Below are 64,981 nucleotides of genomic sequence, written 5' to 3'. Positions count from 1 at the left end.
GTATCACTGATGACGAAGGTTGGAGTTACTTGTGATGATTAGGAAGTTTGATCAGATTTCGAAGGTTTGGTTTAATATCGATGCTTGGGCAAGTTAACATCGATGGCTTGGAAGTTTTTGATATCGTTTGTTGAATTGGGATGTTAACTGATATCAAAGATTTTGAAGTCGATAGTCCACTGGTTTTGATTTACTATCGAAGGTTTTAGGATGACTTCTCGACACTAGACATTACTACAACGAGATCGGAAGTGTGAATTGAATGGTTGTTAATGTCGATAACTTTGGCTCTGATTTCGAAGGTTTTGAATTCATTTGGGAAGTGATGTTGATTTTGGGAGTCAACAACGAAGGCTTGATGGTTATTTGTCGCGGAGGTTTCCAATGTTGCGAATATTTTTGTTTGATCGCGAAGGTCGAAGATTTTGAATCGATTGTCACTGGGTAACGAATTGAAGAAGATATAAATGTTTCAAAATTGGTCCTTAAAGTTTCGATGGTTTGACAGTTTGTAACCACCTTCGAAATGAGGACTAATTTTCGACATTTTGGAGAAAAGGCAGAATTTTCACAATGAGTCCCTGCACTGTAGTCAAAATTTGCAGTTTATACCCATATTCGACATTGTGGTATAATTTCGACATTTTGAAGAACTGTGCAGAAGTTTCATGTTCATCCCTTGCAGTTAATGCGAATTGACGCTTTCTACCGAGTTTCGTAAATGGGGGAGAGTTTCGCATTTTTGGCTGTTTTGGGTGCACCGGGTCACTGTAGAATTTTGAAATTGACAATTTCTACCCAAATTTGTGAAATTTTGTCAAAGGCGGTCCGTGAACGAAGCTAAAAATTGAAGATTTTTAGATTTTCCGGATTGAATCAAAATGTTCATATCATGTGTTAAGAGGGAGTTTTTGATAGAAAAATTTTGAACGTGCGTTTTCTCATTCCCTTTTTGGTTTTATAATCATTTTTCGAATATAAAAAGGGGAAGAGATTTAGATATGGAAATTCGAAAGTTGAATTTTTCATATTATGCGAACTTGAAGACCGAAGTGACCTCGAGTATTTGAAGTTTATGAAATGATTCGATTGGAGATTCAGAATTGATTTCGGTTCATGATGGGTTTGGACTTATTAAAGATTTTTGGGGTGTGCTTTTATGCTCAACTTTAGGGTGATTATTTGGAGATTGAGAAAATCCTAAGTATCCGTTGATGCTCGGTTTGTATGGTCTCACATTATAGAACCTGGATTGAAAAATCATTGAAGAATTGAAGATTTGAAGTTCACATCTACATGTGTCATGCTTGAGGCTCGGCTCGTGAAGTTTCTCGATTTTGGAAGATTTGAAGCGGGTCATCCATTCCTAACTTTGATGGGGAGAATGTTGGGGTACAAAGTTATCCATGTATGACTTTGTAAATGGTTTGACTTTTGTAGACCCACTTGCATGTGGTAAAGTTGCCTTGTGACATGAGAGATAGATAGACAGATCTAGAGAGAGAGACATGTAAACACCTCTATATAAGGTGGGTTCATACCACTTATAGAGATGTGCTTGATAGATGTAACATTGAGAGCGTTAGTGTGTGTTAATTGTGTAGATTTATATCTATATCCTTTTTGTAAACACCTTTCATAATCTAATGTATCTCTTAAACACCCAAATCACCATGTTCTTTGTGTGTTCTTTAATTCTGCATGCCAAGTCAAATGTTCATAATTCACATCACAATTCGATCAGGAACTCCATTTGCCTCTCGGGAGACAAAATAGGAAACTCCTCTGGAAAAACATCTGGAAACTCTCTCATAATCAAACCATTGAAAACCGACTGTTTTCCTTTATTATGCAAATCCACCACATACGTTAAATACCCTACATACCCATGATGAAGAGACTGCCTTGCCCTAGCGGCGGAACAAAAAGCAGAACCAACACTAGTGCCCTCGCCATAAATAGTCAATATTCCCCCACTTGGGTTACGAACCTCACTAATTGCTTTTCACAGTCAATCAGTGCTCCGAATCGGCTCAACCAATCCATACCCGTGATCATACAAACATCTCTTGTCACAATACGATTTAGATAAATCAGGAATCCAACACCGAAAACCTCCAATACACAATCTCGATATATATCAGAATCCGAAACCGTGCAATCATCAGCTATAGTGACCCTCAAGGGTCAATACAGGGCCTCACGAGCACTACTGAAATCTCTAAAAAAAGGATGTCGGCACAGAACACCGACTCGCACCCGAGTCAACTAGCACCAAATCAAGTACATAATTCACAAGGAAAGCGCCTAACAGATCACAACATAAGCATACACAAACATAATTCATTAGGAATATAAATAAACACACACCAGCAACGAAATCAGGTGTTGCCCTGGACTCCTCTGCAATCAACTAAAAAACTCAACCCTGAGCCTCCGGGGCCTTAACCTTCCCCTGACGCCCATTATTGATATGCAAGGTCGCAAGAGCAGGCACTATCTCAGTTTCATATCATATAGAAATTTATATAGAATTTTTGAAAAAGACTTTAAAAAATTCAAAGAATCTCCGTTACAAAACCGTACATGAGATTTTCATCGCATACGGCTCTTCCCTTATGGGCATAATGATAAAATGATAAATAAGATGAAAATCTTATCATTATGAACTGAGTAGGGCTAGTGTTTTTACAAGAAATATCTAGTCAACCTTCCTGCAAGAGATCCTTTCTTAACATCAAACGTATTGGTACTAGAGAGAAATGATAACTCCAACTATTTCTTTATTCTCAACGCTTCCTAATTTCCAGGAATTTGTCATTTCAACAGCCTTCGATGGTTATACGGGTATCCAAAATACAAACGAGATGGATGTTTGTTGTCCCAACCATTCTTTTAATCCCAAGCCTGCTAAAGAAAAAGATAATTTATAACAAAGTTTTTGTGCTGTTGATTCCTAGATGTAGTGCTTCTTCCCCTCTGCTGCCTATTGGTACTAGTGGACTAGGATTGACCTGTAATACCATAGGTATAACCTTTCGCTCAATACTAGAATCGAGAATTGAAAAATAGCATCTGAGGTTGCATTAATCGAGGATACACAACAGAAGGAATTGTTCTATTTCCAAACTTTACCTTCAATAAGCATAGATTTTTGTCTTTTTTCCCCATCACGAATGATGTGTATTTCTCGTAAGACTGACATTAATAAAAAAAGTCAAATCACACCATCTCTGTAATAGGTAAATGCCTCTTTTTCTCCTGAAGTTGTCGGAATTATTCGTAATAAGATATTGGCTACAATTGAAAAGGTTTTATCAATAAAATTTCCATTTATCCGCGATCTAGGCATAGGTAGCAATCCATTATATCATTGTTCTCATTACGTCTCGCGGGAAAATAATCCCACAAGGAAAAGAATTCTACAGTACGAAATAACATAAAAACAGATTGATTCTCATTAAAAAAAACAAAAAAAGATATAGTTCTTCTATAAAAAAAAATTCAATATTTAAATTGTTATTTTTTACATTACAGGAATTGATAAAAACTAAGAAAGAAATATGGTAATCGGATTCGATTCCATCTTACTGAATAGTCTACCAACGAAAGAAACTATTCTTATTTGATTGAAGTTACAACTTAGAATAACCTCAGTTGATTTAATTATGATACAAAGAAGAAAAAAGATCGAATAACCATTGTATGATGAAAATAGAATAACCGCCTATTTTTTGTGTTGTGTACTTAGGGGTATACACTATACAATCAACTATAAAAAATTGTTTATCAATTTCTATTTGTAATAGATAGATGGGATAAGGATTTGTGTTGATAACTCTAAAACTGGTCTAGAAAGGAATTTGAGAATTCTTATGATATGGAATCATAGTCTAAATAGAATCATGATCTAAAGATATCCATTAACCATAGTCTACAAAATATAAATGTCTCGCTCAATTGATTCATTAGAATTTCTAATTTATTGATTTAATCTGGTCGGTATAGTATAAATATATAAATAGAGAATTTAGAAAAAGAAGAGAACATTTTTTGTAAGAAATTTTTTTTATCTTTATCCCCCAACCTAGAAGGAAAGATACTTCTTTTACTATGATGAAAAATTTTCGATTTTGATCGCTTTATAGTTAGAGTTGATTGGTTGTACCTACCCAATAATCTAGAATGATTCACTATTCACTCGATTTTAGTTTTTTTTGGGTCATAATCATTATGTAGGAGAGATGGCCGAGTGGTTGAAGGCGTAGCAGTGGAACTGCTATGTAGGCTTTTGCTTACCGAGGGTTCGAATCCCTCTCTTTCCTTTCCGTACCTTCACCTAATTCATCGAGCTTACTAACCACAATAGATCAAATAGCAATGGATACGACTATTCCAAAAGTTATACCTTTCTTTGATATGGATTATCTATTCCTAATGGCTGTGGTATAGAAAATACTGTGTAAAGAAAAGAGTAGAGTAGACAAGGAATGAAAATCTCCCTCTCGGTCTATGATACCTAGATGGAAGAAAAAACCGGATCAAACCCTTATTTATCTTAACCTTAGGTTAATTTACTTCGCCGAAAGGGAGCTAAATGGTTCGAACCCTTATTCTTCCTTATTCTTATTAGTGTTGATTTTATTTTTGTTAGGTTTAAGTCTGACGAGAATAATATTCTACAACTAGCAATTCATTTATTTTCAAACCGACCCATTTACTATCTATTATTTGATTGACTAATCATTTATATTGGAATGGTTGAAGAGTCAAATGGTTTGACAATTCCTCATGGGGGGATGAATTGAGAGAATTTTGAATTAGAACTTTAGATTTTTGTTCATCCCTCGCCGCAATAGTATCTTGGGGTTTGCAACGATAACTTGGTATATCTACTATACGACCATTGACTAAAATATGTCTATGGTTAACTAATTGGTGAGCTCCCGGAATAGTCAGAGCCATACCCAAGCGAAAAAGAATGTTATCAAGGCGCATTTCAAGTAATTGTAGTAAAACCTGACCTGTTGACCCTTTTGCCTTTCCGGCGATACGAACGTATTTAAGTAATTGTCGTTCTGTAAGACCATAATGAAAACGCAATTTTTGTTTTTCTTCTAAACGAATTCGATATTGGGAGTTTTTTTTTTCCTGGAACGCGATTGGTTTCTAAGATCACTTCCAACTCTGGGCCTTTTATTAGTTAGCCCTGGTAAAGCCCCCAGGCGGCGTATTTTTTTGAAACGAGGACCTCGGTAACACGACATAAAGACTCCTTATTTATATTTAATTATTAAGTCTTATTGATGAAATTTCATTCTACAGAATAAACCTAAACTAAAAATGAACTAAATTCTAAATAAAGCAAAATTTACTTAGTTATTCTATTAAAGAATAATGAGATGAGTTGGATAAATAACCAGATCTTTATATTCTATATATAGAAAAAGAAAATGATTCTTTTCGTTAGATAGTTGGAAATTCCTATCACATAATAAATCTAGGGCTTTCACCAAAAGAGGAAAACATTTTTTTCAATATTCTTTGATTTCAAAGATGCATTATCAATCATGTAAAACATAGAATAAAATAAATAGAGAAAAGCCGACTATTGGAATCGAACCGATGACCATCACATTACAAATGTGATGCTCTAACCTCTGAGCTAAGCAGGCTCACATAACATAAATTCGACATGTATAAGAATTCAATAAAGTCTTAGAATCTTTGCTATTCACTATTAATACAATTTTAGTTCTTAGCTATTCATATTCGCTATTCATAATGAATATTAATATTCGCTATTCATAATGAATATTAATATTCGCTATTCTTAGATATTTATTCTGCAAATCCACCTCATACGTTAAATACCCTGCATACCTGTGATGAAGAGACTGCCTTGTCCTAGTGGCGGAACAAAAAACAGAACCAACACTGGTGCCCTCGTCATAAATAGTCAATATTCCCCCACTTGGGTTACGAACCTCACTAATTGCTTTTCACAATGAATCAGTGCTCCGAATCGGCTCAACCAATCCATACCAGTGATCATACAAACATCTCCCGTCGCAATAGGATTGAGATAAATCGGGAATCCAACACCGAAAACCTCCAATACACAATCTTGATATATCTCAGAATCCGAAACCGTGCAATCATCAGCTATAACGACCCTTAAGGGTCAATACAGGGCCTCACGAGCACTGCTGAAATCTCTAAAAAAATGATGCCTGCACAAAACACCGACTCGCACCCGAGTCAACCAGCACCAAATCAAGTACATAATTCACAAGGAAAGTGCCTAACAGATCACAACATAAGCATACACAAAAATAATTCATCAGGAATATAAATAAACACACACCAGCAACGAAATCAGGTGTTGCTCTGGACTCCTCTGCAGTCAACTAAAAAGCTCACCCCGAGCCTCCGAGGCCTTAACCTTCCCCTGACGCCCATCATTGATATGCAAGGTCGCAAGAGTAGGAATTTGAACCGTCTTCGACGCAAGAAGTGGAAATCCGACCTTCACATGGTCCACCTGGTTGCATTTGAAATAGACTCACAAACTCTTTAGACACTCCTTCGCAAAGTGCCCATCCTTGTTGCACAAGTAGCATACCATCCCCGACAGATAGGGACCCTCATGACCCTTACCGCATTTGACGCAAGTGTGTCTCCTCTGACCTTGTGACCTCGAATCAATGGGTTTTACCCACTTAGCTGCCAACCGTGACTGGAATGGCCTCCTATCTCTCCTTTACATATCCACCTCAGTCTCTCTCGTCTGTATCTCCAGCTCAATCTCCCTCCTCCTAGCATTGGACTGCAGCTCATCCAATGATTGGTATTGGGAGTTCGTCACAAACTATCTGATATCCTTCTTGAGCATACTCAAGTATCGGGTCATCCTTGCCTGCTTAGTGGATGCATATTCAAGGAAAAACAGAGCTCTCCAGTGAAACATCTTGGTGATCTCAGTCCCCGTCTCTGTTGTCTGTTGGAGCAATAGTTCCTCCTGAGCAAGAAGCTGCCTCTCCAACAAAGGAACATACTCTTATTGAAACATCTCAAAAAATCATTCACATACCACTGTGGCCCACTTCACAGGTGTGTAGCAAGTAGTCACAAACTTCCACCAGTCCTTCGCTCCCAAGCGAAGTAGGTCCAACGTAAAGCGAACCCTTAGATCATCCTGAAAAGAGCAAGTATAAAAGCATCCTTTAACATTAGTGATCCATTTCATGGCCGCAATTGGGTCCTAAACCCCATCGAACTCCAGAGGATTAGTTTTGTTAAACTCTTGGTACTGTATTGAATCACGCCTATGTGGTCTTGCGGCGGAAACAACTACGATGGCTGCGACAGCAGCCACCTCAATGACAACGACATAACGCTCATCAAACATCTCAATCATCGTGGTCTTGATATACCCAAAAACCTCCAGGATAGCTTCCTAAACCGCCACGACCACCTCTACGGCAATGATCCTATGGATCTCATCATCACTAGTACCTTGCCTCTCTGGACCACTAGAATATTTACCTCGAGTGAACACCGTATTGAAATACACAAGGAAAAAGGTCAAAACCTGCTACAACACATACAAACATTATGGATATTATAGAAAATCCCATAGCACACTTGAGATTGTTTCTAAATCATATATGGATTATGTGCTTTTAGTAGTATGGGCCCATACTAACTTCCACACCTATCCGTAGTTGACTTAGACTTCATCCCGAGGTCCTAATTACCAAAATCACTCCACTATTTTTTCAGCTATGCGCTCACACTAAAGTTCTCTAAAATGCTACATCTCAGCTCCTAGGTACTCATCCTAGGCTCCTCCCAACCTTAACTCCGTTTCACAAAAGTCTCCACTAAGCTCACCAATGGTCCCACATATACCAATTATACATAACCCAGACTTGATAGACATTCGAATAAGAGATTCCATCCTAAATCAACAAACAGACAAGGAACAAGAATTAAGGTTAAACCAAGCATTCTAAGGCTATAAAATCCTAATTATATACAACCATGCAGTATATACGAAACAATCAACAATCCTAGTTTCAACCCTAGCAAGGCATCCACAAGAAATCTCCTAGGCTATAAGGCATCACATAACTCAGGCAACTCTATCCTGAAATTCCTGAGGGATCCTTAGCCTACCAGCTAGCATGCATTTCTATCAGCTCAGTAGCAACTATAATACAACATATAACATAGTTATGGATATTTTGGGAGATCACTGCTTTGAGCTCCGGCTGATTGTACACCATGCTTCCTTCGTTCCTTTCCTTGAAATTCATTATTTTTGTAAAAAGAGTTTTATAAAACTTTCAGATCCCTAGTTTGAGTCTGGAATCCCACAAGTGTTCATCCAATTCTCTCAACCCAGGGCTCTAATACCAACTTGTAACAACCCAAAATTTCAACAAAAAATTTCATTTCTAATATAGAAAAACCTAAGGTGTTACAGAACCAAGTCAAATAAAATCATAGGTATGTCAAGTACAATCATCCTAAATCAGAGTATCAAAAATGTGAAAATCATCAAAATCTACAAGCTGAAGTGTACAATCAAGCCTTCGCCTTCCCGCGATCATCAAAAGTACCTGAAACACATTTAATCCACAACTGTAAGCACAAATCTTAGCGAGTCCTTCCCAAAATATCCATACAACACAACATAATAAATAATTATGGGTTATCAGAAACTATAGGGATTATCATCAATCCCAGCGGGCTAACAACATGCCCTGTGGATTTACAACACATTTTAAGGGTTATCAGCAATCCTAAAGTTATCAACAATTTAATTCAAGTATAACAACAATCAACAATTAAGACTCATCTGGTCACAAACATAAATACCACCCAAGTAAATGTAGTGAGAAGACTCACCTCGTGAAAAACAGCTAACATATAACAACTCTAACACGGTGAAGACTGGTACTACATAACACTTAACAACAATAGAGAAGTACCTACTCGGTCAACACCCTCAAATATCTAGTTTGAGCAAAAGTCAACTATAGTAAAAAAAGTCAATGGTCAAAGTCAACTTTAATAGGTCTCTACATCGAGGTCACCTATAAGCCACATAGTGGGCACTTCAATGCAACACATTCGAGCAATCGGCCGATTCCCATGTCGTGGCCACCGATTGGCCATGTCGTGGCAATGTCCATGCGAAAAACACCAGTTGTCACACTGTGGCAACAAGTAGCCACGCCATGGACACTGGGCACAAACAAGTTAATGGATTAGGCTGTTATTCCTCAATCCCAAAAGCTCTAAATCTCAGATCTGGTTTCCCTCATGGTCTTGATGGATAAAGTTTCCAACATTATCCATTAAGACAAGATCTAAATTTCTAAGTTCTTAATGACAACACCAAGGTATGTACTCACTCTATAAGCCATGCAAGCCATCTTTCCAGCCAACCCCAAGGTCAAGAAGCTAACAATGGACTCAAAGGTTCTGGAGTTCACTCAAACTCCAATAACAAGAAGATTTGGGACCAAAAGCTCATAAAATGACCTAGAACTAGATCTAGAGAAATAAGGAGCAAGGTAGAGACTTTTTACCTCCAATAAGTCATAAATGAGATGAAGATGATGGATCTAAGATAGAACCACACTCACAAGCAACACCAATGACTCCTTCTTCCATCAACCTTCATAAATGGTCGCGAAAACACTAGTCGTCACACTATGGCAACAAGTAGCCACGCCATGGACACTGGGCACAAACAACTTAATGGATTAGGTTGTTATTCCTCAATCCCAAAAGCTCTAAATCTCATATTTGGTTTCCCTCATGGTCTTGATGGATAAAGTTTCCAACATTATCCATTAAGACAAGATCTAAATTTCTAAGTTCTTAATGACAACACCAAGGTATGTACTCACTCTATAAGCCATGCAAGCCATCTTTCCAGCCAACCCCAAGGTCAAGAAGCTAACAATGGACTCAAAGGTTCTAGAGTTCACTCAAACTCCAATAACAAGAAGATTTGGGACCAAAAGCTCATAAAATGACCTAGAACTAGATCTTGAGAAATAATGAGCAAGGTAGAGACTTTTTACCTCTAATAAGTCAGAAATGAGATGAAGATGATGGATCTAAGCTAGAACCACACTCACAAGTAACAACAATGACTCCTTCTTCCTTCAACCTTCACAAGAATGGAACTGAGGCACTCAAAATACACAAATAGAGGCTATGGTTTAGATGGGGTTCAATCTTAGATGGTGGAGGCTACCAAATGAGGCAACCCTAGGAGTTAGCACCCTTAAATAGGGTACCAATCCCAAAATTAGGGGTTTTAGTGTTGGATTAGGTGTCTAAGCCCATAACTATTTTGGTATGTACTTGACCCGATTGTGAGCATGGTCCTTTTGGGTTGCCTTCACCATAGCAACTAATAGGATGAATTAAGGAGAAAGAGGATTAATTATGATTTATTAATATATTATATGAATAATATATAAAAGGAGAAATCATATTGTTTAATTGATATTTGCCAAAGATTAATAAGAATTAATTTTGTGGCAAAAAGAGATTAATTAAATAAAAGGGACTGATATTTTAATTATAAGTTAGTTACATAAATGGGCTATTGGACTCCATAGAGGTTGGAGTGGACGAAATCTATGGGGAAACCCATAAGAATTCGTCCAAGGCCTTTAAGGAGGGAGTCCATGGGATGCTTAGGGCCTAAGCAGACAGATTAGGGTTTTCTGGTTGAAAACCCAAATAGCCTAACTATATAAGGAAGCCATAAGGCCCCAAAAACGTGTGGAAGTAATCCTTAAGGGTTCTAGGATGTTTTTTTGGTGCCTCCTCCCTCTCTCTTTGTTCATCCTGTTGCATATGGTGTTTGTGACTCCATTAGAGGTGCAACATTTGAGGCACCAGGCTTTTAGAAGTCAATTACAAGAAGGATTTAGATTGTTATTGCAACATAACAATCAAGGTAAGATCTAAACTCTATTCTTTTGTGAATTTCGATTATTGTATGCTAAAATTAGGGTTTATGAGCTTTGGATGATTATTGCATGTATATTAGACAAACTAGATCCAAAGATTTAGGGTTTGCATGTACACCATATGATTGATGTAGTGCTCATAACCCATCATTTAGGCCCAAAACGGCTGCCACACTGTGGCCTTTCGTGGATGCGCGTTTCTCAATTAATGAGTGTCATGTCGTGGCACCCCTAATGCCACGCCATGGCTCATCCTCCCTAATAAATAAAGATCTTTTTACCACATGTCACATTGCATTTATTTTGCCACATATAATTTTGTGGTTAGTTTAAATTAAATTTTATTCCACATGCCATTTTATGGTTTTTTCATTTTATTAAATTGTAGATAGTATTTACATTCAATAATGAATGCATATCAATTTCATTAATAAACTTTCTTTCTAATTTCAAAACTACCAATTTAAAGATTCATTAATTTTCTATATTTAATTATCTAAATTATTTGTTTAAATTTAAAAGAGAAAAAAAACACTTTAACTTTTATAATTCAATATTTTTTCACTTCTCTTATAAATTCGTACTTTTCAAATGTTTAGAATTTTATATTTAGTTTTTTTAATAAACTCATGTAATACATGGGTCTCACACCTAGTGTTAAAATAAATAAAAATAATTTAGCTAAATCTCAGAAATGAATACCTGGAAATAGGATGTTACATTTCAAGCACATGTATATGCATAAGCACAAACATAATATGTTAATTCTTTTCCTTTCCAATGTAACCTTATATTTTCTTGAATATGTCTAATGCATATCTATGTTCAGCAGCTGGAAACACTTTAACAGTAGCAGGTATAAGCCCCTAGTTTACAGTTAAACTTATTTAGTTGATTAGCAATGGTTATTTAAACATATTTAACTGATTAGTAAATAAAAGTAAAATACTAGATAAAGTTATACCTTAATTCTTCCTGTATGTAATAGAGGTGAAATTACAAGTTGGTGTAAGATCCAAATCATCTACAAGACATTTTGAGAACCACGTCCAAGAGTTAGTGTTTTCATTCGCCACTACAGAGTATCCCATAGGGTATATGTCATTATTTAAATCAAGTCATAGGACTATTAGTATTTGGCTAGGGTATGGACCCTTTTATGAAGACCCCTTCTAGATCCAGGAACTCTCTCATCCCAGCCTTCAAACCCATTTTAAGTGCTCTCAAACAAACATAAATCCTTTTAATTATCCTAGTTTTAACAGACAATTTAGTTTCGGGGGTCAGTGCAGGGTGTACAACCGCACATGGTCCGTGTCATTTAGGGGGTCTGAATTTTTTTTACATACATTATTATTAATGACGGGTTACATATCAGTGATGGATTACTGACATATTAATGACAAATCAATGATGATTTTTGCTTTGATTTGTTTTATAACAATTATAGATTTATCAATTATTTTTTCTTATTTTAAAAGTTATATTTAAAGGCTAATGTTAACTTTTCGCACAAGACTTTCAAAATCGATGGATTGTCCATATATATTCTAATATAATTGATTACAAAAAATGACCATCAAATTAAGTTCGTCGAAATTCTTTAATATATATTACAAACATAACTTAATAATAAAGTAATTAAATATAACAGTTACTTAGGTTTTGTTTTACTAAAACCTTATAAAGTTAGAAACTACAACTTGAAACTTGAACCATGAATACATATGTTGCAGCAAGCTGTAGCCCTATAGAGCATGTCATCACTCAATAGACCATAGGGAAGGAGGTTTGTTCATGCCTCTAAGGCCAATCGGTGTGGGTATCACGAATACGTCCGTGGTCTAGTTGGCCACGAACCACGGACGTGCACACCGTCCCGGTGGTTCGTGGTCGACCGTGGTCGTTGCAAAATGTGCTCGGGACAACGAAATGAAACGAGGATTGCTATTGGTCGAATATTTTGAGCCGTTGAACGGCTATTTTGTGGCCGTTCCTTTTTTTTTTTTTCAAACTCAATTATAAAAACTCAATTACAAAACTCAATACCAAAACACATACACATACATATACATTCTACACTCAATTACACCTATGGATCCCTCGATAAATATGGAATTTTTAAAAAGTTTTGACTCGGATGACGACGTAGAATTCGTCGAGACATTCTTCAATGTTGTGCAACACGTTCACGCCGAAGAAAGTTCGAATGCAGCGCGTACAAGGACGGTCGTCAATCGTGATCGTCAAGCCGCACACGACTTATTGGTACGTGATTACTTTGCCGATAATTGTCTTTATAATGACGACTTGTTCGAACGTCGTTTTCGTCTGAATAAGGCTATATTTTTACGTATTAGTAATGCTTTAGAATCTCGTTATGATTTTTTCAAACAAAAACCCGACGCTAGAGGAAGAATGGGTTTTAGTAGTATACAAAAATGTGCGGCTGCTCTTAGGTATTTGGGATACGGTATAGCATTTGATGCATCTAACGAATACTTGAAAATATCCGAGAGGACCGCGGTTGAATGTGTAGATTGGTTTTCTGCATGTGTTTATGAGGTTTTTCACGAAGAATATTTGCGTAAACCTACTCAACGTGATATTGAGAGATTATATTCGGCTCATGAAGAGAGGCATGGATTTCCCGGTATGCTTGGCAGTCTAGATTGTACGCATGTGGCTTGGGAAAAATGTCCAACTGCATGGCGTGGTCAGTTCACTCGAGGAGATATAGGTGAACCAACTATCATCCTAGAAGCTGTTGCATCTCAAGATTTGTGGATATGGCATGCCTTTTTTGGAGTAGCGGGGTCCAACAATGACCTTAATGTTCTTGGTCAGTCTCCACTTTTCAACGATATTTGGACCGGCAAAGCACCTGATATGACGTTCACGGTAAACGGGCACGCGTACAAATATGGTTACTACCTTGGTGATGGGATATACCCGGATTATTCTACATTGATGAAGGCATACTCAGTTCCTCGAAGTGAAAAAGCAAAATTGTTTACAAAAAAACAGGAATCAGCGAGAAAGGATATCGAGAGGGCATTTGGAGTCCTTAAGCAAACATGACATGTAGTGAAATATGCTACACGACTTTGGGATAAAGAAAGAATTAAGCGAATGCTCCTAGCATGTATTATAATGCATAATATGATTATTGAAAATGAAGGTCGAGCGATTTGCACGTATGATCCGAACGACGTTGTCGTTCCAATTGAGGAGTTCGTACCCGGAACGAATGCTTTTTTGGAGCGAGTTGTCGAAATCCATAACAGTAAAACGTGTTTCAATCTTCGAGAAGATGTCGCGGAACATTTGTACCAACATAGCATGAACGACGATTAGGATTTTTATATGTATGTTTGTTCGTTTTCTTATTAATGTAATGTTTGTTTTCTAGATTAACTAAGTAATGTAGTTTAAAATTGTTATTTTATTTTTATAATTAATGAAAAAATAGTTTTAAAAAAATAAATGCTTTTTACTTTTAAAAATTGTAATTTTATTTTAATTTTTGGATTAAAAAAAAAAGTAATGTTATTGTATTTTTGAATTAAAAAAAAGTTATTTTATTGTATTTTTGAATTAAAAAAAATAAAAATAATGATGTGGAGTGGTGTGTTAGTGGTAAGTATCCCATGTTAGTGGTAATGAAATGTGGTGCTGATGTGGCACCCACCACATATGTGGTATGTGGTGGGTATAACGGATGGTCTAAGAAGAAATAAAGTAGGAAGAAGGGAACTTAATGTCTCACTAGTTTTCCTTCCCTTTTTTTTTCTAATGCTTACTCTTCTTTGAACCTTATTTACCCTTTTTCTCTCTTGTTTTTCACCGTCTCTCATAACATCTCTATTTTTCTGGTGTTTTTATGTGCAAGGATGTTGAAGACAAAAGAACAACTACGTTTAGGGGAACCTTTTGAGGGCCTGCAACTCTCACCATAATTTTGTTGAGGGTACACCTTTAAACTAAAATAAATTTTAATGAACATAAGTCCATTAATGCCCAATTTTTCCAAACATTGGGGGGGGGGGGGGGGGGGGGGGATTTCCCACACCCCAACCTTATACTTACCCATGCACTTTAATAATATTGTTATCTACAACATACCTACTTAATTGACCATAAAATGACCAATAAGCAATAAGGAATAAGAAATAAGCATTCTCCCATTGCTTATTAAAATCAGCTTATTTGGCTTATTCCTATCGCAATAAGCTGATTTTTAAGACTCCTATCAAAACACTTAAATTTGCTTATTGCGGTGGGATTAAGCAATAAGCAATAAGCAACCTATTTTTTCTCTATCCAAACACCCCCTAAGTCAACATCTAGGATGAGAAAATAGTAGTACACTATTTCTCCATTGACATACCTTTTGTAGCATTATGTTGAGCTCGTGGACTGAAAGTACCTCACTGTCAACGAAATCCACGTGATCGACTCTCCAATCTATATACGATCTTTTAGGGGAACGTGAGAAAAAAACGCCATGATGGACCCTAATCGTGAAGTAGTTTGGAATGCCTTCTACAATAATCAAACTAAAAAGAGTTAAAAAAAAAAAGGATGAATTTTCCAAAAAAAAGAAAATTTTTAAAAAAAAATCTCACAATGTGAGTATTCTGAGAGGGTATGAACCATAAATCTTCTTCACATCAGTTTTGGTGTAATGAGAACAAATGTTCCACTATGTTATAACCATTTTTTGCAAAACCCTCATTACCTCATACAAAGCATATTGTGAGAAGACTCTAAACAAAGGTTAAAGATGATAAGAATGCCAATGGGTTAGTTTGATGGATGATATTTACAGCTGAGAAATGATGAGTATAGGCTTCATTATGAAAGCTTCTTTGATAGTAACAAATGAAATGATGAAAATGCTCTCTTAGGAGGGCCATGTGTGTGTCTCAAACGGAGATAAGTTGACGACATTAAACCCAAGGACCATCTGTGTTGGATTTGGAAACGTTAGGAGACTACCGGTGTAACTCTAACGAAAGATATCATCAAGTTACTATTTTTTGCAAACATAAGGTCCATTTATGAAATTTTGTCTAAATTTTATAAAGGAAACCTTGTGCCAGGGCACATTTTATGGACTACGGTCAAAACAATTCACGTTACGTCTTTTGTATCACATCTTATACTAATATAGAATGATATGTGTAACGTATGCATATGACTTTACTTGATATATCGCATGAATAAATATTTAGTTACAAATACCGATTGACACGTGTGAGAAACAGGAATCACGATAAACACAACAATGTACTGATCCTAAAGATAGTAATTTGTTGTTATTTGTAGGGATAATATCATATAATAACAATTAATATTATTTAAATTGTTTGATAAACTGATAGAAAATCGTATATGATGATTTGTTAATTAATTAGCTAATTTGAGTACACGTGGTATACAATTTGAGTCCAACAGATTCCCTCACAATTAGAATGTAGACTCACACAAGCTAAATTTGTTATGATATTATTATATTCAAAATCAAATTTCTTGTATTAACTTTTTATATCTTTATCCAAATTTCAATTATTTTCCATTTAAATTTTTTGAATTAGTTTTATTCTAAAAAACCATAAAATAATTTTTTAGCACTAGCCAAATACCCTACTAAAATGGAATCAAAATTATCTACAACTCATTGATTACTGTAGAGATAGGAGGGTGTGGGTAGGAAACTCCCATATTTTTTGTGTGCCATAAGATCATTCCCTTCACTTTCATTTCCTTCACCTAAACCCAAAGAATGGATTGGAAGCTTCCCTCACTATTTTTTTTATTTTTTTAAAAAATATATATTTCTTATAAATATTATACTCATTTTGTAGGAAATTAAAAACCATAAGTTTTGCTATATTTTTTTTATAATTTTTAGTAAGTATATAATTTAATAAGTATTAAAAAAGATAAAAAAAATTAACCAATAGAAATAGAAGAGAGAGTGAGGGAATAAGCTCCCTCACCACCTTTCCCTAAGTCAAGGAATGATTTCCTTCGCCCATAACGTTTAGCCTTAGCAGAAAATTAAAATTATATATATAAATACAAAAACCTGTTTTTATCCTATGGGAGGATTTCCAAACTGAATAAGGTGAGGTGACCCATCGATGGTTGCATGAAGTCTTGAGATGATAACCATCTCCACACACGCCGTCCAAAATGCGGTTGGTAACTGGTCCACCCTAGAAACAACGGAGGGCTCCTGATCTCTGTTACATGTGAGCCATTATTTATCATGGAACATACAATTTAACTACAACTTCCCTCCTCACTTTATATTAATTTTCAAATGAGGGCCTTCGGTTTTTGAGTGTTGTAATGTTGAACAATGTTTGTAAGTCTAAGGTGTATAAGTCCAAGGGTTGTTTGACTAAGCTTATTATAACAATTTATTAACTTATTAATGGTTTTATACAACTGTAAGTCAAAAAAATATTTTAGTAAAACTAATTTATTTCGGTGTAAAATCTCTACTAAACTATTTTTTTTTATAAATTACCACACACTTACTTATTAGCTAATAAGCTAATAAACAATAAGTTTTTTTTACCAAACACCCTTTAAATTTTAAACTTTATAGATATACAATGAGATATAACTCTTGTTACAATGAAATGGTTATATAGGGTTTGTGATTGAATTTGAAAAGAAAAAAAAATTATAAAGTGTTTATTAAATTATTCAAGGATATAATGTTAGTCTAATAAACATTTTTTTGAAGCAGTTGACAAAAATTTCTTATATTTGCAAAATAGCTAAAAGAAATATACATTTTGGCATATTTTTCCTTTACATATAATAAGTTTTTTTTGACAAAAATATAAAGAACATTGTTATAAAAATTACATCAAATTATTGAGTTAGATAATGCATGTAGATGAACAATTTTCACCCCTTGAATAATTTCTTTTACCTATTGAATTACTATTTTGATGATGTATGAATAAGATGTTATGTAGTATAACTACCCATTAAATGTAAAGAAAAAAACACACCTTCTTAAATACAGTCTTTTAAGTGTTCAAAAATCCTCTCAAATCTCCTTCTTTTATTTTATAATGTTTTAGTTTAGTTTTATTAGTTTGAATTTTAATTACGTTGATTTTATGACACATTATCAACACGAAATCTTTAATCAAGTTGAAATCACATATATTCTACTTAAGGTATGTATTACTTAATAATAAAAAAAATATTTATTTTAAAACAAACAATTTAAAACAAATAATGAATTATGAAAAGTCATTATTAACTACTAATGATATTTATTAATTTATTGTCAAACCATTATTTATGTATTGTAATTTTTATTTATGCATTTATATTATGAAACTAATTTTTATTTATGTATACTAACATTTAAATTAAGCAACTAATTTTTATGTATACTAACGTTTGTTTATACATATCCATATTTATATTTTAGATATCCTTTATAATTTTATTTAAACATTTACTAATATTTATTTTAGTTTCTAATTAGTAAAATTATACCAAGTAAAAATTATGTACTAATTAGAAGTCTTATTAAATGACTTATAAAATACATATACATATATATAATGTATATACACAACGCCTCTCTCTCTCTCTCTCTCTCTCTCTCTCTCTCTATATATATATATATATATATATATATATATATATATATATATATATATAGAGAGAGAGAGAGAGAGAGAGTGAGAGAGGTTCAAATGTTTTTCACATCTATTGTGTGCTAAAATGCACCAATAAAAATTTAGTAAAAGTTATATGTATATTAAATGATATCCATACTTATAATTCCTTTTTATAGAAACTAATTAAATTCTTCATTAATGTCAACAATAATATTCTTTCAAAATGAATTCGTATCTAGAAGAATGAGTGTATTCTAGCAGAATGACAGTGTATTCTAGTAGAATACACTCTCGTTCTTCATATTCAATGCAACTTTATTGTATTTTAAGTGAGTGATTCATTAAACAAAAAACAAGCCCATACATAAAAACCTAGATGCGAATTCATTCTGAAAGAATGTTAAAACTGGCATTAATGACGAATTTAATTAGTTTCCATAGAAAAAGAATTATAAATATGGATATCATTTAATATACATACAATTATGGAAATTATTTATTATTTATCTTTAATTAATTAAATAGTTATTTAACTTTACTAAATTTCTATTGGTGCATTGTAGCACACAATAAACATAAGAAACACATTAACCTAGCCCTATATATATATATATATATATATATATATATATATATATATATATATATATATATATATATATATGCAAAGGTTGGAAACAGAAAAAATAACAACTATTTTTTCTACTATAAATAACATCACTATCATATTTATTTCTACCACAAAAAAGAGTAAATTATTTCACTTTTCAAGGTTATCAAGATCAAAATGATTCATTTAGTTGTGATTCTCGCAACTATAATATCCATAACACTTAGCTTCATATTTTTCAATCTCATGCCGGATAAATTTTATCCTTTCTAAGTCTTGTATGAGATGATTCTTCTCCCACTTCTGTTTTGTGCAATACATATTAAAATAAATGGATTTTAATTTTTATCTTGTTATTTTATTTAAATCTATAGTTACAATATGTCCAACATTGTAAAGCTTGAGTTTGCAGCACTTGAAGTTAGTGGGAAAAACCATGCGCCATGGATGATAGATGTAAAAATGTATCTTGAGACCATGGGAATCTCAAATGTTATATGTGAATTTAATAATTGTTTGGCACACGACAAGGCGAAAGCACAAGTTTTCCTTCGTACACATATTGATGAAATGTTGAGATTTGAATATCTTGATAGTACTGATCCAAGTATTCTTTGGAATCTCTTGAAAGAAAGATTTGATCATCAAAAGGAATTTATACTTCCAATTGCTAGAGATGAATGGAGAACAATGAGGTTTCAAGACTTCAAGAAAGTAAATGAATACAGCTCAGCTGTGTTCAAAATATGTTCAAAACTCAAGTATTGTGGACAAGAAGTTACCGATGAAGATATGTTGGAGAAAAATTACTCCACGTTTCATGCAACAAACATTACCCTGATGCAACAATATCGATTGCAAATGTTCACAAAATATTTTGAACTGAATATATGCTTGCTTATTGTAAAGAAAAACTATGAGCACTTGATGAAAAACCATGAATCTCGTCCAACTGGATCAGTAGCACTTCTTGAAGCAAATGCTACAAATACTGATGGTGATCGAAACAATACGCGTGGATGAGGGAGTGACCATGGTCAAGGACAAGGTTGTGGCTATTTTAATCGAAACCAAAGCCATAATCATAACCATAATTGTGTTCATGGACAAGTGTAACACCCCGACTCTTAGGTATAAAAATTAAAGTTTATATTCACATTCTTAGACCTACTCAATGAGTTGGATGACCTAACTCGTCGTGTAGAAGCGGATCAGGTCGCGTGATTTAGGAGGTCTACTCGACGAGTTGGAGGACCCCAAACTCGACGAGTAGGAGCTGGAAAATGAAACCCTAATTTCCAGGATTTTACACCCTATTTAAAGGGCCATTAACCTCCCTCTGCCTCCCTTACCGTCCCCTTGAGCTCAAAAAACCCTAATCGCGTCTACTCGCCATTTTTTGTGTGTTAAGAAGCTTGGAAGGTGGATTTTGTGAAGAGAGCTTGAAGTCTAAGGAGCTTGGAGCAAGGAAAACCCTGTGATCTGATTTCTACTTCATCTTAGCATCATCTTGAAGGTAACAAGTTGTTACATTGACTTCTCTCTAGATAGATCTCTTCATGCAAAGGTTTAGGGCTATCTCTAGTTTTTTGTGGAGTTATTTCTGGTTTTGGGCATGATCTGAAGTTGTAACTTCAGATCTGGACTCCTCTAGCCCCTTATAGTCATAAAGTTCTAGTATTTAGCAGGTTATGGCCTTCTCCTTACCTAAAACTTCTTCTTTAGCTTGGTTTTGGCCTTTAAGACCTTGCATGCACGTAAAGTTTGCAACTTTACGTGGTAACTATGCCCTAGGAGACTAGATCTACCATTTGAAGCTTTGGAGTAGCTTGAAATCGTCTGGATAAGAATTGGACTGCATGAAATCGACGAGTTGGATAAGCTAACTCGACGAGTCGAGACGGGTTTCCCCGTTTTCTGGATTCGGCATGAACTCGACGAGTTAGTAAGAAAACTCGATGAGTAGATAGGGTTTTTCCCGACCTTCTGGATGTTGCATGGACTCGACGAGTTGGATAGACAACTTGGCGAGTCGACTCTGATTTTCGCGACTCTCTGAGTTCTGAAGGAACTCGACGAGTCTATAGGTTGTACTCGACGAGTTGGGTCAACATTGACTGTTGAACTAGACCGTTGACTTTGACTTTGACTAAGGGCCGACCCGTTTTGGATTGTTATCCTGATATGTTATATGCTCGAGTATTGTATGATCTGTTAGATCAGTATCCTGGTAGATAGGATGTTATTATGATGTTATGGTCTGTTAGATTAGTATCCTGGTAGATAGGATGATATTATGCTATTAAGATATGTTAGATCAGTATCCTGGTAGATAGGATGTGATTATGTTGTTATGGTCTGTTAGATCATTTTGTCTGTATATAGACTGTCATTTGATTATCTGATATATATGCACATGTTTGATTGGTGGTTAAGGGTTATCTGCTTTGTGCGAGAGCCAACAGACCGGGGCATTCCAACCCGATGACTGTGGGCCATGAGTACCATCCTGATGATGATTTGACTCGTAGTATGCGGGCATTCCAACCCAATGGTTATGGGCCGAGGGTATACCATCCCGAGGATGACTGAACCCATAGTATGTTGGCATTCCAGCCTAATGGTTGAGGGCCTAGGGCATTCCAACTCGATGGTTGATTGGACCCATAGTAAGTTGTTATTATATGTGTGTTACTTGTTGTGCGGGTATTTTGGGGGAACTCACTAAGCTTCAGGCTTACAGTTTTGGATTTTTCTTCAGGTACTTCAGATGACCGCGGGAAGGAGAAGGCGTGATCGTGCACCTCCTCACATTTTTATGATCTTGATTTCTGGGATACTCTGATGTCTAAACTATTTTGAAAACACTTTCTAATAACTTAATGGTTTTGAATGGTTGAAAAAGTTTTAAATTGACTTGACCTTTAATGGGTGTTATAGTTGCTATCAGAGCCTTAGTTTGAGTGAATTGGAGGAACAATCGTGTGAACCCGGTCTCAAACTAAGGAAAAGATTTTCAAATGGTTTTCAAAATATTAAAGGAGGATGCAGAGTGTACGATCAGTTGGGGCCAGTAAGTAGACCCCAAAATACCATGCAGTTATTTGATATTGTGATATGTTAGAACAACATGCTAGTGATAGGCTGGGGATCTTCAGGAATTTCATGATAGAATTGCCCGATTATAGCCTGATAGCCTAGGATTTCTTTATATGAAATTGACATCCTTACTATAGTCGCTTAGTGTATGCATCATAGTTATACATAATTAAGATCTTATAGCCTGAGAATGTTTGGTTTGGCCTTATTTCCTGTTTTTGTTTGATGAAGGGCTTAGGGTAGGACCATGTATTCAAAAGTCTATAGGGTCCAGCGTTATGTATGACTGGCATACACAAGTGTTGTAGGGATGGTGGAAGTTTCATGGGTGAATTGTGCGGGGTCAGTTGGCCAATCATGAGATACTTAGCCTTCCTCTAAGAGTGAGGATTAAGCACTAGCCATACATATGTATATTGTTAGGGCGTTGTGATGATACTTGAGACAAATATGGGTATATAGGGAAGGTAGTATGGACCCGTGCTAATGAAAGCACAGGACCCATACGCATAGCAAGGAAGTCACAACTGTTGGAACCTGAAAGTGAATCTCTACCGATCTCTATCTTTTGGATGTTCTGAAGTCAGTCAGTTCCAAAGTGAAGGGTGTTCTAGAGTCAGCCTGTGATTTGAAGTCAAATTGGTGTCCAGAATAAAGGATATGTTCAAGAGTTGATGATCAGAATTGGTGTATGCTTTCGATATCAGTTTATCCATGTGTATTAATTACTTTTGTCATTTAGTTTGATGTAACGTATCATAGGACTTAGTCTCTTTTGTCAACTTAGATAATCAGAGTGTTAGGAGTAACTCTATTATACAGTCCTATGTATGTGTTTGTTTAGTACGATGTAACTTGTTCTCCTATTTATGGAGCATTCAATGACAAACTAAAAGACAGGTTGTTTTCTCCAAAGATAGATATTTTCACATTTATTTCACTTGCACCTTTCTCTAAAATCATTCTTTCAAACATTCATTGTGTTCATTTATTGTCTTTACTTTGATCATATTCATAGTATCATATTTAATACTTAAAGTACTTTGTTGACTCTCATATTTAGTTTTGACTGTTCTTGCTAGACTTGACTGGAACTATCAATCAGAAGCAGACATTGATATGCTTTAACTCAAGGTTTGAGTTTTCGAACCTTGTCCCTGCGCAATCAGATCCTTATTCTCATAACAACCCCTATGGTTTAGTTTGGACTTGGTTCCCCATTATTTATGCGGATTATTTGATATGTTTATGGTGTATTTTCAGTATGGTGGTTATGAGGCGATTTGTAACTGGATCCGGATCAGGATCAGGACAGGGCAGTCAGGGTGCCTCGACAGTGCCCGAGACTATCGGCTAGGATATGCCAACATTGATAGAGGATCATGTCAGGGAGATCATCCGTGTGGAGGTGGTCGAGATTGTCCGGGGCCAGATTCCAGAGAAGTTTGGGTCTATCAAGACCGCCATGATGGAGTATTTTGATGACATATACACAACCATTACTGAGATTGCAGCTGTTGCAGCCTCTTTAGCCATGGCGACTATATGTATAGGGATAGGGCGAGCTTTTCAGTACCGGGACTTCAATAACACAAATCCCCGGACCTTCGATGGGACTTAGGATCCGATCATAGCCATGAGGTGGTTGTCTGACGTGGAGGGATGTTTCTTCACGTGCTCATGTCTTGCTGACCAAAAGGTCAGATGTACCTTGAACTTGCTGAGTTCTGGGGTAAAGGACTGGTGGAGGTCGATGATTGGGTCGTATACTGATGATCAAAGAGTTGCAGTTACTTGGGAGCTGTTCAGGGAGATGTTTCGCGCTCGCTACATTCCACAGGTCGAGCGTGGGCAGCTGTCACAAGAGGTTTTGGATCTAAGACAGGGTACTGAGACGGTGATGGAGATCACCCACATGTTCACTGAGAAGGAGATGTTTTGCCTAAAGTTTGCTTATGAGCAGGCTTAGATGACACGTTATTTGAGCATGATCACGACCGATATCCGTCAATTTATTCATACCCAATGCTGTGATACACTGTTGGAGTTACAGGAAGCGGCTAGGCGGAGTAAGCTTGAGATCAAGTTACAGTTACGAGAGCAGAGGCTGGCTCTGACGCAGTCACGGCTGACGCCAGAGCGGTCCAAGACCTCTGATTCTAGGTCTGTAGGTTAGCTAGGCTGCACTTGTGGGAAGTGCGGGAAGGTTCATTCGGTGGTTTTCCGATCGGGCAACGGGTGCCACGAGTGTGGCAAGTGGGTTCATCTTGCTAGGGATTATAGGCCGCAGACCCCGGCCTCGGGGGTCAGACTTTGTTACTATTGTGAGTAGGTGGGCCATATGAAGGCCCAATGTCCCCTACGAGCCACCAATCCAGTGCAGGCTCCTGTAGAGGCTACACTGAGGATTACTGACAGAGTTTAAGGTAGAGCAGAGCCTTCGAAGGCTCAGGGACGTGCCTTCCAGCTTATAGTCGAGGAGGCCAGGACAACACCAGATGTGGTTTCTGGTATGTTTCTATCCCTTATCTTACTGATTTTATTTGTTTTATGCTTATATCTGCTATATCATGTTAGGTACATTCTTAGTTAACCCCTTACCTGATTTTGTATTATTTGACTCACTGGCGAGTCGGTTGTTTGTCTCTTTGTCATTCAGTAGGGAGTTCGGTTTGCCAGTACGAGAGCTAGAGTGTCCGTTGCGAGTCTCTATTGCCAACGAACACGGGATTTCCCCTTCTTTAGTATATCGGGGTTGCGTGTTAGAGATATTCGAGGTATCTTTTCCGATAGACTTGATTTTGATCCCCATGGTGGATGTATGCGGGATTGTGGGTATGGATTGGCTTAGTCGCTTCGGTGTCATGATCGATTGCGAGGGTCAGCGGGTGGAAGTTCGAACCCCAAGTGGGGGAGAACTGATTATCTACGGTGAGGGCACCAGATTAGGATCATGGTTTTGTTCAACTACCTGGGATCGACAATACATTAAGCGCGGGTGTGCGGGTTATCTTGAGTATGTGGTGGATACGCGGGTCACGGATCAGGTCTCGGTTTCAGAGGTTCCAATGGTCAGGGAGTTCCCTGACGTGTTTCTAGAGGAGTTACCCAAAGTGCCTCCGGATAGGCAGGTCGAGTTTAGGATCGACCTAGTGCCAGGTGTGGCCCCTATCACTAAGGTGTCGTAATGATTGGCACCACCATAGATGCAAGAGCTGTTATCACAGTTGTAGGAACTGCTGGGCAAGCAGTTCATTTGTCTGAGTAGTTCTCTGTGGGGAGAACCAAATCTCTTTGTCAGAAAGAAGGATGGTTCACACCGGATGTGCATTGACTACCAGGAGTTGAAAAAGTTGACGGTGAAGAACCGTTATCCACTCCCAAGGTTAGATGATCTTTTTGATCAGTTGTAGGGAGCATCTTGGTTCTCCAAGATAGACCTCAGGTTAGGTGGGAGTGGATGGTTATTGATAATTTCTTCACCCGGCGAGCTGAGTATTCTTTCCTACTCAGGGCATCGGCTACCGTGTTAGCCTTGCTTGGGTGGTACTTGATCTCGCATTCATAATCGTTTAGCAGCTCAATCCACCTTCACTGCCTCATGTTCAACTGCTTTTGATTTAGAATGTGCTGGAGGCTTTTGTGATCCGTGAAGATGGTGCACTTTGTATCATATAGGTAGTGCCTCCAAATTTTTAGGGTGAAGACCACGGCTCCCAGCTCGAGATCATGGGTGGTGTAATTCACTTCATGTGTCTTCAATTGCTTGGACGCATAAGCTATCACATTTCCACGCTACATAAGGACACAACCTAACCCTTGGTTCGAAGCATCGCAATATACTACGAAGTCTTCGGTTCCCTCTAGTAAGGATATCCTTTTGTGTTAGGGTGGTGAGGGGCTTGGCTATCTTGGAGAAATTCTAAATAAACCTTCGGTAGTAGCCTGCGAGATCCAAGAATTATCGGATTTCTGTTGGAGTCTTCGGGATCGCCCAACCTTCAATGGCCTTGATCTTGGAAGGATCCAAACGAATTCCTTCCTCACTGACTACATGACCCAAGAAGTTTACACTGCGAATCAGAACTTGCATTTGGAGAGTTTCGCATATAGCTTTTCGGCTCTTAGAGTTTCCAAGATTTGACGGAGATGTTGACCACGCTCCTCCTTACTTCGGGAGTATATGAGAATATCATCGATGAATATAGTCACGAAATTATCGAGGAATGGATGGCACACTCGATTCATGAGGTCAATAAATGTTATGGGGGCATTTGTTAGACTGAAGGGCATCACAACGAATTCGTAATGGCTGTATCGAGTTCGGAAAGCAGTTTTTGGAATATCTTCTTCCCGAACTTGGAGCTGATGATAACCAGATCTTAGATCTATTTTGGAGAAGTAACTAGCTCCTTGAAGCTAGGCAAATAGATCGTCAATCCGAGGGAGTGGAGCACGGTGAGTTTGTTCAACTCCCGATAGTCGATGCACATTCTGAAGGATCTGTTTTTCTTATTGACAAACAAGACCGGAGCTCCCCAGGGTGAGAAGCTTGGCCAGATGAATCCTTTGTTCAGAAATTCTCTTAATTGACTAGACAACTCCTGCATTTCGGCGGGAGCTAACCTGTAGGGTGATTTGGCAATTGATGTCACTCCCGGTATTAGGTCGATTCGAAATTCAACTTGTCTTTCTGGGGGTATTCCAGGAAGGTCTTCAGGAAATACATCCGGGAAGTCACATGCCATTGGGATGTCTTTAATGTTTACTTCTTCTTTGGCTATATCCACAACATGAGCGAGGAAGGCATATTTTTTCTTGGGCAGACACTTCTGTGACTTGATGCACGAGATAAGACGAAGATCGGCGCCAGGTTTATCACCATAGATTATTAGGGTTTCGTGATTGGGTAGGTGAAGGCAAACGGCCTTCTCGTGGCACATAATATCAGCATGGTGGGGACTTAACCAATCCATGCCGATTATCACATCAAAACTCATTATATTTGCTAGCATCAAATCTATTTGAAATGAATGGTTGTTTAGTAATGTGCACCCTATGTAAACATCTTTGGTTGTTTCGGTTTTCCCATTAGACATCTCCACCGTGAAGGCTTTGTTTAGCTTCTAGGGTTGTTGGTTTAGTAAGTGTTTGAATTTTTTACTAACAAAACTCCGCTCGGCTCCACTATCGAATAAAATGCATGCGTAAGTGTTGTTAAGTGGGAACGTACCAGTAACAACCGTCGGGTCTTGAACTGCCTCACCTTGACCCAAAGTCAGGACCCTCCCTGATCCTCCTGCTCCTTGGTTGTTGGCTTTGGGACAATTGCATCTGAAATGGCCAGTTCCTCCACACCCATAACAAGTGTGACTAGCCCCAGCGTTATTGTTGTTGTTGTTGTTTGGCTGTTGGTTTGGTTGGGGTTGGGATATGCAGTATCGAGCGGTATGACCCTTATGCTTGCAATTTGTGCACTGTATTTCTCTGCACTCTCTGTGGTGGTGAAAGCCGCATTTGTTACACTTGGCTAAGGTTCCCGAGTATTTCCTGGTGGTGGTTTGCGTAGTTGAGGCTGGAGCATGTGGTGCTGAGGCAACCTGAGCAGTAGCAGCATGGACTGCTACAGTTTGTTGCTTTTTCGATGACTCTTGGTTTTGTCACCCTTTTCGTTTGTTATCCTTGTTGTTCTTGTTATCTTTACCCTCCTTCTTGACTTCAGTTTCCCCTGCTTTGGCACCCTTCTTGTTGCCATGGTCGTATAACTTCTTGGCTAATCTTTTAGCATTGTCATACGTTTCAGGGTTTGCGGCTATTACATTTCCTTGAATTGGAGAGGTTAATCCCCAAATGAATCTTTCAATCTTCTTTCCTTAAGAAGTGATCATTCCTGGACATCGGAGTGACAATTCACTAAACCTTAAGATGTCGGCATCGATGTCTGAGTTCTGAACTGTGAGGTTCCACAGTTCATGCTCCATTTTTTGGATCTCCCCTCTTGGACAGTACTCCGCCATTAACATTTCCTTAAGCTCCTCCCATGGCATAGCATTCGCCACTGGGAGTGTCATGGCCTCCACATGACCATTCCACCAGGAAAGCGTTTGATCGAAAAATGTGCAAGCTGCAAACTTCACCTTGCACTCTTCAGGGCATCCGCAAATCTCGAATACTGATTCAACTTTTTCTATCCACCGCTTTAGGGTTATCACGCATCCTGTTCCGTCGAAGGTTCAAGGCTTGGAATTCATGAAATCTTTGTAGGTACAGAACTTTGTAGGTCCTTGGTTCATCCCCTAGTTTGAACTTCCAGGTCCTTGCCCGTTACCTCAACCGTTGATCCCGTTGTGAATGTGAGCCAGTGCTACCGTAACGGCAGCTGAAACTGCTGGTTGAAATGAAGCCGAGTCCACTTCTGGTGGAGGCGGTGGTAGTGGTGTTTCATTGCGGTTTTTGCATATCGGTCTTCGAGGCATCTTTTGTCACAACACGGAAAGATGGTGAGTATTTAGTGCATTCTGGTTTTCGAGATTCCTTGAGTATAGAGCAGTTTCGGTGATTTGGTTGTGCATGTAAATGAATGCATACAATCAACATGGAATAAAAGTAATAGAACACATAGCAGATAACAACATGATGATAAAATATATAACTGCTTTCATTAGTAATAATCTTTTTGATACATAAAAATTTGCCTTTATAAGGCATACATCACATGAAAGAAATAAAACTCGACAGAATAACGACTCCATGAGTAGTGTAATCACTTAATCATGTAGTCGGTAGTACGTAGAGTAGTACATAAAAAGGAAATCATAACAGTAGTGGTAGTGGATGAAACTGATCCTAGTCACGGCGAGAAGGGTCTGTTGGTGCTGATGACAAGGTAGATGCACCCTGGAGTCTGGCCAAGTGATGCTCGGCGGCTCGAAGCCGAGCCTCCAATACTTCCTGATAAGCCTGGTAGTCCCTGACCACCTCATGAGTCATCCTTTCTGCTTGTTCAACCGCAGCTCTCATTGCAACCATTTGACCGACAGTTTCCTGTGCCTGCTTTCCGATGTCACGTGTCCTCTTAACTATTACTGGTAGGGCTCGGTCTACAGGTCCACAGTGACTCAGGTCGTAATAGTTTTGGTTCATACTGAATAGGGGACGCGCCCCCTGTTGGTAATTCCACCTCCAGATCTCGTGTGCCCAAGGGGGCGTAGGACCGTTGGGACCCATCCTATACAAAGGCACCCTGCCCATGTATGGCGGATTAATGACTTCGGACTCTGCGTCCGAGTCATCTACATCGCTACCATCAGCCTCCTCCTCATCTGATTCTGCTACCGGTTCTGCCGGTCCTTCTTTAGGTTCTTCTTTGAGTTCTTCTTCTGGCTCTTCCTTATGTTCCGACTCTAACCATCCTCTATTCCCCTAGTTGGGGAAATAAGGATCTCCTGGATGATGGAATACACCTATAGGGTCTACATGAGGGGTGAGAAGTATGTAAGGAGAATGTATATAGATAGCATTCCAAATACTCCTATAGTATTTTTAATTGTTTATGTTTGAGTTCCTTAAAGCTTTTTGGATACAAGGTAGGTTTCTAAATTCATTGCCCACCATGATCACTCCCAAACACATGTTGGTCGTATTTTGGATAAATATAGTCGATCGGGCTCTATTTATCCCCAATACGACTACATAACTGTCCGGGTTTAACCACTGCGTTCAATTTCGTCTAGAGACTTTTAGTGTTATAGTATTAATGCACACCTAGGTATGTATTTTAAATTATTTTGTTCAGATTTGTTTAGTCCCATTGTATTTATAGTTGCATATCTTGTATGATTAGATATGCCTGTTCACTATAAACAATGCTATGATACCAATCTATCACACCCCGAACCAGACGACGGAAACGTCCGGGGGCTTGAGTGACTTCATTATTATAGTATCATCACAGTGTATATAATTGAAACAAAACATCATCATCATCACACATGCAATATTACAACCGTCATTGTTTACATCAAGTATTGTATTTCAATATTACATGCCAAAATATGGTGATAACAAAACACAACAAAATATCCAGGAATTATTGCTGACCAACCTGCTCAACGATTTCCTGAGAATACAAGTTAATTTGGAAAGGTCAACATTTATAATGTTGGTGAGTTCATAAGCATGTTTGAGTAAAAACTTTTGTATCACTTTGTAAACACCAGAAAATCTGATATTTTCTGAAAAGCGGTTTGAAATGTTTGTGTCAGATTGTGTATTAATGCATGTGTGTTAATGTTTGTGAGTGTATGAAGTGAATGATCCCAGACAACCCGTTGTTGTCTGTTTATAAAACGTTGTGATCTCAACACCCTAAGACTGAGTACTAATGCGTGTTTGTTACCATGTTATCAACTGAACTTGTATTCCGTAAATTTTATAATGGTGTTAATTCCTCTAAGTGAGTCGATATAACCATACTTGATAATGACAATTCTGCCTGTCATGATGTTTTTCGGACGTCGACGTGTTTAAGGTTAGGTTTGTCACCCTAGACTGGCCTAGTCTAACTATAGTGACAACTCAAGTGTGGGGTGTCACCCTCGTATAGATCTATACATAAACTCTCGCTCTCCCTCCAGGAGACTCTGGTTATAACTATAGGCTACTGTTGTACACTCGATAGGTGCCAAACGAAGTGTCTCATAAGATCCTTAACTTAAATTTACGCGAATATGAAATTGCACAGTGTATTTTGTTTCTGTGTAAGTATTTAGTTTTCAAAGCCCAACGAGTACGTATGTGAATGTGTGAAGTCAACAAGCATGTAGATGGACCACGAAGGCCCAATAAACATGTAAGGTATATTCCAGGCCCAATAAACATGTAAAAGGACAACTAAGGCCCACTAAACATGTAAATTATATTTTAGGCCCAATAAGCATGTAAGGTATATTCTTGGCCTAATAAACATGTAAAATGACAACTAAGGCCCACTAAACATGTAAATTATATTCAGGCCCAATAAACATGTAAAAAGACAACTAAGACCCACTAAACATGTAAATTATATTCTAGGCCCAATAAGCATGTAAACGACGTTATTGATCCGTTTGTTGTTACGTTGGTTGTTAAGTTTAGTTGTTTACCAAAATGACATAAAATGCCCACTTTTTGTAAAAAGACATTTTTGATCCTTAGAACCGAAAATTTACAATTAAGGCACATTTTTAGTAAAAATGGCACTTTAGGTCCTTTAAAACCAAAAGTTTACATTTAAGGGTTTGATTCACGTGAAATAACATTTTAACCCCACTTTTGTCAAAGATAACACTTTTGGCCTCAATTTTATGAAAATTTACATTCTCGGCCCAATTATGAATAAATTTATCTTTTTGGCCCAAGATTTAATAAATTACATTTTCAGCCCATTTTAACCGAAAACTTACATTTTTGGCTCAACTTTTTTAGAATTACACTTAAGTCCACAAAGTCCAAAAATTTACTAATTTAGCCCAAAACCGCGCAAGCCCAAAATGAGGACCATTTGTGAAAGTTTACACTTTTATCCCTTACAAAATTATAAATGCTATAAGGATCCATATTTATTCAAATAAATCCTTTCAAAATCGTGAGTTATGCATACTAACTTCAGTTTTTGATTAGTTTGTCATTTTTGGCCCTCTTATGTAATTTTCTTAGTTTTAAACATCCTTGTAGTGTTTTGAGCATTTTTTTGCATAATATGTTGTATCAAGTGTTATGTCCACAAATATCATCATATTTTTGTATATTTTCAAGTTCATGAAGTTTATAACACATAATCACACTTATATAATGAAAAACACACATAATCATGCATATACACATAGATCTACACAAAATAACTTGTATTCTCCCTCAGAACATAGTAAAAACCGAAAATAGGGGGTATGAACTCACATTGGTTTGATGATTTCGGTTGTGGTGAATAAAATAGAGAGATCTTGTCCCTAATAAGCTTTCTTGAGTAGATCTCGAACTTAGGAGGTTTCTAAGGAACATGAATCACAATTTTGGGAGGTTAATGAGTGAAAGATTTGTCACATGATGAAGTATCTTACCAAATGATGAACCTTGATGATGTATTCTTAAGCAAAAACACAAGCATTCACAGAAATTTTGGGAGAATGGATGGATTTTGTTTGGAGTTCTAGAGAGAAATTTTGTGACTTGGAAATGAAAATGGAGGTAGTGTTGGGATGCACTTTGGACGAGATTTAGAAGGAGAAGAAGAGTGATTTGAAATGAGGTTATTACATGAATGATTAAGACTTTGAACATGGATGTTTGTGATGTAATTAACATGGATATCCTCCATGTAATAAGTAGGTGTTAAGCCTTAATCCATTCCTTTTCTTATTTTCTCTATCTCTTATATATATATATATATATATATATATATATATATATATATATATATAACCGAGAATAAGGGGAAGGAAAAAGAGATAGAAATGTTTGAGCCATTTTTGAATATATTCGAAATTATATGGCCCAATATGAAAGTTTTTGGCCTATTGGGCCCATTTGAGGGTTTACCACCAAATTGGATGAGAGTAATGGGTTTTCGGCCCATTAAAATCAAAGGGATAGTTTTCGGCCCAATAAGGTCTATGAAAACAATATAAGTCATTTTAGGCCTATGTAGACAAAGTGAGACATTTTAATATGGCCCAAAATGCTATATCTTAAAGAATGTGGGTCCAATTAGGGCCCATATAAGGATTCTTAGTCCAAATTAACCAAGTTGTATTTTTATTGGCCTATTGGGCCCAATAAATGATTTCTAGCTCAATAGGGGTTTGAGCTGGGAAATTAGGGTTTCAAACCCACAGTTGAGTATATGAGATGTATTGAATTAGGTTTTTGAACTTCACGAGTGGGTTTTGATTCAAATGATTGTGTTTGACTGATCATAATGCATAACATCAACTTAGATTACAAGTTATACAGGAGTTGATTACATGAAGACAAAATTTCCTAGCTAAAAATGCTAGTTGTAACACTCTTGTTCAACTATTGAACAATTACAATTCAGTCCATGCACTATTAATTAATTCTTTTAATCCTGAAATTAATTCCAATTACTTTCTGAATAAATATTAAATATTATTATTTCTAATTAATATATTATTGTCATAATATATTAACAAATTATTTATTTCAGTTTATTAATCAAATAATAAATCAACCTCATTCTCTAAAATCATTTGTCAAGTTGCTAGTTTTGAGGGCAACCCAAAATGACTGTGCTATTATCAATTCAAGTATATACCAATTATATTTATGGGCTTAGACACCTAATCCAACACAATTTCCACCCCTTGAATAATTTACTTTACCTATTGAATAACTATTTTGATGAGGTATGAATAGGATGTTATGTAGTATAAATACCCGTCAAAGGTAAAGAGAAAAACACAACATCTTGAATACAATCTTCTAAGTGTTCAAGAATCCATTCAAATCTCATTCTTTTATTTTATAATGTCTAAGTTCAGTTTTATTAGTTTTAATTTTAATTACGTCGAATTTATAACAAACATCTATTTGTATATTCTCTAATTTCAATTATTAATATACAATATTTGCTTCTTTACTAATTTTATATAACAGTTATTTTAACAAATTTATATAACATATCTAACATTGCTCACCACTTTTGTATACGGATCTTGAAACTACTTATTTCAAAAACATGGCAATGTATTTTTCAGAGATGCAAATAAATGATGTCGGCCCCAAACAATTTCTTCTATGATCAAAGTTGTTTCACCTTATGTTCAAGAGACAAATCGAACCTTATGATGAATGAGATGGTTTCTTTATAGGGTCGGTCCTAAAAAAACATTAGGCTCTGTGCAGCTACCCACTTTGCCTCGTCAACTCCCCTATGTTCCTTTAGGTGCATCACTTTTTTTCTTAGGAACATGATCTTTGTAAACCTAGAGGATTCATCTATAAATACAAGAGAATATTTATTTCTAACTAAGCTTAGAATTAAGATCAATCTAAAAAGATCCATATGAAGTATTGTGGCTCACGGGTTAATAGAAAAACATTGTTTGGATTTGAAGAAGGTCTTGTGTTGTTTCTATACTTCACATGTAAAAATAGTTATTCTTTAACATATTTCATCTTGGGAGTTCCTATGACGAGGCCATCATTGGATAGTCTCTAAATAGTTTTGAAGTTGAGATGAGACAATCTTTTATGATACATCGAATTCATATTTGAGTGGGTTCACTACTAGAAAACAACCCTTTAATGACACGAAAAATGTGTGTCCTAAAAATAATGTCACATCACTCAAAATTAAAAGGATTTAGGACACACATTTAAGCATGTCCTAAAATTGTCGTCATTTTATAATTATGTTTAAGAACGCACTTCCATTCCTTACCGTGATAAAATTGCAACCTAAGGCGTTTTTCACATATCATTCCACACGATTGAAAACAAACGTTTCCATCTTGATTACAGAGTCGATGACCTCAGTCTCACATGACTTTATCGACAACTGCGACTCCATAGCCTCCTCAACGCACCATCGATTACGTCTCAACTCCACTTCCCATCTACCTTACTCCACCTACTAGACTACTAAAGTTTAAAGGAATTCAGTTCATTTAAGGTATGTTTTTGTCGTTCTATCACAATGTGAAATCATATTTTGTAAAAATTTATTACCATAGTTTTCACGGTCTTGTATCACCATGCGCTCCACACCACTACTTGATTCATACTATTGGGAATCACTTTTTTCTTTAATCTCTCTAGACATTAATCAAAACAAGGCTTCACTCTCTCTAATTTCCCTAGTGGGAGACTGTTGGATTAGGTGTCTAAGACCATAACTATATTTGCTCTCTACTTGAATTGATAGTAGCATAGTCCTTTTGGGTTGCCTTCACACTAGCAACTAGACAGGATGATTAATTGAGAAAGAGGAAGAATTTATTAATTAAATTAATAAATTGAAATAAATGATTTATTAATGTTTTATGGAAACAATATATTAATTTGAAATCATATTATAAATTAATAGTTAATCCTAATGTAACGACCAAAATTTCAAAACAATTAAAACTTTTCAAAAACCACGCATTTTAATAACGTTGTTACAAAAGGTTTTCAATACATTATTTAACAAAGTATTTTTCCCAGGTTCAATTCATAAAACACCAACGCGGGGAACGGTACGATCACGCCTTTGCCTTGCCACAGACTCCTAAGAACCTGAAACATAAAACCACAACTGTAAGCCCGAAAGCTTAGTGAGATACCCCCAAAAATACCCACCACAATTACGCCCTTCCAGGCCACGACCTTCCGGTCCAAAACATATCGCCTTCCGTCCCATGACATATTGCCTTCCGGCCCATAACACATCGCCTTCCGGCCCACAACATAACAGCATACATAACATAACAAAACATAGAACAGCCTTACATAGCGGGACAAACCCCAGACCAAGCAACTGTGCACATAACATATAATCATTCAACAGATCACAGTCAGTGAATCGATCAACAGATCACATAACATATCATTACCCTAACCAAGATACCGGACTAACTGGTCACTAGCATAACATCACCCTACGAATCAGTCAACATACTAATTACACACATACGCCTTTCCAGGCCATGACCTTCCGGTCCACATCGCAATGCCTTCCGGCCCACAACACATAATGCCTTCCGGCCCATAATGTAATGCCTTTCGGCCCATATTCCGCAATATCATAACAACAGACACTACCCGGATTTCCATCCGATAAAGGGTCGGCCTTGGTGCCTTAAACCCTATTGATATAGTGAGGATAACTCACCTCGCGATTGCCGACACTCTGAACCAAAGAAGCAGACTCTCGAATCACCACCTCATCGCAAATCCCGAACTAACCATCATCACAAAATAAACATAGGGTCAATCATACTTTCACTTATCGGGCCAAAACCAAAGTCCCAATCTCATACAAAATTCCACATTGGCCCAATTTACCAAATTAGGCTCACCTCACCAAATGGGCCTAGATCCAATATCCATAATATTAATTGGGCCCAAAATACTCTATTCATACTTTCCAGACTTGGCCCAAACACCAACAACCCACAAATGGCCCAACACAAAAGCCCAAAAGGAAGTCCACAGGAGGAGTACGCTGGGCGTACTCTCCTTGGTACGTTGGGCGTACTGCAAAGATCGTCAAAAGAAAAACGGGGCACTGGTCCGCTACGCGGGGCGTACTCGAAGGTTACACGGGGCGTAACTGCGAGGTCCATTAAGCCTTTCTAACCTCTTAATGGCTTAAGCTCAAACTTCAGATCCAAAGGTCAAATATGATTAGAATTCATAAAGTCCCAGACTTTATCACTTGGGACGTCCTTAAGCCCTTAATCTAAGGTCTTAACCCATTAAGACCTATATAACTCATACATGGAATAACTACAGCCCTTGGGACCTCATTTTTATCACTCATGACCTCTCCAAAGGTCTGAAAGGACAGATAATCTTGACCAAATCGAGCTATACAACAAGGAGAGGACTTTTGGGACAAGGATGGAGACAAAGCTTCAAAATACATAGATCTATGCCATAAGAAGGTCAAGCAAGAAACTTTATACCTTAAACCAGCTCCAAAGGGTGGTATTTCTTCAGATCTACGAGCTCCACACGTTTTTCTTCTTCTTTGACAACTTCCCTATTCTCCTTCAAGCCTTTCTTTTGCAAACAAGAGCTTCCCAAGGTCAAACACACTCAAATATGGAGGGAATACGAGATCAAGGGTTTCTCTGAGGTTGAAGATGAGTGTAAGGAGGCTGAGGGGTGAACCATCTTATTCCTTATATAGTGGCTGACCCTAAAAATAGGGTTTCGGATTCCTGTGAGTACGTGGGGCGTACCTCCCTGGTACGCGGGGCGTACTCACCCGACCAACGCGCATATCATCCTCCCATTACGCTGGGTGTACGTCCAGCTTATGCTGGGCGTACCCAGCCACCTTTCAAAGCACAAAAGCATGCATGCATGCCATGCATGCATGAGACCATTTCCTTCTTAATCCACAAAGAACTATAAACAATGATCAACTTCGAGGCACCGCAACTCCTCTAATCTACTCCTACTCTCAAATAACTTTACATTCATACGAGGGTGACGAGAAGCCCAATACTTCTAACACATACACCCGTCCGAAACCTTCTCGGATGAAGCTCGTTTCTCGAAAGGGACCAGAATTACCCTTCCTCTTAAATCTCAGGGACTTATAATTGCACACTCGAAGAACGGGATGTTACAATTCTCCCCCACTTAAATTAGGCTTCGGCCTCGAAGCCTGCAGCAACTCTAATTCAGAACTTCCCCTGCAATGCACTAGCTGGCACTAACCAAACCAGGTCCCTCAAGGTACTACCATCGACACCCGAAACTCACTTCTTCCTTTCTTGCGGTGTTCTGACCACCGTCTCAAGCCGGGCAACGACTGTACCCTCGGATAATCACACTCAACAACCGAGAATTACCCATGAAGCATCACTGCCCCAAATCCCAACAAGCACTCGACCCATAAGGGCTAGAAAGCCATGAACCATCGGATCCCCGATCCGAATCCCACTCTATCCATTCCGTGCCGATGGAGAGACCCATTCTTAATCTCAGAGCAACTCCCCCGAGTTCTCCTCTTGCAATCACATACACATGCTGAACTTTTTCCAGTGCCCTCAGGTTGGGAAAACCTGATACACTGATGAGATCCTCCAACACCCCCCCCCCCCAGGATGAACCACTACTACATATCCAATACCCTGATCAGAATCATACTGAGAGCCAAAGACTCTCTCCCTGCATCCCTTCCGAGTCTTTTGGCTCTACATCTGCGGAATTCCTCCCGCGTTCTCAGCAGACATCCCATCATGATGTTATTCCATACCATCATCGCAATCGCGCTGCTCAAAAACCTTACTCGAATTACTCTGATCATAACCCTGCCCTGCCGCTTTCACTTCTGTGAACTTGCACTCCCTCTCGGGTTACACACCTCTCTCACTTCCTTTTCCAAGGAATCAACTTAGCCATCATGCCACCCAAACAAGTGCCAAGGTGTTCGCCCAATGCTACACCACCTTTTTAGCGTATCCTCTATCCATGCAACACACATACTCTAGCTCTCATAGCAGGGGCTCTCAAGTCCATGCACTATCTCAACTCATCAGATCACTACCCGGGGCCAGACCTTCCAATGCAATCACACTACGACATACACAATCTGCAATCCCAAACTGATCCAACAATAACAACAGAGTCTCCAGCATGACTGGACCGACTCACATAACACATATTAGCCACTCGAGGCTATATCTCTGTGGGTCCGTACACCCAAACTCTGTGAACCCTCAGGTTCTAACTCTGGGAACCTTCCGGTTCCAACTCTATGAACATGCACAGCATAAATCCCATAGGATTAATGCAGTACAACACATCATGTACATAAAGCATACAAAATACTCTGATCACATAACCCCCGGTTACCTACTCAAACTTGATCCCGGCCTGCTTCCAGGCCTCCATAATCGAATGCCCTAGGTCTGTATCCCGCCCCGCATGCCCGACACTCACTCCTATCAGCCTATACTCTGGGGTGACAGATCACTGCTGAATCCCAACAGCTAAGCACCCTCAAATACTCATCGATCTCCCGGAGAATTCTCCAATTCTCCCCCACTTAAAGCATTGACTAACAACCACCGGTCGCCATTAACGACCTTCCAGAACAACCCCGCACAAAGAGAACACTTACACACTGACTGCTTCCCACAAGCATAAGCAACCCTCAGCAAAACACATCTCCTCACTGATCAATCCGCTAAAAAAGAATCCGATCTCCAATTATCCACTCCACGACTGCAGATGCTACCCGACATTCAACCCAATGCCGCATCTCCACTAATAGCCCCACGAAAGATAACCAACGACAGCACAATCACCAAATTATAACCATACCAAACCCACATGGAACAACGGATATCAAAACGAAAACCCGAAACGCAAATCCGTAACCAAAAACTCCAACCTGCAAAACGACGAATACCGCATCGTAAACCACACAAAGATACCAGCACAAACAAAACACCGCAATAATCGCAAGATAACAAGACATCATGAAAGAAACATACCCGCAGCTGCATCCGGCACTGCTCTGACCTCCTCTGCCGCAAGCTGATAAGCACGAGCCTGAGCCCCTGGGGGCTCCACTCCACCCTGACCTCCACCTGAATTCCTCAAAGTGGCCGGTGCTGGAGCCTGCACCGATCCTGCAGAAAGCTGTGGACAGTTGACCCTCAAATGTCCAACCTGACGACAATGGTAACAAATCCTCAAATCCCGAACCGACACTGACTGCCGACAATCCCGCGCATAGTGCCCCTCCTTTCCGCACTTGCGGCATGCACCACCGGACCAACAAACTCCGGTGTGACCCCTCCCATACTTCCCACAAGTGTGGCCGCTCCGATCCCCCACTCTAACATCAACGGTCCTGGACCGTTTCGGCGCCGGCTGCGACTGCATCGGAGCCTGCCTCAACTCACGCGACTGCAACTCAACCTCTAACTCATGCCGCCTAGCGGCCTCCTGCAACTCCAACAAGGTCTCGCACCTCTGCGCAGACACGAACTGTCTGATATCCCCCTTGAGCATACTCAGATATCGGGACATCTGAGCCTGCTCCGAAGCGAATTCAGGGCAAAACATCGCCCTCTCAGTGAACATCCTGGTGATCTCAGTCACCGACTCCGAATCCTGCTTCAGCTCAAGGAACTCCCGAGCCAATCTCACCCTCTCATCCTGCGGAACATAGCGAGTGCTGAACATCTCTCTGAACTGATCCCATGAAACCGCAACCCTCTGCGCATCTGTATATGACCCCGTGGTCAATCTCCACCAATCCTTCGCCCCGAGCCTCAACAGGTTCAGAGCACACCTCACCCTCTGATCAGCATGGCATAAACACGTGAGAAAACACCCCTCCACGTCTGATAACCATCTCATAGCAACAATCGGGTCCTGAACTCCATCAAATGTGGGAGGCTTCGTATAATAGAAGTCCCGATACTGAAAACCCCGACTAGCTCCTCCCCCTGCCGCTGCTACAGCCACTGTAGCCGCCGCGGCAGCCGTCTCTGCGAGAGCCGCATAGTGCTCATCAAAATACTCAACCATGGCGGTCTTGATCGACCCAAACAGTTCCGGCAACTCAGACCGGAACAATGCAGCAACCTCATCATGCAGGATCTCGCATCCAACTCGCTCGTGCTTATCTGATCGATAACCCCAGACGGCACCGATCCACCCGGAACTCGCTCTCCAGCTCCCGATCCTGATTCGGATCCACTCTCATCATGCCTCGGAATCTCCATACTGGAAAACACCAAACCAAATCTCAAACTCATCCCACAAACCTGGGATCCAACTCTCTCAACCCAACCCTAGAGATCATGGTTTCCCTGATACGCGTATGGGTCCTGTGCTTTCAGTAGTACGGGCCCATACTACCTTCCACACCTACCCATATTTGTATGAAGTACTACCACAATACCCTAGAGAACATGCATAACAACTATCAACCCTCACCACTAGAGGAACACTGAGAATCGCCCATAAGGGACCCTAGGCTACAGGCATCACAAATCAGGCAACATTATCATGAAATCCTGAAGATCCCTAGCCTAACTCTAGCATGCTGTTCTATCAAAGCTCAAATAAACAAAAGTCATGAATGGTAAGCTTGGGGTTACTTACTGGCTCCGGCTGATCGTACCTCCGCGTCCCCCTTTTACTGAATTTTGAAAACCATTTTAATTTCTCTTTTAAAACCTTCCTCGATTTGAGACTGGAGTTACACGAGTGTTCCTCCAATTCACTCAAACCAAGGCTCTGATACCAACTTGTAACGACCAAAATTTCAAAACAATTAAAACTTTTCAAAAACCACGCATTTTAAAAACGTTGTTACAAAAGGTTTTCAATACATTATTTAACAGAGTATTTTTCCCAGGTTTAATTCATAAAACACCAACGCGGGGAACGGTACGATCACGCCTTTGCCTTGCCACAGACTCCTGAGAACCAGAAACATAAAACCACAACTGTAAGCCCGAAAGCTTAGTGAGATACCCCCAAAAATACCCACCACAATTATGCCCTTCCAGGCCACGACCTTCCGGTCCAAAACATATCGCCTTCCGGCCCATAACATATTGCCTTCCGGCCCATAACACATCGCCTTTCGGCCCACAACATAACAGCATACATAACATAACAGAACATAGAACAGCCTTACATAGCGGGTCAAACCCCAGACCAAGCAACTGTGCACATAACATATAATCATTCAACAGATCACAGTCAGCGAATCGATCAACAGATCACATAACATACCATTACCCTAACCAAGATACCAGACTAACTGGTCACTAGCATAACATCACCCTACGAATCAGTCAACATACTAATTACACACATACGCCTTTCCAGGCCATGACCTTCCGGTCCACATCGCAATGCCTTCCGGCCCACAACATGTAATGCCTTCCAGCCCACAACACATAATGCCTTCCGGCCCATATTCCGCAATATCATAACAACAGACACTACCCGGATTTCCATCCGATAAAGGGTCGGCCTTGGTGCCTTAAACCCTATTGATATAGTGAGGATAACTCACCTCGCGATTGCCGACACTCTGAACCAAAGAAGCAGACTCTCGAATCACCACCTCATCGCAAATCCCGAACTAACCATCATCACAAAATAAACATAGGGTCAATCATACTTTCACTTATCAGGCCAAAACCAAAGTCCCAATCTCATACAAAATTCCACATTGGCCCAATTTACCAAATTAGGCTCACCTCACCAAATGGGCCTAGATCCAATATCCATAATATTAATTGGGCCCAAAATACTCTATTCATACTTTCCAGACTTGGCCCAAACACCAACAACCCACAAATGGCCCAACACAAAAGCCCAAAAGGAAGTCCACAGGAGGAGTACGCTGGGCGTACTCTCCTTGGTACGTTGGGCGTACTACAAAGATCGTCAAAAGAAAAACGGGGCACTGGTCCGCTACGCGGGGCGTACTCGAAGGTTACGCGGGGCGTAACTGCGAGGTCCATTAAGCCTTTCTAACCTCTTAATGGCTTAAGCTCAAACTTCAGATCCAAAGGTCAAATATGATTAGAATTCATAAAGTCCCAGACTTTATCACTTGGGACGTCCTTAAGCCCTTAATCTAAGGTCTTAACCCATTAAGACCTATATAACTCATACATGGAATAACTACAGCCCTTGGGACCTCATTTTTATCACTCATGACCTCTCCAAAGGTCTGAAAGGACAGATAATCTTGACCAAATCGAGCTATACAACAAGGAGAGGACTTTTGGGACAAGGATGGAGACAAAGCTTCAAAATACATAGATCTATGCCATAAGAAGGTCAAGCAAGAAACTTTATACCTTAAACCAGCTCCAAAGGGTGGTATTTCTTCAGATCTACGAGCTCCACACATTTTTCTTCTTCTTTGACAACTTCCCTGTTCTCCTTCAAGCCTTTCTTTTGCAAACAAGAGCTTCCCAAGGTCAAACACACTCAAATATGGAGGGAATACGAGATCAAGGGTTTCTCTGAGGTTGAAGATGAGTGTAAGGAGGCTGAGGGGTGAACCATCTTATTCCTTATATAGTGTCTGACCCTAAAAATAGCGTTTGGGATTCCTGTGAGTACGCGGGGCGTACTCACCCGGCCAACGCGCATATCATCCTCCCATTACGCTGGGCGTACGTCCAGCTTACGCTGGGCGTACCTAGCCACCTTTCAAAGCACAAAAGCATGCATGCATGAGACCATTTCCTTCTTAATCCACAAAGAACTATAAACAATGATCAACTTCGAGGCACCGCAACTCCTCTAATCTACTCCCATTCTCAAATAACTTTACATTCATACGAGGGTGACGAGAAGCCCAATACTTCTAACACATACACCCGTCCGAAACCTTCTCGGATGAAGCTCGTTTCTCGAAAGGGACCAGAATTACCCTTCCTCTTAAATCTCAGGGACTTATAATTGCACACTCGAAGAACGGGATGTTACACCTAAATTAATTTTGAATTAATTTTAGGATTAATTGTATTAATAAAAACTATAGGGGTTGTTTGGTAATTTATTGTTAGTTGAGAAAGAATCCATAGAACCCTCCTAAGAAGCTTGGACGAAAATCTTCTAGAGAGGCTCTAGAATTTTCAGCCATAGGCTATCTAATGGAAGGGTTAAGGCTTGCTTGGTCCTTAAGCAAAACAATTAGGGTTTCCTTATCCTAACCCTAGCTTTGGCTCTAAGTCACCTCACTATATAAAGACCCTTTGACTTATGATTTTTGGCCACCTTGAAACCCTAGAAAGTTCTAGCCCAAATTTATACCTTCTTCTTCCTTCTCATAACTCATCTTCTTACTAAGTGTGTTTGTGAACCATTAGAGGTATTACACTTTTGATACTTGCTCTCAAGCTTCAAGATCTACAAGGTTTTGGATTGTTATTACTACATACCAATCAAAGGTTTGTATCTTAATCCTTATCATGTGATTTTCGATTATAATACATAGACCTAGGGTTTGCATGTTGTTGTTTATATTTTATGTTCAATTAGAGAAGACATAGATCAAAATAGGGTTGCAGGCACACATAGGATTGTATGTTATGCTAAATCCCATCAGTGGTAACTTATAATCTCTTCATTACCTTCTTTGTGCTTAATTCTTGTTCAAACTTGTAATTTTCTTGATCCTCAACTTTGTGTGTGTGTGTGTGTGTGTGTGTGTGTGTGTGTGTGTATATATATATATATATATATATATATATATATATATATATATATATATATATATTGTTTTTGTTGTTTTGGCTAAAAGCACATGCTTCTTGCTTAAACCAACGATGCCCCATTCCCTTTAGTTGAAGTGGACGTCATAATAAACTTCACACAACTAAATTTGTAAAATAATGTTTTGTTTATGTAACACCCGAAATCAGAAAGTTCAAGTAAGGAAAGGAAAACCCCTAAGTTAAAGAGGGTTGACTCGTCGAGTCCAGGGAGGAACTCGACGAGTCGGAGCGAGATCCGGGTGTAAAGCAAGTGACCGACTCGGCGAGTCGGCAAGTGGATTCGGCGAGTCAGGTCTGGGTTGGGAAACCCTAATTTCGGGACTTGGTACCCTATTTAAGCATCTTAATCTCTTCCCTAGGGCTCATTTGCGGCCCTATAGTCTAGAACCAGAAACCCTAAGCCTCCATTGTTGCTCAATCAAGCTTTCTTGCCAATTTTGGGTGATTTGAAGGAAGAAGGAGGAAGGCACACATTGGGGATTCAAGAATTGGTAGTAGATCCAGAGTTTGTGAGGTCTTCCAGAGCTTTTGAAGGTAATGAGTCGCTACCTTTCCTCTTTTGCATATAGATCAACCTTTATCATGGGATTTGGGGCTTTTAGGACAAGTTTATGAACCATTTCGAGTTAGAAGCCCAGATCTGAAGTTGCTACTTCAGATCTATGTGTATCTTGGCCTAGAGAATCATAAAGCATCAGTCTATGGATTGATTATTGAGCCCCTTTGTCTTAAACCCTAGTTTATGGTGTATGGTGCCTAGATCTCCTTCCCTACACGTAAAGTTTGCAACTTTACGTGGGGAATAGGCTTGGGAAGGGTAGATCTGCAGTATGGAGTCCATGCATGACTCAAAAGTCCTCTGCATGTATGAAGATCTGAATAGACTCGGCGAGTCCTTCGAGTGGAATCGGCGAGTAGCTTGAAGATGAGGAGGAACTCGACGAGTGAGATGAACAGCTCGTCGAGTCGGATGAAGTTAGGCATGAACTCGGCGAGTTGGATGAAGATTTCCTTGGGCTCGGCGATTCTATTCTTGGACTCGGCGAGTCAGGTCGAGTAAACCCCAAACCCTTCGAGTTGAAACTCAAATCAGCGAGTTGGGTGGAGACTCAGCGAGTTGGACAGGTCAGGACTCGGGAATAGCTGACTCGGCGAGTCATGGACTGACTCGGCGAGTCGAGTCGCGAATAGAAAGACCCTGAGCATATGAACTCGGCGAGTTATTAGGTGGACTCGGCGAGTAGGGTTGACCTGAAAGGTTGACTTTGACCAGGAGTTTGACCTTGACTGGAGTTGACCTAGTTGACCTTTGGAGGACAGTTGGACTAAGTGTTATATTGACATTGGTAGCTCGAGGAGCTAGTGGAGCAGCGGTTCGGAGTCAGAGGTCGGGTAGCTGTCAAAAGGATTAGCAGCATCAGTCCAGCAGTCTCAGGTGAGTTTCCTTCCAGTAGGAACGGGTCTAAGGCCACAATGCCGACCCGTTTAGCTAGTAGCAGTTTCCGGATTTTGATCTGATGCAGTATTTAGTATGTTTGATGCCTTCGTGGCTCAGACAGGAATTATGTGTTATGTGTTCCGGGCCACGGCCCGATGTAGTAAGCAGTATATGTGTGCTCATGTAGTGATATGTTTATGCTATGTTCTGTTCAGTTAGCCCGGACTTCGGTCCGATGCAGGGGACAAGGTCCCAGTTAGTCCGGACTTCGGTCTGATGCAGGGGACAAGGTCCCAGTTAGTCCGGACTTCGGTCTGATGCAGGGGGCAAGGCCCCAGTTAGCCCGGACTTCGGTCCGATGCAGGGGACAAGGTCCCAGTTAGTCCGGACCTCGGTCCGATGCAGGGGGCAAGGCCCCAGTTAGCCCGGACTTCGGTCCGATGCAAGGGACAAGGTCCTAGTTAGTCCGGACTTTGGTCCGATGCAGGGGGCAAGGCCCCAGTTAGCCCGGACTTTGGTCCGATGCAGTGGGCAAGGCCCAGTATGTGCTTTATATGTTATTGTATGGTATGTGGTAGATTGGGGGAGCTCACTAAGCTTCGTGCTTATGGTTTTCAGTTTTGGTTTCAGGTACTCGGTTTTCAAAGGAGGAGCTCGGGAAGATTGCAGTGCACACACCATAGTCGGTTAGCCTGGGAATGTTTGACTCTGATAATGATATTATGTTTTGAATTAATACTCGAGAAATTATGTTATGACTTATGATACAGTTTTTATAAATATGATTTTAGTAATGTTTTTAAAGAATTTTTTTTTTAGTTGTGATTTTTGGGTCGTTACAGTTTAAGAACTTAAACATATAAGACCATGAAAACTAATCCACAATGTAGAACTCTATAGCCTTTGGTATGTCATGTGTTATTATCTCTAAAAATAATTATATGTATGTTTCCATTTTATGCATCTTTTATTGTAGTTTTATTAAAATTTTGTATCATGTTTTATGTATTTGTGTGTGCATTAGTTTAAATAATGTTCAACTCATGTTTTTCGTTAGTATTCTCGTACCACTCGTGTCCTTCCGGATATTTCGAGTGAAACAATATTTTGGGAGTAGCTTAGATGAATATTTAGAGCTTAATGGAGCTAAAATACCTCAGGAAGAATTGGTATCGAATTCTTAAAGGAGCAATTGTAACATCCTGATGCTAAGGTACTTCAAATTTCAACCCTTTAATTTATTTATATTGAAATTGGTCCTAAAGTTCACGAATTATATGCAAAAAGGGCCTTAATGGAATTTTGGCAAATAATGGCTTTAGAGTACGTCATGCATACATGGTGTATGCTAAGCATACAAGGGTGTGCCCTAGTATGCTGGGTGTACTTCCTAATTGGGGAAACCCTAATTTTTAGGGTTTGGCTGGTATTTAAGCATCCTTATGGCCTCATTTCCCTTCACCTTCACAGCCTCCACCCTTTCATTCGTCTTGTTACCCTAGAATCACCTTTTGAAGCCATTTCAAGCCTTAAAGCGCGTGTTTTTTTGTTTGAATAATAAGGAAGGAAGCCAAGATTGTCCTTGGAGAGTGAGGCACTTTGAATCTGGGATTTACTCTTCATTTTCTACCCTTCAAAGTTATAAAGCTTGCATCTTGATATTTTAATCTTGTAGATCTAGAAATGAGTGTTTTAGTGATACTTTTTGGGTCCCAAATGTCTTATCTTGAACATGGAATGTTCTTGACAATTTGTGTCTTTTCAAACCCTCGAAGGGGTCCTAAGCCATAAAAATGAAGTCCCATTGGTTAGTTTTGCTCAATGCATGTTGTAGAAGGTATTTATAGATTAATAACTTGAGTTAAGCTCTTATTAGATATGTAAAGTCATAAAGTTGGAAACTTTATGACTCTAGAGTATAATTTGGCAATGGATCTGAAGTTGGAACATAAGTTCTTAAGCCATTAAGCTCTTAACAAGATTTTTGGGCATTGTGAGGGTATGCCACGCATACTCTGAGTACACTCTACTTACGAGGTCAAACATGTTGGATTAGTGTCTAAGTCCATAACTATAATTGATATGTACTTGACCCGAGAGTAGCATGGTCCATTTGGGTTGCATGTCACCGGAACAATCTAAAGGATGGATAATTGAGAAGAGGTTATTTATGATTTATTAATATATTATAATTTCTAATATATTAATATGAAATCATATTATTTGATTAGTATTGATCAAGAATTAGTTTGTAATTAATTTTGTGATCAAAAGAGACTAATTAAATATATGGGGATTGATTATGTAAATAATTCATTCTTGTAATATGGGCTTGTGATCCATTGTTCCTTATGTTGGGCTAAACCCATGAGGTAACCCATGGATGATCCATGGAGGTTTAAACCCATGGAACATGTGGAATATGGAAGGTCATTCACATTAGGATTTGCGTGGTGTAACCCTAATTAAGCCACACTATATAAGAACCCTCTAGCTCATGAAATTGGCACTAGTGGAAAGACAATAGGGCAAGCCAATTTTATGAGCGCAAGTGACCTCTTCTCAAGTTCTTCCATTGTTGGTGGTGCTGTGTGATTCCATTTGAGGTGCAACACTTGGGGCACTATGTTCTTAAAGGTCCAAGGTTCCAACTACACTAAAAGGTATGTCATATAACTTGTATTTCATGTTGTTTATGCTTCATTGTATGCTAGTTAGGATGATGATTTGGAATATTGAATTTATGCATGTATAATAGAGAAAACATAGATCCAAAGCACATAGGGTTGCATGTACACCATAGGAGTGTTAGAATGCTCAAAACCCTTCAGTGGTATCAAAGCCTGGGTTGTTTTCAATTATACTTGATGCTACTTGTTGTTTAAGCTTGAAATATCATTTTTCTGCTGTTCTAGATAGTGGACTTGCCGAGTCCGGACTCGCCGAGTCCAAGCACAAATCTAACCAACTCGCTGAGTTTGTTCTTGCACTCGATGAGTTAGTGCTCCAGAGTGCAGATTTTCGACTTTTAAGGCTAGAATTGGACTAAGATCATTACCCTAAACTGTTTTTGGTCTTATAAACCTGTTTTTGATGTGGTAATGATCATGCTTATCCAATTCATAAGATAATTGTCAAAGTTTCATGTTTTGTATTAGTATATATGATTAGGGTAATTACATGAAATTTGTTTGATATAAATTATCTTGTTCATATGAGTTTAATCTAGATCATGGACATTATTTAACATGCTTGTTAGTTTATTTGATGATTTTTATGGCCTTTAATGTACTCCATAACTTATCCTCAAGTTATGGAAAATGAAAAGTTTTTCTTTTAAAGAATTCACTAAACTCATAGGTTATGATGTTGAAGAGTCCTTTTCCATAAATGTTTTTATGAACTCCATAACTTGTCCTCAAGTTATGGATTCTCAAGACTCTTTTCATTAAAGCCTATATTAAACTCATATGTTATGGATTCCAAAAGTTTTTTGAAAAGTTTAAAACTTGCCCTCAAGTTTTGGAATTTGTAAATGTAGAGCCTTCTTTAGAAACATTTAGTTCCAAACCCTGGAATTTTAAAAGTTTTAAATTCAATCCTTCTCCTATTATAATATTATAGGTTTAATATATATATATATATATATATATATATATATATATATATATATATATATATATATGTATAAGAGTAAAGTCAGTCTTACCGTTAGTAGGCTTCATTCACAAAGTCGGTCTATAAGGGGGGGGGGGTGGTATAAGGTTACTGCCTATAAAATGACAGTTTAATGGGTGTCCACTCTCACCCACCGCTTCCTTGACTGGTGGAGGGTCGTTAGTGGAACGGGTAGGATATGACTCTAATTCTCCCTTCATTAAAAGTATAATGATAAATATAAAGTAACTAAACACTTATAAATTCCCAAATCTTAGTTACTTAGGAAAATGTGAATATGGTGCTAACTCATGAAATTGCACTTTGCACCTTGTTAAGTCGTTAGTAGAGCGTGTATGGTTAACTATCACACTAATCTGGACTGACAGTGTGTGGCAAAGGGTAGCTTGATGTTAATCATAGATCAATGGAGCGTGTGTGGTTAACCGACACATTGATTAGGTTGTTGTAACATTGGGTGTACCAAGCTAATTTGCATGGTTATTCACACCTTGTTTGTGATCCTCAACATCCCAGTCACAAAATTGAAGGGCACAATCGAGATTTAAACATGCCATTGAATTGTTCAATGAATCTCAAAGGATCTAGGAGTTTCAATTCATTTAAATCCTAAAATTCTCTTTCGTTTTTCGTGGTGGAAATTGGTAAATCGTCATTTACCTGCCTTCAAATATTTTGCAGTTTGGATTTCGACATCCCTCTTCCAAATTGTATAATATTGTGTTGGGTGCTAGCCTTAATATTTCATTTGGGTGTTATATTAAGGACTTAAATCAACTAACTTGAATTTCTCCCATTGTATATGTCTAGTTCAGACAATTATGGTCTTCCCAAATCTTTTGGAACAATCTTTCCTCTTGAAGATGATGTTCCACGGTTGGATTGTGGAAGTCATACTTCACTTCCTTCACCTCCTCCAATAATTATCCCTAACCCACAAGTTCTAGGTCATTCAAATCCCTATTGGCAGGAAGGAAAGTCTGTATGTGCTCACATCTTGGAGATGAAGTTACATATTGACAAGCTGGGAAAGTCGGGTGTCGAAGTCTCAAGGAAGTTGGTTGTTGTCTGGGTTCATCAATCACTTCCTGAGTCATATAGTAAGTTCATTAAGGACTACTATGTGAAAGACCATGACATGACCTTTATTGATCTTACCTATTTGCTTGTTGCTACTGAATCAACAATGATTTAATGCACTGGAAAAGAAAGTTTGATTGGAAGATCTACTCCCCAAACTTCCATGGACATTTACAATGGAAACATTGGAAGTCCATAAAAGATTTCTCTTTCCAAGGGAAAGAGAAAGGCTAAGTCTGAGATTGTCCCGTGTACCATTCCCAAAGAGTCCATATGTTCCTGTTTCCAAGGGAAGGGGCATTGGTTGCGAAGCTGCCCTGACTACCTGAAAGATTTGAGAAAAGGTAGAATCGAAAAGTTTGACTCTGCTTCAGGTAAGTCTACTATCCAACTCCATTAAGTTCCTAATTGTTGATACATAATACGTGATGTGACTAGGTCGCATCTTGATGTTTTGTAGAATCAAAGCAAAGAGAAGGAAGCTTAAAGGAAGAGTATGTTGAATCTGGTTGCGAAGATAGATTTCAATCGCATGGTTCGATGGTCGGATTTTTGAGCTGCTGCTTAAGAGTTGTGATAGATTGCTTAGAAATATGCCGTAACATAGTTTTCATTTGGAATTGCTTTTTAAGGAAAAGTTTTTCCACATTTTTATAAATAAATTAAATTTTGCTTTGTTTTTTGTATTATATCTCCTTGCAATGGCATTTGTGAAAATTGATGTTTGTGTATTTCTATGTTAGCAATATGAATTTGATTCTTTTGTTTGTGGTAATGTCGAGTATTTGCCAAATAAGGAAAGATTCTCATCACCCAAGTTTTAAATGGACAGAAACTTGGAATCAAGTTGTATTGTATGATGAATGAGAATTTTCATCATTGGTAAATTAAGACCGATTCCTTGTTCACATGTATATGCGAGTCAAGTGAAGGACTAGGGGATCGGGTACACTGGGTGTGCGCTGGTCAAGATCCGCCACAAAGAACGATAAGACTATTCGTCATGATTTACTAAAGTTTAGTAAATATGGTTATGCTTACAAGTTTAAGTATAATTCTGAATACTGGAAAAGTTTCAATGTATGGCAGAACGATTGAGAAGAATCAAATTAGACAGAAAGATAGAAGTTTCTCTAATCTGAAAAGTTGGGGGAGTACTTTAGTATCGTGTTTTATGATCATCTTAATGATTATGGAAAACCATATCACAATTGACCATCTAAGGAGATCTTAGTGCACTCTTATTGCTAAGAAGAAGATTCATAAATTATTGAAATGGTTAAATCAAGAAGATGAGTCATACTTCGTTCCAAAACAATTCTTAGAGTCATACTCCAAGATTGTAATTTGAGTGAAATAATCTTAAGAAAGGTTTAAAGACTTGTCAAATGTAGAGTAAAATGTTTTTTACTCTTGTACATTTGAAATTGGTAAGTTGTGATGTCTTGGATAAGACAAAGACCAACCATGACCAGTTATTTGAAGTGTTAGTCTTGATTAGAATCCACACTAACTCTTGAATATTTTTTTGTCAAGGAATGGTTCATGACAAGTGAATCTTATATGTGAAGAGGTCAGTGGGAGTCTTAAAGATCTTGAAAGTTGCACGAACTAATCAAGAGTTAAACCTACTGTTAAACACTAGCACACGAATTGAGGTTTCTAACCTATCGTGTTGACATATTCTTGTTTCCGTGCCCATTCCAATTAAAGTTGAATATGCATGTGAGTTCTATGAGTTCTCAGTTGTTTGCATAACAACTTGGAAGCAATGGTAGGCCCTTGTGCTGCCAGGTGGCAAGAAATTAAGATTGAACAAGTTCAGTCCATATAGGTTTGGATTTGTCACTAAACTTGTCTTGTGATTATGGTTATGACAAATTCACATGGATAGGAACACATACACCATAAAATCTAAGTGTCATAAGGTTTCTCTCCAATTCATGAAAATGATTGTGAGGAAACGCTTTCATTAAGTAGATTTTAAGGAGATAGCAATTGTGATATTTGCATTCTTAAATTCGATTATGATTACGACATCCCTCTTCATAGTTCGAATTGTGAGAAATGGAAAAGGGTCTAAACATTTGAGACTTATTGCTGTAAGTTCTTAAATTGTTTAGACACAAGTGTGAGCTATCTAAGGAAAGGTGTATGAGTTTGAGAAGCCTAGATAAAGTTTTATCGGAGCATCTCGTATAAAAATATGAACTTTGGTAAGAATGTCAATAAGTATTGATTTCTAGAAGTCTTGCTGATTTCTGAGTACATGTCAAAGCTAGTGGCAACATAAGTGTTATGCTGGTAAGATAATAATTATCATGCTAGTGAGAGCATAATTATTATGGTAAGTGTTGCAAGTTAGCAATGTTAATTATAGAAAACAAAAGTTTCAATTCGCAAAGTTGTGGGTTTGAAAAGTTGTTTTGCTATAATTAAGGGAGAGGAATTTATACTTCATTTCAAAATCTAAAAACTTAGATTGAGCTTTTTAATCAAATTTCGTAATATATATATATATATATATATATATATATATATATATATATATATATATATATATATATATATATATATATATATATATATATATATATATATATATGAATGTTATGTTGGAATGGTTCAACATAAGGAAACTCTATATATGGAAATGTTAATTGCGTTCTCAAAATTTGATTATGATTACGACATCTCTTTTCATAATCAAAATTATGAGAATATGGCAAATAGAAATATTATAGCAAAAGGCTGACAAAGTATCATGTCTTTATGTTAGACATTATGAATCGCATCCCGTATGCTTCGGGTATAGGATCGATTGATTATGCTATAATATTCTCGCGTTCTAAATTTTCCAAATGCCTAGGGCATTAAGTGGGAAAAAGGACTAGAACTGGATATGTCTAAAGTGGTTAACAACTATTATGGACAATCTAAGGTTCGCCAAGGATTGGTCGCTTAAGGACAACTGGAAGTATAGTAATTGATGGACCATATTGATATTATTATGAATAGACAAGAGTCTATTAATAATGACTTATCGTATGGCAAATATGGAATGTTTCCATATTGAGAGTCGAAGAATAGATGAGAAAGTTAGAAACTTTTATGCAATAAGGATGTTCAAAGGAATTTACTTTGAATTTGAGTTTTCATTTCCATGGAATTGTCCTGTAACAATCTCCAAAGGAATATTTTGTAATATCATTGGCCAAGTCTCTGTGACTTTCGGTACCTACACATTACAAAAGGATCATTGTATGATAGTTTAGAATCTAATACTTTCTAGCAATGACAAGAATTTGGAATTCGTACACTTGCAATAAGGATTTGGAATTGTGAAATGAGCATCATTGAAATGTTTTTCAATATTTCACAAAGGACCATAGACAAACATAATGTGCATGCTTGGTGCATGACATAACTATTGTTTAGACAAACATAGTGTGTATGCTTAGAGCATGGCATAACTATTGTTCTAATTCAAGTATTAAGTTGATTATTAGAAACATTATACGATGGATAACGAGTAATCAATATGACTCAAAAGTTTTGGGGCCATATAGGATTAGTATCATTCTTGTGTTTCACTTTGCATGTTTTGACTTCCCGAATTACTAGGTTATTCAAACCATCCACAGTCGATCATACTTTGGAAGTAGGTATTGAGGCAAGACTATCATGAATGGGTCTGTAGTTTGTCTAGGACAAAGTGGCTGTAGTGTTCATGAGTACTCCTAGAATAAGATTCGAGTATTGGATTCAACCCACGCTCATTTGAATCACTTCATGGATTTTATCACGAGTGATCATGAGACGATAATATCTTATATTCTTGAGACGAAGACATGTGAGTTGTAGTTGTAAGTTAGTTGCACATTGACATATGTAAACGCAGTAGTAACTTGGATGTCATAAAACATATCGTTGTGTTTAATTTGATGAGTAAGTATAAGCGATCATTTGGATCGAAGTTTATCCGTTCCTTTTATCCCATGTGGATAAAAGCGATATTTGTGGGCCCCTCGATGATTTAGTGATGACACACCTAAGTGCTTGGCCAAGCCTGGACTTATTTGATTTGTTTAATTAGTCAGTCGTCATAAATCAGAAATCGGGAAACAACATATGGACAGAGAGAATGATTAAAATCCATGTCTCAGTCCATACGATATCTAGAATGGAGGAGTATATGATCCCTTATCTAATGAACACGTCATTGACTAGGTCAGAGTTCGACAACAGCTTTTAAGAGCTACGATTTCTAGTTGGGTTGTGGAGTCATACTTGTAATAATAGTTATTAGACTTATCCAAGTGGGAGACTGTCAGATTAATGTCTAAGTCCATAACTATAATTGGTATGTACTTGACTCGAGAGTAACATGGTCTATTTGGGTTGCTTGGTACCGGAACAATCTAAAGGATGGATAATTGAGAAGAGGTTATATATGATTTATTAATATATTATAAGTTCTAATATATTAATATGAAATCATATTATTTAATTAGTATTGATCAAGAATTAGTTTGGAATTAATTTTGTGATTAAAAGAGACTAATTAAATATATGGGGATTGATTATGTAAATCCTTGATTCTTATAATGCGGGCCTGTGATCCATAGTTCCTTATGTTGGGCTAAACCCATGTGGTAACCCATAGATGATCCATGGAGGTTTAAACCCATGGAGCATGAGGAATATAGAAGGTCATGCACATTAGGGTTTGCATGGTGTAACCCTAATTAAGCCACACTATATAAGAACCCCTCTAGCTCATGAAATTGGCACTGGTGGAAACACAAGAGGGCAAGCCGATTTTATGAGGGCAAGTGACCTCTTCTCAAGTTCCTCCATTGTTGGTGGTGTTGTGTGATTCCATTTGAGGTGCAACACTTGGGGCACTAAGTTCTTAAAGGTCCAAGGTTCCAACTACACTAAAAGGTATGTCATCTAACTTGTATTTCATGTTGTTTATGCTTCATTGTATGCTAGTTAAGATGATGCTTTGGAATATTGAATGTATACATGTATAATAGAGAAAACATAGATCCAAAGCATCTAGGGTTGCATGTACACCATACGAGTGTTAGAATGTTTAAAACCCTTCAAAACACCCCAATGGTGGTCAACTGCAAGGGTTGGAGTACGCTCATTGTATCTCCGAAGTACGCCCCATGTACTCACACTGGGTCATCCCAGATGAGGTTACTCGGTTGGGTTGACTCGACTGGGTTGACTCAGTTGACATAGTGGGTTTGACCAGTTGACTTTGATCAAGTTTGACCATTGAGGGTATTTTGGAATTTTGATGGAAATGGTCTTTGGTGGGATTAGGTGCTGATCAAGTTTACTTAGTTTAGACCCTATAGGGTCAGACCTAGTGAACCGAGGATCACCAAGAGGAACCTCAATAAACCCCACATCCAAAATGAAGTAGTTGAAACACTTTGCAGAAAACGAACAAACCTATGAACCCATCATATTTGAAGCATCTCGAACCTCATTCAGATCACCTATAAGAATCAAGTCATATTTTTTAGCCCTGATTAAAAGAAGAATAGTAGATCAAACCTATTTCTTATCATTAACGTCTTGTGGAGCACATACAATAATGATAACAACCTCAAGCCCTGTAGGCATCAACATAGCTTCAATTGCAACAAAATAATCACAAGGATCGGTGTTTTCTTACAAAAAATTGATGGATCCCAAAGAACTAAAATACCCCCGAAAAGACCCTAAGAATGGGAGCACTCAAACTGAAAGGAAGAATTTCCCCAGAAATCCCTAACCATGGCTAAATCCATTTTTTCCATTCCCATCTCCTGAATCCCAATGACATTTACACGATACTTATTAAATAGATTTTTTTAGTCCAAGACGGCTTTTCTTGGTTCCCAACCCCTTATTAATCTAATATATTGGTGAGGGATCTGTGTTTTCTATGGAGTTGTCTTTGTCATCTTGAAAAAAATAAGGTTCAAACATATTACAGCTACTATTTTTGGATTCTTTTCAATACTCTCATCTTTCTTTTCAATCTTCTGATCATCAGATCAAATGAGAAAATTTTGAAATAAATTCATATTATAATCGGATATTATAGACATCTATATATTTATATAACTAGAGAAAAATTCATGAAACATGAATGCTAATAATTAATTAAGAATATAACACATTATTATGTGACATCCCCAAAATTACGGCCAGAATAGACCGATTTCATTTATGCTTTTTAAAATTATTTTAGATTAAATCCTTTTGATTTAAAAGAGTTGCGGAATTTGTTCCCAAAACAAAATATGATAAAATAATATTTATCAAAGCGTTTCATCAAGAGATGCATTTTCATTATATAATCAAAACTCGGGATGTCATGTTCCGATACAGACCATAAAGCATAAACGATAACATTACAAGTCATTCAACAAATATATACATATACAGACTTGTAAACAAAACACCTTGATGATTCAACCATCTTATGCCCTCGCGCCACTACCTGTGATACGAATAAACTAAGTGGGTCAGGCTTGGGAGCCTGGTGAGCATATAGGGTTTTCAACCCACAATAAATAATTATATTTAATTTCACCAACCAACAATAACCCGATTACGCATTCCCGTTATCCTCACTTTATGTCCCTAAAACAACATCTATCTCAAGGGACCTAATCTAGGATTTTCATCAGGATGGACATTACTGCTAAGGGGTTTCCTCAACAATTGATATCCTAAAGGCAACCATGAGGGGGATAGAGTACACCGGTGAACACATCGTTCACACCACCTACAGGTTATGAACCTGCTAGCGTTCCACAGGACTGTCTAGAAAGAGTCTGTGGTCGTTATCCATACGCTGCTGAATAACTAAATCAACAACAATATCATTGAGGCCTCTCATCTGTTTATCACACATCAACTATATACCCATGTTCTACCCAACATATTAGTAGACAAAAATATATATATTTTTATACATAGTTTAAAACCTGTATAGCATTCTCATTCAATACATATTCCAATCAACAGATGAGACACATACACATAACATGTATTTCATAGAGAATAAATCATATCTATGAGATAGAAGAAAGTGAATATACATTCACACCTATAACAACAAAATATATACACATAACACGTATATCGTATAAAATAATTCATAGTTATGCATTAGAAGAAAGTAACTACACACTCACTTGATCAGAAGATGATTGGACAGCACTACGACTTGTAGAAGTAGTATTCTTCGATAGATCTGGAAGATCTTCACAAAAACCAGGCTTCTCGCGAGCAGCGCTTCGACTTGGGAATTGCACTTCTCGGGATCTTCAGGGCCTCGGGACTTGCTTCGGGGCTCGGGATTGATACCGGGGCTTCGGGGGTACTTCATTGCACGTAAATCGATGCAATACAGGTGAGAGATGAGAGAATGAGCAACCAAACTCGGCTGACCCTTCAAATCTATTTATAGGGCAAAACTGGCCCTTGCCACGTCGTGATACCTTTTTCCATGTCGTGGGATTGGTCGTCACTGCATGCGTCATCGCAAGTTGCATCTGGGGGACTCCTGGAGGTGTCAAAAAACTGGCCACGTCGTGGCACTGCTTGCCATGTCGTGGTATCTGACAGTTTTGGGGTTTCGCGCCCCGAACTTTAGAAATTCATAACTTTCGCATACGAATTCCGTTTTCAACGTTCTTTATATCGACGCGAAGGTGAGATTATGCTCTACAACTCTTGTTTAGACTCCATTGGCTAATTTTGACTTGATTTTTAATATATTATAAGTATATTACTTATATATTATTTTTAGTAGGTCGGGACAGGAAAACTCTGTTCGAAATTCATAACTTCTTCATCTGAACTCCGTTTTCGTCTGTCTTTTTATCGTTGGACTACTATCAGTGAGATCTTCAATTCTCATTTAGAATTTTTTGGCTAAATATCACTCGATCTCTATTTCGAGTATTCGGGCTGCATACCGCTAAGTCGAAACTTCGAAAAATCATAACTTCCTCATATGAAGTCAGATTTGGGCGTTCTTTTCATGCACGCTCTCGGTTTAAGAAACTCTACAACATTCTTTTAGATCACTAAGGCTAAATATCGCACTAACGTAAATTTCACTTTTTACGTCATTCAGCGTTGTCGGTTCTGTCGCGAAACTTCGACAGGTCATAACTTCTTCGTTATAACTCGGATTTCAACATTCTTTATATATTCGGAAACCTCGTTTCAACTACTACAACATTATCCATAGATATCAGCTTTATCTAACATTTCATTTTGACGCTTATTTTTATTCTTAATTAAATTAAGACACACAATTAAGCACATAACACATAATATTCAAATAATACACTTATATTATTTCAAAACGGGTTACAAAGGTTAACCTGGACTACTATATCAATATTAATGACGAGCCCTGAAACACAGACGTTACATATTAGATTATGATTTTAATAGAAATCTATTTTTCTAAGAGATCATCAATATTGTTCAAAGCAAGTGTGAATGGTATATGCGTCGACTTGGACTCCGCCAACAACCTAGTCATTGAAAATTCTTCTAATTTTGGTTAATCTAAAGAGAAAAAACTAGTAAATGATCTAAATTCGCTATTGTATGATTAAGTATCTTAGATTATCTTTGGAGAACATTTTTAATCATTCCTCTACGAGATAAACTTATCAGCGGAGGTGAGAGATAGTGATAGAGACAAGAAATGTTTAACGATGTTGCGTGGTTTAAGTAGATGCTTGCTCGACTGTTGAGATTTCCTCGAGACATTTTCATAGTTTTGTTTTCTCGAGGCGGCGATAACAGATAAACGTCAACTTTGATTTTTTGTAAATATAGAAGTCAGTCGCGAATGTTGTGAGAAAAGGGAAAGAGAAGTGCCAAACTCAACAAAAAATTAATGGTAATGTGTGCAAAAAAGTAAGGATTTTATTTTATTTTATTTTATTTTGTAAAGAATGTAAAATTTATTATTCTCGGACATTTTTTCTAGGGGATAATGCTTTCAAAGGGTTATGTGTTTTTGTTTTGTATATTTTTAATCATTTATTTATATTATTATACACATTTAATTATTTATATTTTTTTACACGTTTAGTCATATATTTTTATTTTGTATACATATGACCATTAAATGTAATTGTTATATCTTATATGTATACAAAATAAAAAAACATAAGTGATAAAATATATAAAAAAAAGTATAAATGACTAAAGATGTACAAAATAAACATAAATAAATGAATATATATAAAAACTAAAATATGTTATCCTTTTAAATCAATACTAGTCGTGAGACCCGTATATTATACGGGTTGATTAAAACAAAATGTTAAATAGGAACGATTAAAGGAGAAGTTTATTTGAATTTGAAAATTTGAAATAAATAAAAATTATGAGAAAAAAAACATACAAAAAATAAATAAATTAAAATTATTGTTTAGTTATTAGACCCGTATACTAAACATGTTAATTATAACAAAATGTTAAACACAAAGGTTTAAACTGTAAATTTATTTGAAATTGAAATTTAAATTTAAAATTTAAAATTTAAAATTTGAAATTAATATCATTATGGTAGGTTTAATTTATGGAAACTAAATTAATTAATCCTCCATGATAAATGAAGGTTTTTTTGCCACATCTCAATCTCTTATGAGTTTTGACACTTGTCATTTTGTGGTATTTTTGAAATAAATATTATTTACTTGTCAATTTTTTATTTGTTTTAATTTTAAAATTAAAGTTATTTACTTATATATGTAAAGTATTAAATATCATATATATGATATTAAATTGCAATAAATACGTTTCTTCCTTTCTTATTTTAAAGTTATACATTAAAAAATATTTTCTTTTTACACTTTAATGTTTAATTTTTTTTAAATCAATCCGTATAATATACGGGTCTCACACCTAGTAATATATTAGAAATGGAAAATGAAATAAATGACAAGTGGAAAATAAATATATCTCTAAATTATAAGAAAATGACATGTGGCAAATTGAATGAGAGAAAGACATGTGAGAAAATCATTCTTATTTATTAAGGTATTGTTCATTTGAAAAATAAACTTAAATTTGTTAAAAGCAGAATTAAGGAGTGGCAGTTGCTGATGCGGGAATCTAAAGAGGAGATAAGGAAAAATTGTATTTCCCGTCTTGTTCAAATCGATAAATTGGTGGATGATGGGGTTGCTTCGGTTGAGATTATGACGGAAAGACAAAAATGTTATTTCTAAGGTGGCGGATATTGATAATTCAGATATGTTGGATTGTATTCAAAAGGCAAAAATCAAGTGGTCAGTAGAAGGTGATGAGAATAGAAAATTTTTTCATGGCATGCTAAAAAGAAGAAGAAAACAAATGGCAATTAGAGGCATTTCAATTGATGGGGGGTGGATCACGGAACCCGACTTAGTTAAAAAAGAGTTTTTTGATTACTATCAAAAAAAGTTTCATCATTTCAGTGGTTGTATCCCAAGTAGGGTTAGTTCTTGTTTTACTAAACTTGGTGAAGGAATGGTGCGTGATCTTGAGATTAAATTTAATGAAGAAGAGGTGCGGGTTGCGGTTTGGTCGTGTGGTAGTGACAAATCCCCGGGCCTGATGGGTTCACTTTTCGTTTCTTAAAACAGTTTTGGGAATTATTTAAAAATGATGTTTGTGATATGGTTAAAGAATTCTATAGGACGGGAGTGTTTCCTCGGGGGTGTAACTCGTCTTTTTTAACCTTAATCCCTAAGGTTGAAAATCCTACCGAGATTAAAGACTATAGACCTGTTAGCTTGATTGGTTTGCAATATAAAATAATAGCTAAACTGTTAGCTAATCGGTTGGCTAAGGTGGTAGGAGAGATTTTTCATCGTGTGCAGTCGGCTTTTGTTGAAGGAAGGCAAATTTTGGATGGTGCTTTGATGGTTAATGAGGTAGTTACGTGGGCGACAGCTAAACAGAAAAAGATGATGCTTTTTAAAGTTGATTTTGAAAAGGCATACGATTCGGTATCGTGGGATTATTTAGATTTTATTCTTGATGTTATGGGGTTCGGGGTTAGATGGCAGGATTGGATACGAGGGTGTTTGAGATCTGCTAGATCGTCGATCCTACTCAATGGTAACCCTACTGGTGAATTTCAGATGTATAGAGGTCTCCGTCAAGGTGACCCTTTATCTCCTTTTTTTATTTATTATTGTTATGGATGGGTTGTATGTGTGTTTGGAGGATGCTATTTAGAATGGTATGTTCAAAGGCTTGAATATTGGTGATCAAAATTTACAGCTATCACATTTATTTTATGCTGATGATGCTATTTTTATAGGCGACTGGGATGTTGAAAATGTGTGTGGTCTTGTTCGTATCCTTCGGGTTTTTTTCATTTCTTCCGGCCTACAGATCAATCTTCATAAGTCAAAGATCTATGAGACTGGAGTTTCTACAAATGCATGTCAACAAGTCGCTAATTGTACAGGTTGTGCTCCATATTCATTTCCTTTTTTGTATCTTGGTTTACCTGTTAGGGATAAAATGCATAGGGTGGCAGCTTGGGATACTCTTTTGGATAGGTTTCAAAAAAGACTTTCTGTATGGAAGTCTAGAATGTTATCTATCGGTGGGAGACTCACTTTGGTTAAGTCCGTTTTGGGGAGTCTGGGAATTTATTATTTATCTCTTTTTAAGATGCCAGTTATTGTGTGTCGGAAGTTGGAGAGAATTCGGGCTAGATTTTTTTTGGGGCGCAGAAGATCAAGATCGAATTCTTCAGTGGGTGAAATGGGAGGTTATTTTAAACAAGAAAGAGTATGGCGGGTTGGCGATTGGTAGTTTGAAAGCTTTTAATGAGGCTTTAATTTACAAGTGGAGATGGTGATTCCTAAATGGTGCTAATCTCCTTTGGGTTAGTTTGATCAAAAGTTGTCATGGGAGTGATGGTAGTTTTTCGTTGTCTTCATCTTATAGGTCAAAGTCGGGGGTATGGATGAGGGTGGTTAATTTAGTTTGGAATCTTCATAATAATGGTAAGATTCCTTTTGATTCTATGAGAAGACAAGTAGGTAATGGTGTGAGTATTAGATTTTGGTTGGATGTATGGGTGGGGGATGTTATTTTAAAGGCTAGATTTCCAAGGTTGTTTGCTGTGGCAGTCAATGGTGAGACGGTTATCAGTGATTATTGGGTGGGTAATACTTGGGAGATTCCATGGAGGAGATCGATAAGTGGGGGAGTGTTGGAATCCCATCTTCAGCAATTACATGAGATGTTGGATTCAGTTCATATTACAGATAGAATAGACTCGTGGAGATGGTCTCTTGGGGTGGAAGACATGTTCTCCGTCAAGTCTGCTAGATCTCGTTTAGACCTCATGTCGCTTTCTATGGGTGATAGTCCTACCAGGTGGAATATTTCTCTTTCTATAAAAATTAATATTTTTATATGGAGGCTTATCCTTAATCGCTTACCGACAAGGAGTAACCTTCATCATCGGGGAATTGATGTGTCTACTATTTTATGTCCATGTTGTGGGGAGGTGATAGAAGATGGTGTTCACTTATTTTTGAAGTGTTCGATGGCTCATCAATTATGGCTTAAGTTTGCTAGATGGATAGATCTGACGGCGCCATCCTTTAACTCTATTGAAGATGTTTTTGAGTGGATTGATAGTCAAGCTGTTGCAAATGCTCGGAGATTGATCATTGAGACAACTTGTGCTACTCTAATTTGGGTTCTTTGGACTTATCGGAATGCGTTAGTTTTTAGGATCGTGAAGTACAAAAAAGAGTTGATGTTTGATTCTATTGTCTCATTTTCTTTAATTGGTTTTGTAGTAGGAACCGTAAAGTTAAGAAAACTATAACCGGGTGGCTTCAAAATCTGCTCATGAACTAATTGTTCTCTTTTTGTTTTGGGTAGCTACTAGCTAGCCTTTTTTAATTTCACTGCCGTTCAAAAAAAAAATCTATAGCATACCTAAGTCACATTTATTTATTTTATTATTATTATTTTGTTTTTTTTGTATTTTTTTTTGTATTTTTTTTTTGTTTTTTTTGTTTTTTTTGTTTTTTTGTTTTTTTTTTTTTTTTTTTTTTTTTTTTTTTTTTTTTTTTTTGCAATATTAGTATAGTGGGGCAACCAATAATAATATTTTTTTGTACAATTTAATAAGCTCAAACCGTAATATCTACAAAAGAAAATTAATTAAATACTTTTTTATACAAAACGAGTACACTCCTAAATTATTTTGCCTTGCAGTAAAGTCTAAAGTTTACTTTTCTCCACGTCTTCTTGGAAAAACAGTACACCTTTGCAAGTGCTTTTTATATTTGATGTTTCGGTCCTCTCAAGTTTAAGCTTTTGAAGATATTAGACTTTGTATCATTTTTGGTTCATTTCACGAAATATACATGCCCACTTCCTTTAACAACAAGTTTGATGTATTATCCAACTTTTTCTTAAAGTACGTGTTAAAAGAATACATGTTTAAGTCATCGATCGAACATTGTGGTTTGTTTGAATATTTTTTTTTTAGAATGGTTAACACATACTCTTTAAATCCTACTCATAAACTATAAATATTGTCTACAACAACAGGATTTGAACCCTCAATCCCTCGAAAGAAGAACACATCTTCAACACCTTGTTACTGCTAGACTAAAGTAAATCATATAAATGGTCAATATTGTTTAGAAAACAATGTTTTAAAATCGGTTCGAATCGGTCGGACTGAAACCATGGACGAAAGTGTTTCAACAACAATCAGTATTATGAAAAATTTTAGATCATGAATCAAATCGGACAATTTTTTGAAAAACGGATTGAAACGGTACGACAAAACCGGTAAAAAAACATTTTGAACCGATTTATGAGACTCGTTTGGTTGGATTTCATTTAGCCCGTTAAAAGACAACTCATTTCCAAAACAAATTCAACAACTCAATCGACCAGGTTAAGCGGAGCTTACACAACTCAAATGTTGATCCACACCACTAACATATATAGGGGAATTCTTGCTTTTATATATGTATGTATGTAAAAAGAAATAGAAAATATATAAAAAATTATGGAAGCCGGGTTGAACAGACGGTCGAACCGGAAACCGGCCACCAGACTGGTTCAACTAAAAAACTGGTTTTTAAAATATTGCCAAAAAATACACTGTTAGTAATTTTTTTCTAATGATTCCGTCCCTAAATTTACATTTTATTACGAAAATAGTCCTTATAGTTGACTCGGTCAACTGAATATTGAAATTACATTTTGTCTTATATTAATTTTTTTTAAATGACAAATTAGTTAATCTACTCTTAAATATTATCTATGTCTCCTAAAAAACTTGAACCTATAACCTCTCATTTGAAAAAATCACCGTTAAGTAAAAAACCCTT

The 64,981-nt window shown here is 37.5% G+C and overlaps 3 protein-coding genes and 1 non-coding gene across 4 annotated transcripts; 3 read left to right on the top strand and 1 right to left on the bottom strand.

Annotated features, from left to right (window-relative positions):
- Positions 1 to 5,602: 5,602 nt before the first annotated feature.
- On the bottom strand, positions 5,603 to 5,675 carry TRNAT-UGU (transfer RNA threonine (anticodon UGU)). The gene has a single exon. It is a non-coding gene; the product is annotated as a tRNA-Thr (tRNA).
- Positions 5,676 to 13,118: 7,443 nt separating this feature from the next.
- On the top strand, positions 13,119 to 14,087 carry LOC145067239 (uncharacterized). Its single transcript, XM_079014424.1, has one exon. The coding sequence runs from the start codon at positions 13,119 to 13,121 to the stop codon at positions 14,085 to 14,087; it is 969 nt and encodes a 322-aa protein (XP_078870550.1).
- A 5,574-nt stretch (positions 14,088 to 19,661) lies between these two features.
- Positions 19,662 to 20,303, top strand: LOC145067238 (uncharacterized). The gene has a single exon (XM_079014423.1). It carries the CDS (start codon positions 19,662 to 19,664, stop codon positions 20,301 to 20,303), a length of 642 nt encoding a protein of 213 aa, XP_078870549.1.
- Positions 20,304 to 24,132: 3,829 nt separating this feature from the next.
- LOC145067237 (uncharacterized) lies at positions 24,133 to 63,720 on the top strand. Its single transcript, XM_079014422.1, has 8 exons — positions 24,133 to 24,326; positions 60,694 to 60,793; positions 60,843 to 61,185; positions 61,281 to 61,760; positions 61,921 to 62,164; positions 62,280 to 62,465; positions 62,559 to 63,415; positions 63,716 to 63,720. Exons 1-8 carry the CDS (start codon positions 24,133 to 24,135, stop codon positions 63,718 to 63,720), a joined length of 2,409 nt encoding a protein of 802 aa, XP_078870548.1.
- Positions 63,721 to 64,981: the final 1,261 nt, after the last annotated feature.

Source organism: Lactuca serriola, chromosome 8, assembly GCF_051521515.1.
Source record: "Lactuca serriola cultivar US96UC23 chromosome 8, Lser_US96UC23_V15, whole genome shotgun sequence".
In the NCBI taxonomy this organism is placed as follows: Eukaryota; Viridiplantae; Streptophyta; class Magnoliopsida; order Asterales; family Asteraceae; genus Lactuca; species Lactuca serriola.
This window is presented reverse-complemented; position numbering and strand designations above follow the sequence as displayed.

Bases quoted from the DNA above. Each gene is read 5' to 3' on its own strand.
- LOC145067239 (XM_079014424.1), top strand. From the start codon at position 13,119: ATGGAATTTTTAAAAAGTTTTGACTCGGATGACGACGTAGAATTCGTC.
- LOC145067238 (XM_079014423.1), top strand. From the start codon at position 19,662: ATGTCCAACATTGTAAAGCTTGAGTTTGCAGCACTTGAAGTTAGTGGG.
- LOC145067237 (XM_079014422.1), top strand. From the start codon at position 24,133: ATGATTGGGTCGTATACTGATGATCAAAGAGTTGCAGTTACTTGGGAG. The intron at 60,794-60,842 runs GTTGCTTCGGTT...GTTATTTCTAAG, and splicing joins ATAAATTGGTGGATGATGGG to GTGGCGGATATTGATAATTC. The intron at 62,165-62,279 runs GTTTCAAAAAAG...TCTCTTTTTAAG, and splicing joins TGGGATACTCTTTTGGATAG to ATGCCAGTTATTGTGTGTCG.